The sequence below is a fragment of the Manis pentadactyla genome, chromosome 5 (genome assembly GCF_030020395.1).
Source record: "Manis pentadactyla isolate mManPen7 chromosome 5, mManPen7.hap1, whole genome shotgun sequence".
Taxonomy (NCBI): Eukaryota; Metazoa; Chordata; class Mammalia; order Pholidota; family Manidae; genus Manis; species Manis pentadactyla.
This window is the reverse complement of record NC_080023.1, coordinates 144763086-144835174: the sequence shown is the minus strand read 5'-3', so window position 1 is coordinate 144835174 and position 72089 is coordinate 144763086.

The window sequence follows — 72089 nt, the reverse complement described above, 5'->3', positions numbered from 1 at the left end:
AGCAAATAAGGGAGAAGCAGAGGTAAATCAAAGCAACAGGAAGGAGAGATTTGTAGTCTGTTGTATATTGCATGCATGTAATGAATTCCTTCAAAATTAATTATTTTATTCAGAAGTGAAGTTCTTTTTTAAAAAAATAGATGCAGAAGTTATACGTTAATGTGAAAACTAATGTTTCCTAGATTATGTACAGGGATTTATCAATAGTGTTTTCATTTGACAGAGAAGTAAACTTAATTTGATTAAGAATAGGTATGAAAAATATGAAAGTACATTATGGATTGTTCTTTGTTTAAAATTCATTCCAGTGAATAATCTTACGGGTCAGCAGTGCCCTTGGCCTCATGCATGAATTAGAAATTGGGGCCCTTTTCCCCAGTACAATTTACTGCCATCTGTCGGAAAATCATCACAGTGAAAATTCAAACCAATGCTAACTCTGCCTTGGAGGGCACCCTCTATAGTTGCGTAAGGCCTAACTTGCACAGTCAGACACAGTGACCCTGTAGGGGATATTACCAGGCCTCACTCAATCATCTGCTAGAGGCTGACATCTAAGAAGCAGTCAGTGACAGTAACACAGCCTGTGGATATAAATTTTGAACAAAGAGGGTTGGGTTTCCCCACTGATCCAGACTGTAGGTAACAGCATACCATTTTGTGGGTGCTAATGATTTGAGATGAAATGGTCATAACTTTTCCATATTCAAATATTGACTTCCATGCAAACTACTGTGTAAAGAGAAAAGGATTATTGGGGGTTGAAGAAGGGTCGTCTTTGTCAACAGCCCTGCAGAAAGCCTTGGATTGTGCTGGCCAACATCCCCACTAATAAAACACACACTGCAGTGTTGATAGCAGGCTGGGAAGTCTCTAGGAAGACAGCCTGTGCTAACCATTTCTTTTACCTCTTACCAAACTTTGGACTGTAGGTAAATATGTAGATCTGAAAACGGAGCCCAGTTTAATTAGGCAGAACTTTCAGGAAACCAAGTAACAAATGACAACTTAATTAAATATAATTAAAACATTGTAAACCTTCTTGAGACCTCTTTCAGCAGAGCGATGATTGCAGGATGCAGGAAGGCCATAAGGAAAGGAGAGGCAAGGTGCTTTCATTTTCCTTTTTCTTACTTTCTGGTCTCAGCTATTTTTTCTCTTCACTATTAGAAATGCAGCTGGATCCTATTTATACTCCATTTTCACATTTGTTTGAATTAAAATCCCAGATTGTTGTGCTTTCAAGGTTGAATGTGCACGGCAGCCAACGTTTATCCAGCCATTTCAGGAGTTACTGGGTAACTGGGCTCCAGGAAGGGAAACTATGCCACGTGTTTGAGCCACAGGGAGGAGAGAAAACAGACCCAAACCAAAAACTGTCTGACATCACTGTTGTTTGGAGAGAGATTGTTCTGCTTAGAACATGTGCTGCCTACTTAAGACTCTAATTATTCTAAATTACTTAAATTGGCTCTAATACCTATGTTTTATTATTTGATATTAAAGAACATACCCTTTTAAAAAGAAATTCATAATGCAATCAAAATATTGGCAACAAATTCTCTTGGTAGAAAGACTGGGCTTGGAAATACCTATGCTCTCTACTCTACCACCTGAATTCTAATCTGAGAGCTGCCGTGTGCTCTCCCCAAGTCTTTTCCAGTATCCTGTTTATGTCTAAACCCATTAGTCCAGCCATGCCAGCTTGTTACCACATGGAAAACTCCATTCCTCAGAGAAAGTTATGAATCCCTATATTCTTTATTCTTTAAGATCCACCATGACATCTCAAAGTAATTGCCAGGTAAACCTACCAGATGGTTTTTTGGGGAATGAGGAATAGACTAATAATTTCCATTAGCATAATATTGTTATTATAAATTTTTAATGACCTCACCACTGTAGTGTCCTGTCCTGGTGGAAAGTTTATGAGCCAGAAATAAAATAATACTTATGGGTACCCATGAGGCCATTTGAGAGAAGTAGTAGAGTGGTTAATAAGATCTCAGATCTCTTCAGCTCCTAACAGAAATGTTCTTATTTGAGTGGAACTAAATGATCTGGGATGGAACATGGTAGATGCAAGGCAAATGGAACAGGGAGAGAGAAGTTGATTTCCAGTCCAGCTATGCTGCGATACTTCAAGATAGAATCAGCTCTCAGATCTGGTTTCAGACTGTCTAGGTTTCAGTTCTGGTCCATTATTCATTGGCTGGAAGACCTTGGGCATATTGCTTAAACTCTTTTTACTCCAGTTTTTCCATCAGCAAAATGAATATACCGACAATTAGTGGTTGTCGTGAGGGATGAGGCCATCCTCACAAAAGTGCTTAGGACAGTACCAGAGAAGTAGTAAACACACAGCAAACATTAACAATTGTTATTTTTATGATTAGGATTATAGGATTTTAAGCATGTCACCAGACTGTGCTGGACCTCAGTTTCCTTAAGTCAAATGAAAGAGGTTGGCCTAGCTCTGGAATTCTGTGGTTCTATGAGCTATAATCCTGATATATAATTAAAAATGACTCTGTTTTGAAATTTGAGTGTAAATTTTGTTCTTTGAAACCCATCACCATACTTTGGAAACCAGATGTATTATACAGGAGGTATTAACTATTAGAACTAGAGTTCAGGAGAAGGGTCAGAGAGGAAGAGGCTCCTATGTAGGGGGCCCAAGGCATGGCGGGTCTCCTTACCTTGTACTAACCTGCTTGGGAGGTTGTTACGTCTCCCTTGCTGGGGTCATGGAGAGGAGAAGAGGTCATTAGTTTTCACAGTGGTCATTTTTAGTCATCAGATGCAAGATCACATTCTTCTCTGACATGGAAGTAGCATCATCCATTTTGCCCTTTTTTTCTGCAGAAACAGGAAGGACATTTTGGAAATACAGGGAATGAATCAGGTGGCTGCTATTTCTGGGCTGGAGGACTCTGTCTTTTGAGCCCTGCCCTTTGCCTGTGTCTTGTAGTAAAAGTAACTCATGTCACTTGTTTTTACAAGGATTATTTTGGTTTCTAGCTGTCTGACCATAAGCGGTCAGTATAGCTGATTATACTCTGGGGATACAATTGAACAATTCATTAGGCCATTGACTCCTCTGCCTTCTACCCACAGAGCAATTGTTCATTTTTTCCCTTAGGGAAGAGAAAGTGCCCTTTTGTCTCCCATGTGGCTTCAACACACAAGTTCTCTGTCCAGTTATCTGTAGTTCAGTGAAGAACACAAATGCTCTTGCACTTTGCATTAGGGCATCCATCTTGATGAAAACTTTGAGCTTTGAACCTTTACACCGGTAGGATGGATGGAGCCAACCTCCTTTTACAAAACAGTCTCTTATTTTGGGGCATGAACACCCAGTTGGTATCCCTGTTCTCTGTCCAAATGCCCTTCTCCTCTTGCCCTATGGCCTGCGTCTGCAGGGACAAGGCATGTCCACAACCAACAATGGAAGAACTACCTTCCAAAACTCAAATTCCCAGGAAAATAACACATTAATAACTGAAGGCAAGGGTCATTAAAGTTTCTTTTAAGCACACTGCCTGATTTCCTTAAGGGGCAATGTTGATATTTTTCTTATTTTATTTATAAGCTATGTGTAATTCATGTGGATAACATATATTTCTAAACCAACTGACTTGGTAAAAAAATAGCATTTCTGTCTTTAGCTGAAACTACAAGACTCAAGAATCTTCTGTTTTGAGTCACCATTTTGGTATTTGCTGTTAGTCTATTTGGTTCCATTTGGGTTAAACAGCCCCATGAAATTGCAGCAGTTCATTTCCTATTCAAACAAGCTAAACACAAGAGACAAAATGAAGATAAATTCCTCAATGGACCAAGATAAGCCAGGTGGGTATGAGGAAAGGTAATTAGCCAGTCTTAAGCCAACTCTTGATTCTTCCAGGTTTTATCTTTGCAGCTCTTGGTGATGGACCCTGTGTCCTGAAGTTGAGTGATTTCTGTCTTTCTCTCACACCAGGGGCATTTCATCAATAAGGTTGATGGCTGTAAATGTCCCCTAATAATCTTTTCATTGTGTGCATGACCCTTGGTATGTTGGAAGGCAGGGCAAGAGGTGTGGAAAAGGAATAGCCTTAGAGAGAAGCAGGCTGGGGATTCTTTGTGAGAAAACATTAACCACATGAAAAATTCCTTCTGAAATGCTTACTGGAAAGTCTACTTAAAACCAATGTCCCTCAATGAAACCAATTTTTCATATGGAGGGATTGGCATGGAGGTTTGGAGGGTGATAGTAAATCAACCCATCTTTTCAAGTGTGTAAATGTAAATCCAAGCCAATGTGAAGTTTCTGTATTTACTTCTGTTCTTCTTGAGTGCTCTGCTCCATTTATCTCCCTGGTTTTTATTCCATTCTCTCTTCTCATGTCAAATACTATTTTTATTCTGTCTGATAGTGACAAGCAATATACCACTCTTTGGTCTATAGATAACCCTGAAAGGTCATCCTTGCTCATCAAACTTTGTTTGTGGATGAGCAGCATTGGCATCACCTCCTGGAGCTTGTTAGAAATATAGAATGTCAGGCCCACCCCCAGACCTTCTGTATCAGAATCAGTATTTTAAAAGATCTCCATATGATCTGTATGCACATTGATGTTTCATTCTCCTTGAGTCATTGTTGGCTCATGGTTGCAATATTTGACATTGGATAGCCCTCGGGCCCTTGGTGTCAGAGTCTGGAATTTGAAAAAACAGTTGACTATGGTAAGTATCTGAGTATAACAAAAAACAAAAATATACTGAATGTAGATTTGGAAAAGGTGGTTTCTATTCCTCTCTGGGTAGAATCAGAAATCTCCAATCAGCTGGGTGGCCTTGTGAAAGTCACTTCATCTCTCTAGGTCTTGGAGTATTGGTGGATGACTTCTAATGATTTTGACTATCGTATTTGATGGTTGTGTGAATACAGAAATATATAGTATTTATGGAGCAAGAAAAGTTCACCTGAGAATTTGTTGCGCAACATACACTGAGGTCAGTAATAAACCTATGGAAGGAGGACTCTTCCTGACAATAAGTTTCAGTTTCCATGTGTTGCACAATCAAATCTTCACATGTAGAGGGGCTACTTGATTGACTTGCAAGAATGGTCCAGATAATTGCAGAAATAGAAACGGCAGCCAGAGTGTGTAGTCTCCTCAAGGAGTGACTCAAGACCAGGAGAATAAAAATGTTTTTGTTTCCAGAAGGGCTGTTGAAATGTACAGATGAACGTGAGAAAAAAATGGCTGGAATTTTAAATATTTAGATGTGAATAATCAAGTGCTTTCCAGAACTTGAGGCCTGAGGCTTCCAGCTGAATCTCTCATATATTTTGTATAATGTAAATTGTGGTGATAGGCATAAAATATGTTTCCAGATATGGAAAAGGTAAGCAAGTTGTATGTACAAAATTATATATTTTTTCAAATTCCCAAACACTTGAATCTTTTATTCAAATGATCTTCAAAAGAATTCCATTTTGCTTATTAAAATGCATATTCTTTTATAATGCAACTAACTGATATTTTATGTATGAAAACGTCCCCAAATCTATTAAGAAGTGATCTGTTTTGTCTCTAACAAAGCATTCCTCTTAGTCTGACTAGCATCGTAATGAGTTATTTCTCAGTTATCTTGTTCATGGTATTGTAAATTCTTCAAGTGTAGGGAAATTTCTTTTTTAGTTTTTGCATTTCTAGCATCTGCTATAGTTCCTAAAACACTGGGAGTATATGGCAAATAATGGAGCTAGTATTACAGACTATCTGGCTCTTGTTTTAATTAATTTTTAAATGTCCCTGTATTTTCATTGGTGAAACTAAGACTAAACATTTTAGAATAATGGAAATGGGTGGTATCTAGAAAATTCTGAAGTAGTACAAACCTCTGAAAATGATACTCATGTACAGAAGAAAATTTCAGGAAACTTTTATCCTCTATAAGGTCTAAGAAGACATACATGATTTTCTTGAAGCTGAGCCATAGCCTGATAATGAAAAGACAGCTTTTACAAGGAAAAAGGTATGTTAAGGCAGGATTATAAAGTCAGAATAAACAAAAAACCTTCAACATCAGAAAAAAATTTTAACCTATGCAATGCAAGTGATGCTAAGATCTCCGAATTAGCAAATAAATAAATCTGAGGAGCTTTCTCTGAACTCAGAGGAAAAGGGCACAAAAGTGAAAATGATAAGTAAACAAGTGATCAAATAGGAGAATAGTGAATAGAAAAATGTCTTCTGAAAAATATTAGTTCCCAAATGAGTTCACCTAAGAAACGCAGAGAAAAAGATCAGAAGCAATAATCAAAGGGATATAAGTTAAGGATGGAGGTTTCCATAATTACAGAAATAATCATTTTCCTTCTCATGAGCAACTGTCATATTCTGGACAGAATCAGTGCAAAGAGGGACCACACCTAGTTCCGTCCTAGCAAATGTGGGATGAATTTAAAGAATTCCTCAAGTATCCAAACATAGAAAATGTATAAAAGGACAACCGATCGAATTGTAAAAACTCAAGGTGGTCTCGGGAGTCTTACTGATACACTAAATGCCAGAAGAAAATTGTGGACAATGGATAACGTACAAAAGAAGGAAGTCAAATTATGAAACTAGATCTATCACTGCTTTATAATAAAGAACTTAAAAATAAGTAAATTACAGTACAGTTACATGAAAAATATAGCATAGAAGAGAGAAAATGCTGAGATGTTTAAAAGCTTCTTATAGCATAAAATCTAAATATTGAAAACAGAAAATAATACAGTATAGGGTTTTGAATCCATATACATACATGAGGTAAAAATAGAAAAACATACATCAAATACATACCAACTTACAACAATGCTTGCATCTGGAAAAGAGGGAGAGGATTGGGGAGGGGAGTATAAAGGATTCATTTCTGACTGCATTGTTTTATTTTAAAATATCTAAAGCACATATGAACCTATTTTGTTCGTTTAGGATTGGCAGATAGGCAACATTTGTTGTATCAATTTTTGTAATTTTCTATACTTGTTCTTACTTCTAAAAAGAGAGGCAGTTACAACAAAATTGAAATACCACATTACAAGCAGCATGTGTGTGTGTGTGTGTGTGTGTGTGTGTGTGTGTGTGTATTTATGTGTTGTGTATATATAAGCATGTATGTGTAATGTATATATACATACATTATGTATCTTTTTATAGATACATATATATATTGCTGTGTATACCTATATTGCTGTACATACAGGTACATACACACATGCACACATAAAGATGACTTAACATCCAGTAAGGAGGGTTTGCTTAAGGAAGTGATGGTCTCCTGTACTTTGATAGAGAGTCTATCTTGGAAGAAGAAATATCAAAAGCTTTAATACCTATGCCTTTAGGACTTTTCCTAAGGTAATAATAAATATTTAGGAGAGACAAAATTTATCGTTATATTTATTTAATACTTATTTTACCTATTCAGCAAATATGTAGAGCATCTGTTATGTTCACGGAACTGCCTTATATGCAGATTCCCACCTCTCAGAAAGTATCATGTTTATAGCAAGGAAAAATTTGAGTTAGAAGTTGTGAAAATTGGTCAGTTTATTACATTGTGCATCTTTATATGGAAAAAAATCTTCCATTTAATATAATTTCATAAATATAAAATTTAGAATATAATTAACTGACTTTTCTGGTGAATCCTCCAAAATATTTTACATACTGTGACCATTCTGATAAAATTTGTATGTCTACTGAAATGTTTGCTAGTATTTTTCTAAATATATGTTAGAAGATGTTATTGGTGGTTATTTGGTGGGGTGGTGTAAAATTTCTAGGCTTTATTTATATCTATGCTTTCTAATTTCTTCATAATAAGCCTAAATGTTATAATAATAAATGCAATGTTTTCTAAATTAAATGCAGAAGTATTATAGCAAACCACATGATTTTTAAGTAGGAAAGTATCTGTGATTAATAATAGCCAAATTTCACATTTGAATAGTAAATTTAAACCTTTGGAACCAATTTCCAGAAGAATACTCAATTTAATATTTGCCATACAAGTTGTATATTTAATCGTTTATTTTATATTTGGGCTATAAGTATAAAAAGTTTGAATTGCATGCATCCTTTGACTCAGCAATTGCGTCTCTAAGGATTCACCCAGCAGTTACACTTGAATGTGTACACAAATTGTGTACATTTTAGCATAGCTTCTTTTTCCAAATTAGGCATTATTTTTATTGATACATATTGTGTAAAATTAAACAGGACTTTTCTATTTCTAGGTTCTTTTTAGTGTAAGACTTGTAACTTTATTTACTTACTTTAAATGTTATATAAAAATTGCATATATTTAAATAATCTGAAATAAATACTATTAATCTTTCTCATATGTACTGATGACAAGATACATATATACTGCATTTTAAATTATAAATAATACTAAAACATCATTCAAAGTTCTTTTGCAATTAACCATTTTCACTTTGTATAATCAACATTTGAGACAGCAGAAGTACAGCAACCAAAAGGACAACTTGTCCCTTTTCCTTCCGAAATACAAGAATAGGAACTAATTTACACATAATCTGTGGACATTTTTATTCCTTCTGCTCATCTGTGGTATAACTACATTTTGAAAAACTGATTTCTTAAAAAACTTGGGGCAAATTAATCAGAAAATTCTGTTTACATCATTGCTTAACAATCTTTTGCATAGCAAAGTGTGCAAAGTAGGAATCTGGGCCATGTGTAACTTACATATGGCTCTGCTTTTGGCTCAGCACGGTGCTTAACATACAACTAAGGAAAAATGTAATCCATTGTCAATGTACTCACATTTTAAAGTTGGGAGATTTCATATGAAAATCTAATTTGTTATCTCGTCTTGAAAAATTGGAAGATGTTATAATACTGGACTTACATTTCCACTGGGAAACAGTTGGCTGGAGCTGAAGAGTAGCTGTTTCCCTTAGTTTGGACGTGCAAATAACTCTATTTCTTCTCCACTCTGTATTATGTGAGCCCTGTTAGCATCACTCATTTGTTGCCTTCTTGACCCTACATGCACTGTAAGTGGACAGCCCATGGATGAAAAGAACAATCTGGACACAAGAGGGAAGTAGCCCTTCCAAAATTAAGAAATAGAGTATAAAGCTTATAAAATTAAAACTGTGTGATGCTAAAGCATGACTAGACAAATTAATAAGTCTAATGTAATATTAAGGATGAAATAGACCCAAATATGTATGGTATTTTAGTATATGATAAAAGTGGCATCTCAACCCCCTGGTGCAAAAATTAACTTTTTGATATATGGTGCAAGGACAACAGGTCAGTCTTTTAAAAAAAGAAAAATTATATCCAAACCTCATACCATACAGGAGAATAAATTACAAATGTATTATATGTCTAAACATAACCTAATGAAACCACACATGTACTAGATGAAAGGATGGATGGATGAATTTCCTCTTAACCTCAACCTAGGGAAAGATTTTGTAACCAAGATTCAAAATCTAGATGCAATAGAAGAAAAGATGGTCAATTTGACTATATAAAATACACATAAAGTATCATGCACTAGTCAAAAGTCAAATGAAAAACTTGACGAAGATACTTGCAGTATATACCAGAGAAAGAGTTATTATCTAATATATAAAGAGTTCTTAAAAACTGAAGGATAGAGAGCTAAAAACTTGATAGAAAAATGGGAAATAGACAATTCATACATACACACACACACACACACGCACACACACACACAAAAGAGAAAATAAAAATGGCTCTTAAAATTATTAAAAAATGTTACACCCACATTAGAAAGTGCAAATTAAAACAACACATTTTCTTACCTATTGGACTGTTGAAAATTTAAAATAGGACATACATTGTGTTGGCAAGGTTGTGGAGAAACAAATATTCCCTTTTATTTCTGGTAGGAATGCAAACTGGAAGAAACTTCTGGAGGGAATCTTGACAGTGTGCAATAAGACTACATGTGCTCTCATCTCTTGACCCAGCAGCTCTACAACAAGGAGTCTACCCTGGAGATACACTTCCAAGCACAGAAAAATGATTGCAAACAACGTTATTCATTCCTTCATTATTTGTAATTTTAAAATGTTAGAAATCACCAAAATGTCCATTTATAATAGTTGAGTAAACTCTGGTTTATTATTATATAAACACAGTGGAGTACTGTGCAGCTGTAAAGAAGAATGAGGAAGATCTCTAAAAACTTACATAATAAGGCTTCCCAGTACTTAACTACTGTTAAATGAAAAATCCAAACACAAAGGAACTTGTAGTATGCTACCGTTCCTGTAAGAAAGAATAGGATATTTACAGTATATGCACATATCTGCTCACTTGTGCCAAAAAGATACAGAAAGAAGCCAGAAAATGAGAAGGCTATACTTAGTGTATGTATGCATGTGTATGTGTGTGTGGGGGGGGGTGACAGGCATGGAGAAAATAGGATGGTATAGGTGATAAGTGAGTGCCACTTCTGTGAGTTTATCCTCTTGTACAGCTCTGACTCTTTGAACATGCTAATGCTTGCATGACCAAAAAATAAATTAAAATTACAATGTGTGAGTGTGTGTGTGTATATGCTGAAATACAAATGATAAGAAATGAATCTAACGTATTACAAATGAATAACATAATCATGCAGAAAGGGTGAAGAAAAGAGCTAAATAACTTTAAAAAGACAGTATTTGCACACTTAAGGTAAAAAAAACTATCCACAAATATCATACTGTAGTTAATAAATTTGTTTTTGACATATGTAGAGGTTAGTAGCTCAGAACTTGTTTTTTGCGTAAGCTAGGACTGAACAAATAAGTAAATGAATTATGGATATTGAGGGCCAGGTTTCTCACTGACAGAGAAAGAACCTACAAATGAGGAAAAAGGACAGGCTAGAATGAACACTGTGGTTGTGGGTTGAATTCAGAGGTATTAGTATAAATTTTACATACACATATACAACTGGATAGGTGCGGAAATAAATATCATATTTGTGTGTATGTGGATTAGTATACATATATCTTTTTCCTAAGTAGCAATATGCACACCTTCCATCAATATTTTAGTTTTTAAGCATCATTCTCTGATAAAGGAAGAAAGGTTCCTTGGTTGATCTCAGGGTTGGGGTAGAGAAAATACACTGTGAATGTGGAATTTCTTCCAATGCCAGAAAGTTAGGAAGTGCTGAAGAAATTATGGCAGCCTGTCAAAAAGATAGAGAGTCTACCTTCTAGGAGCTCTTGGCCAAAACTGGGACTAATTTGAGCCAAAAACATAGAATTGAATTATAGTACATAGAATAAAATACATATCCATCCACCTGATACAAATAAATAATTGAAAAATAAATACAAGGGGAGAAAGGGTAGTTCTTTCTTTCAGTAGAATTCTAATCAACAAGATAGAAGAAACTAGGGAAATAGAAAATCACTGGTAAATAACCATAGTAATAAGTATTTCAGGTAAGAACCATTGACAGATGCTAAAATTAGGGGTAAAAAATGTGATGAGAAACAAGGTATTTCCACAGTCTCAAAATATCTCCTCATAAGATATTTATTAATTGCCAAAGTAGTGAACTTTTCAATGAAGCAGTTTGGCAGACACTGTGGTATCTGAAAGATGAAGGTTTACACGACCAGTTATAAGACATTTTGATGTCATGTACCTCTTGATATGATGATATGATGCTCTGAGAAGGGCATAATGTCATTTCTGTGATATTCTTGCCAAAAATGCATGAAGTCAACCTAATCATGAGTAAATGTCAGAAGTCCACATTGAGAGAGAGTCCATGAAAACACTGAGTTGAAAAAAGTCAAAGTCATCAAAGATAAGGAAAGATGGAGAAACTGTCATAGACTCGAGTTGACAAAGGAGCTATGAAAATAAATGCAGCGTAAGATCCTGGCCTGGATTCTGGACAGAAAGAGAATCTTAGTGAAAACACTGATAAAATTTGAATAAGTTCTCTAGAAGAGTTAACAGTATTAACAATATGAATTTCCTTGTTTTGATAATTATACTATAATGAGGTAAGTTGTTAAAATTTGGCAAAGCTGTGTGAAGTCTATGTAAGAACTATCTGTAATATTTTTGCAACTTTTAAAAAACTAAAATTATTTCAAAAGTTGAAACTACTAAATCAGACAGTGGAAGTTGGTTTCCTAGATAGGCTTAAATAATACAGGAGAGAATTATTGAAAGAAAACGATAATAAAATGTAAGGCAGAAAGAATGAATTGTTGGTTTTTTAAAAAATGGATAAACTGAAACTATCAAATAACAGGGAAAATAACTGATATATATAAATGAAAACAGGTGGAGGGAGGGAGAGCAAGACAAAAGACTAGAATACTAAGTTTTCAAGTTGAAAAGGGATAAAAGGTAGACGTAAATGTGACAGATTTGAAGAATTTATTTTGAAAGATCAAGTTCAGCCAAGCTGAAGAAATTGGTTTCTGTATTTTCCAAAAGGCTGTCTTGTCATCTTTCTTATTGAAGTGCACATGAAGCTAAATAGAAATAAAGAACAGTGTTTGTTTGATAACATTCCAAAATGGCTCTGGATCCCAGAAACCACATGGTGTTTTAAAGATGTCAGATTTTGGCTTTCAAGCAATGGCAGTTTGGCTGTGAATGTTCACCTTTAACTCTGGGGCTGTAATCAGATCACAAAGTTCGTTTTTATGGGTTAAATTTCTTTCATTCCTCTGTTGCTGCTCAATTGTGTGGGCAAAGCAGGTTTAATCACACTTTGCAAGTTCAACACTTTTAATTCTATTCCTACCACGCTAGATTAAATTTAAGGGTCACTGAAGTCAGGAGCTGCTGACCTTTGCCTTCTTAATGGTTCTCACCATTAATACTTGACCCTAAAAGCTATGTATACAATAAACCATATTTATAGGTGTGGAGGGAAGGGAATAGCAGAAACAAAGTGGTTCGAGTGATTATTTATTTTGCCATGCTCTTCAGAGATTAGGAATGTTCACACAGTCTACACTTCAGCTGATGAACTTGGACTGGCTGCCTTTTATGGTGTCTGAACAGAATGTTAGGATGGAATTACATTTGAGGGTAATAATCAGAATGACACCCTAGCTTGCTTTAATTATTCAAGTATTGCTGATCCGTTACCTTCATTATGCTCTAACTTGAGACTCTCTGGTTTTCTTTGCATATGAAAGGAGGAAAATAAAGGACATGTATTATATTTAGGATTATCCTTCTCAGACAGAACAAAATACTCAGTTTATTTCCAAAGGTTAGAATTGTAATAATTCTGAGAAAAATTACTTAGAAAGTTTGTGAAATGTCTGTCATGATTCCATCTTATAGAAAAGTCATTATGAATGAAATCTCCAGAATTCTCTTCCCATAGACTTTGGATGTTTTTCTCTCCTCAGTTGTTTGTAGAGTTAGTTTTCTGTCTTTAATTTTTGGGGAAAGCAAGTGGTTTTGTTTGCACCTTTTGCTACCTTGCCTTTCCTTTTTAACATGTCTAGATTCCAGGACATTTCATTATTTGCAAATGATCAGTTAAAAACTGTTCAACCCTCGCCTCCCACAGCCCCCTTTCTTTGGTGAGCAAAGCATCTGGGCTGTGCAAGGGAGTTTATTTTCTGAGAACGGACTTGAGTATGCAGGCTGCCTATCAATTCTTAGATTTACAGAAAACTTGGCTTTCAGTGGCCTAGGTGTGTGTATACACACATATACATGTGAAATATTGTGTTATTAAGGGTTAACTTAAAAATGCACATACAAATATTGCAAGAGAGGACAACGTTCATTATAAATTTAAGCATAGAAGCATTCTATGTCCCAACTATTCAAATTTTTTGGGGAGTGACTAGACAATATCTTTTCCTAAGTCTGGGATAATTATTTTGGTAATACACAAGTTATCCAAAAGGAATGTGTGGTGATTAAGGCAAAGAATTTCTCTTGGTCACAGAGTGAGGGAGAGACCTGGGCTTATAAAATACTCTATTTCCTCCATTAATTGTGCCCGTATGGAGTTGTAACCAAGTAGCTGAAACAAATAAAACTTTAGTAATATTGTTTCCTTTAAAAATATTTCACTTAATTTGTGAAAGAAGTTTGAACCCAATAAGCATGCACAGCTGCCACCCCTTCCCCCCAGGAGAGGTCCTCTGCCACCCTTCAACACAGTCCTTCTGAAACATTCCAGCAATACCCAGAGCACACCATCCCTTCTCCCCAGTGAGAGAAGCTCCTTTAGTCATCCTCTAATTTGGGAGTATAGGTGGAAAGAAAGCAGAGAGTGCAAAGGTAGCCTGGGGCCCTGCAAACCTTTCCTCTTTTACCTGGAACTGAAGCTAATCATTGGTTCTTTCTTACTGTAGTCTCCGTGATAATTCTGATCTTTACAATGCTTCTGAACATTATGGTAAGAATTCCTAATGCTTTGAGTAGAATTCTTTGTGAAAAGGCTGAGGTGGTTTTATGATCTAGTTCCCTACAGTTAAGTGACATTTTGTGGATTACTACAGGGAAGCTACACTGCAAGCAGAGAGAGGAAAAACTGGAAAGAGAGAGAGAGAGAGAGAGAGAGAGAGTCTGTGCATGTGTGTGTGTGTGTGTCTGTACATGCATACATATGTGAATGAAGGGTTTGGACATTGTCTTGTGCTGGTTTATTACCTCTGTTTCCTAGAGTGGAAAGCACACTGGAGTTAACATATATAGAAGCATGCTCTGAAGCAGATCCTCTCAAGTTACCAACACATAGAGCAAAAGCTTTCTATTCACTTTTCTCTTTTTATTTCCCATTTTGTGAAAGAAGCCACAGAATGGATAATTATTGTTCCCTCTATTGTGGACGCAAAAGTATGCTGGGAGGTGAAATAGTACATAAACCAGTTTTAGTATATTATTTCTCCTATCCTTGACTACTTTGTACGGCAAACTGATCCAAGAGACACGCAGTTATTTAGGGCCTTTGCGCAGTTTTAGACAAAGCAAACTAAGAAACCTTCATATGAATGGAATTACCTTTGGGTCTTACAAATTTTAGTAGGAGATTACTTAAGAATATACTTCTTAAATGTCAATAAGCATATTCCCAGCTTTGCAGAATATCAATATGGTGATGGATTCATTCATCTTTTCCTTTCATTGCAATTTCCTTAATAATTGCATTCATTTCAACATTTCTACTTACTGGCTTGTGAGATCATCCCCCATTTATTCTCTTCTAGGGATGAACATCAAGGATTTGCCCCAGACACCTCCTGAAAGGGTCAAGGCTTTGAATTTAATGAGTCAGGCTATTCCTGTTAGGCTGAGTCAAATTTTATTTTCATCTGTCACTACCAGGATGTGTAGAGCTATGATACAGTCTTTGGATTTAGGATGAGTTTAAGGATGCATGGAAAATAAGAAAGACTATTAACTTTCAGTGTGATTAATTTCTGAATTTTTCCCAGTCTCTCTCTTTCTCTTCAATGTACTATATGGGAAGAACAAAAAAGATCGTAGGGGTTTAAGGCTCAAAAAAACACGGATATTATTTAGTTGAATGAATTCTACACTCTGATATCCAAATTAGAAGGCAGATGAAAGTGAAGTTTTCATGGCTGAGGCAGGAGAGAATGTTGAGACTGATGGGCACACCAGCCTCATCTCTAGGGTGCTTTGGAGACACACGGATAATGTGTGGCTTTCAGCCCAAGTTCGGAAAGCATTGCCTTAGTGTGATTTTATAGATGTCCTCCTCCATCCTATACTCTAAAAAATGGGGCTTAGGAACGAATGGTGCAAAACTAATGGTAGAAATTGTGAATTAATGACAATATACAATATAGGACCCTAGAGAATAAATTGAAATTAACATTAAAACCAGAATCACAGAGAGTGACCAGTTCTGTTGCCTTACGTAAATTAATTGTAAATCATGTATAAAGTCAAACATGTCTGAAAAAATTAACATATATATACAACAAACACTAACAGGCCTATATTACACAGTTATTTAATATAGTTTTAAATTGTTCTTTTCCATTTCCTCCTCCTTCTCCTCTACCCCATTCCCCCTCTTCTTTCACTTCTTCCTCCTCCTCTTTCTTTAAATATTAATTTACAAACTATACAGGTCAGGTCAGATTTTGTCACCTTTCTCTAAAAGTAGTGGTAAGGATAAAGAGCAAAAAGCAAATACACTTACCTTCATGCTGTATTAACAGCATATGTAAAGATATGGCACATCATAAGAAATTCTGTGATGGAGTTGTCATAGCAGTAAAAATCTACACAGATTATGTGCTCCTTAGACATTCATTTTTGTATGAGGAATAGATGCAAGAAGTCATGATTAGAGAACATAATGGTCTCTGATGATGTATTTATGACATGGAAAGATGTCATGTGATGAAGTGTTTACAACGTGTAATAAGGCTGTATAACAATCTCTTTATAGCCCGCAATTACATTGACTAATTCCTTATAAAAATACTCAACAATACATTCTCCCTGTGCACGTGCCTGATACCACGGCACTTTAGTAACCGGCGCCTCGACACTGCAAAATCAAACAGCTTGGATGACTCAATACTCTGTCTCTTATCCAAGTCATGTAAAAGATCCTGGGTGTTTAGTTAGTATCCTCCATGCATTTCTCTTATTAGAGGTGACTGAGGTAACCAATATAATGCATATGTGCCAAATATCCTTATGGATTGGAGAGCATGAGAAGCAGCTTGATGGCTGAAAGAGTCATTCTCAGCATTTGTACCCTTTTGTTGTATTGAGGGGAGAAGTATAGATACCTGCTCTCTGACATCCAGGTAAATGTTTGTACCTGACCCTCCACTTCAGTCCTTAATTTATCCCTTGTCTTATTTTACTAATTAGTGAGGATTGCCACTTAAATGAGGTCCTCCAAACGTTAAATTGGGGATGGAAAGCACCTTTTATGTGAAGTATCAAAAATCTATATTATATGTGACTACACAGATGAATTAGGCAGCTGGGGAGCAGGAACTGTTAAAAGGGCCCAGGGATTGAGGTGCAGAAATGAGACCCTGAACCTCATGCCATAAAATGAGCTCCAGGATGTAAGTGAGAAAATGCTGCATCCATCCTGCAAGTAGGACAATGAATAGTTAAAGAGAAATATGACAGAAATATCTACTGAACTTTCATCAGAATATGAATAAGCAGTTGAAAGGGGTTCTAATCTGAGGAAAATAATGGCTTCTTAGACTAATAAAAATATTAGTCTAGGTACAGTAAAGAGAAAGAAAGACAATGTATGCTTGAATATTTAGCCTGTAAGTATTCAGAAGAGTGGGTTATAGAGACTGATTTATGAATGAGAATTAGTTGAAATTTCATCATGTCAAAAACTGCTTGCTTTTTCAGAATGAATTCCAACAGGATTTAACATCGCATAGAATATGGTTAATCCCTTGTAGTAACTAAATAATATAATATTATAAGAAATGAATATGACCAGGTGACATAATCATATTTTGCATTTACATAAATCTTTAAAATTTCCAAAACACTTTAAATAATCAAACTTCAGAACAGGCCAGCACATGGACTAGAAGAAATAGGTTTGCTTTCTATTTTTCAAAGTTAGAAAGCAAAGTTAGAAAGTAAGAAGACCCTGGGAAGTTCCATGATCACTTCGAGGTCTTGGAAATAAATTAAGGGGAAGTCATGGACTCTCTTTCCTCGTTCAAATATATTCCTGAGAAAAATCACCATGTGCACAGACATGGTGTAGGTACCAAGTGGCCTGTGGCCAACCTAACATACCAGCTGGAGGCAGGTAACCACACACACGGAGATGCCACTACATGGGATGTGATGGCTTTTGTTTTTTCTCAACTTGCTGTACAGCCAAAATAGTTATGTGTAAACAAAACAACAGAACTGAAAGAGCAGACCTGCCATTAAAATGGTGTTGAAGCTGAGTGCCAGGGTCAAGAGCCTGCTGGCTATGCATGTCCATTAGCATGGTTTCAGGGAACCGAAACATTTTATTAGCATCATCATTTGACACAAGGTTTCTTAAGTCTTTGCCAGGAAAGGACTTATTTTGGCAAAGCCAGATGTAACTGTTATTTGGAGAGGGATTATCCTGCTCTTCCATGTCCTGCTGGTTTCCTCTGGTCCCAGATCTCCAAAGAGCTTCAGAAAGAATTCTGCATAAAGAGGAGCAACTGGATTTGAATGGATAAATTGGATTTGAAGGTTAACAAGGTTCTGTCAGTGCTACATTAGGGCAATTTAGTTGAAATACTCTGGCTTTTATTTTGTCTGTGCCTGCCATGAAGGTTTTATTAAGTCATTTTACTCTAGTCAGTTCCAAGAAATGAGCAATAGAGTTCACAAAGAAGGGACCATAGGGTGATCACTGGTGGCTTTGTGGTCCACTTGCCAGTAATACATTTTAAGTCCAGTTTTGCATGCTGCTCATTTCTGGGTTATAATCATGAGTGGATGACTTTTGATGGCATCTTGTGGTAAGGTGGGACAATGTCCAAGGTAGAGAAGGAAGGGATACTGGTATTGTAGGCTTAAGTTTGCATTCCTGGTATTCCATGTCATAAGAATTGGATCAACCATTGGTTTGCTGAGTAGGAACAGGAATTTTTAAATTAGTTTCTTTTCTTGTTGAAAAGCAGTGAGGAACAGTATGATTTGCTGCAGTGACCAGTTTTCCATGCAGTAGGACAAATGTGGTGGGAGAGAAGACATCTTAAGGACAAGAGAAGTATAAAATTCAAATAGTAGTAGCATTAACAGTATCTGTGGTTAGCAAGGCTATTGAGAGAAGAGATGTGTCGATAGATAAATTGACAAAGCCACATTGTAGAAAATCATTTTCATTAAAGACCCTACCAGTTTCTTTCTTATTTTAAATATCATCTCAACCTTGCATTTTATTTTTCATATGTATCTAAAGGGCAAGTAATCAAACCTCTCTTTTTCTATTTATACTGGAGTATAAAGAATTTAAAAAACACATTTGACATTGACTTCTGTCAGCCTTATCTCAAACTTCAGAGGGACATTTAATTTCCTCTTCAAAGCCAACATCCACTTCTAACAATTGCAAAATGTTTAAGTAGCCCTTCACCGTATCTAGTACATGGTCTGGAATTCTGAGTTTTGAAGACAATAGTTTTTTATAGTTAGGCTTGTAGCACCCTAAAAAGGAATAAATACGGCAAAACATTTCATCTAAGAATTATGAGAGTCTCAAATATGGTCCTGCCTTAAGATTGTCAAAACAGAAAATGAGAGAGAAAAAAAGATTGAAATTAATAGAAATTACTTTGAAAAACAAAGAATATTTAGGATTGGATTTTATTTGTCCAAAATATTTATTAAGAATCTTTTCACATACCAGGTGATAGATGCTAATTAAATATAATAAAAAAGCAATATTTGAGACCTGCATACATATAGGCATATGATTACTTTATTTTTCCTTTAACTGGAAAGATGCTGACCAACATCCACTTCTTTACCTTTACAATCCCTCCAAAGTCAAACTGAGTGTTGAATGACTTCTATAATTTCTTGATGAATCCAACCCATAAACCAGTATTTTTATAATAGATGCAAAAAGAGTCTGTTTTGTCTTGACTTTGGGTAGTGAAATGTGCCTCCATGGGCTTAGTTGCCATTGTATCATTTTAAGTTATCCTCTTTCTGTTGGTCTCACAACACCTTATAATTCCAGCAAATAATATCCTTATACTGCCTTACCACAATATAAAAAATGCAAAAATGCTTTTCTCATTATACTCATATGTGTTATTATCCCTTTCTCATGGATAAGTAAATTGAGGTTCAAAAAAGCTAAGTAACTTCCTTAAAGATCTATAATAAGTGGTGGACCTAGCAATGAGGTCAGTTTATGTTTTGGACTCTGCTGCATTTGACTGCATTCATACATTACAAACATATGCCACATCTTATATTGTGCGTCAACTTGCTCTCACTTACTTCTTCTTATTCACCCTATTGAAGAATTGCATCTTTGAGAAACAGGTAAAAGCAACATTGTTTTGGGGAAAGTTTGAGGGATTGAAGAAGTAAAATCAAAGTTATCTTAACTGAATCTCAAACTGATGACCTGTACTATATAGGTATTTTCCTTGAAAGAAATTTCAACACTTAAAAATTTACTTTTGACCTTTCACGTCTTGATATCTAGAATAGCTTGAGGGCTTTCTTTCTTGATTTTGTTTTTCATAGGTCAATAATTGACTTCCATTGTGTTTTTTTCTTCTATTCCAGAAAAATACAATCAGAGAAGAAAAGTAAATTATTTGCATTTTAAAAATAAGAACTTGGATCTCAGTGCAGTTTAAACCTCCAACACTGGTGGAGGAAAGGGGTCTTTCCATCACTGGTGGACCTTGTTTGTCAACCTTATTTCTCAACCTCAGGGCATGACCTCTTGATGTGATCTACTGAAGATGGGGGTTGGTGGGAGACAGGCGAGAGGACAGAGAAATCACACACCAGCCAGTCCCAGGGTGTGAAGGGAAATGAAGTCTTCTAAGTCCAAGAGTCTGACTTTTTACAGGTCACTGAGCCCAGGGCACTTGCAACAAAGAAAATAATGGGGTACAACTAAAGTATTTTTAATTTAAATAGTAAAAGGAAAAAGAGGCCAGAATTCCAAGTTGTAAGCAGCAAGTGTATGATTTTTTTTAGTTTTAAATGTTCATGCATTATATTTTAAGTTTAATGCTTACTTGAGTGAGTACTTTAAAGTGCTGTTACCATGTTTAGTGTCTGTTAGGCCACAAAAATAGTTAAAAAGTCATCAAGATTTTTGCGAGACAGTTGAGGCAAACTTAATTTGGAATGACTCCCTGATTTACTTATTACTTTTGAGGAAGTAGATTCTAATAAGGTAGGTATTACCCTAATAGAAAGAAATACATACCACTGGAGCATGAAAAGGATAACTTTTTCGGTTTCCTCAGGCTTTATTGCAATAATTAGATTTACCATAATCAATAAAATGTGTGAGCCAAGTTTATTGAAGTGTCAATTTCCCATTGCATAATTTCCCCTGGGGACCTTAAATTTTAATTCAAAAAGAAAAGTGGAAGATTTTTCATACAGATGCCAATGAATGTGTGAGGTTAAAGAAAGCACAAAACTTATAGAAATCAAAATGCGGCTTAGAACAATTCCCTCACCACTCCTTCCCACATCCCTTGCCTCACCATTAATTTTCCTGGAGCATGAGATCTTGAAATGGCCAATAAATAGATCTCCTTGGCTAGATTGCAGAAAGATTATTGGACAGTAGGATTTGATGACTTTTACTTCATCATCTCCAACAGTCAGGAGTACTCAGTGATGGGAATATTATGGTTGGCTTCCAAAGATTGAACAATTAAAGGAAGCGAGTTCATGAATTTGATTATGGCCATAATTTACAGCCATACATCTACCAGTGTTTGGAATGGAATGTGAATCCTTGTTATGGACTTAAAAAATGAGGCTGGAAGCCCCACTAATGAAGATGAAGACATTTATTGGCAGCATATAGATTGCTTTGTAATGTTTATTTGATGCATGGGGTTAGATTGGTTGCCAATTTATCCCTGATTCTCTACCTTTGCCTGTTTCCAAACCCTTTGCAGTATATACTTGTAGGAGTCCAGTGTCCCACCCCTTGAGTCTAGATTGACTTTGTGATTTGTTTTGGTCAAGTAATGCAGTGGAAGTGATGGTGTGCCAGCTCCAAGCCTAGGCCTCTAAAGACCTTGTGCCTTTTCACAGAATGTAGTATTACAGTGCAGTATTCACTGTGCTTAAGGGCCTGGGAGAACCTTAGAGATGTTGAAATAGGGCCATGATGACATTTCTTCAGAGCTTATGGAGTCCTATCTTTAAGAACCACATGCACCTTTCCCCACATGCTCGCTTCCTGTTCTGAGGTCACTTGGTTGACATATCATTACAGCTGGAAGAGATTATGATGACCGAATCTGTTCCAACACCCTCATTTTACAGATGAGGAAATAGATGGAGAACATTCATAAAGTTTTCTTAAGTTCATGTGGAAAAGTGTTGTTTTATTTTGGCTGTGTTGGCACACGTGCACATTGCACGTGTGCGTAGGTATGAGTGATATGAAGTATGAGATGTTGCTAGATTAAAACAGATACATAGAAAAAATCCTAACCCTCTGAGAGTCGCAGATCTAGTCTATTCTGCATTTTGTTGAACATTAGATGATATCTTATCTTTAATGCCATGTTTTAGCTGCTGAATCCAACTTCTGTCTTTGGAAATGGGAGATTATTCCCAGTGGTATCCTGGTTGCTAATGACATAGATCCATCATGTTGCAGAGAAGGAATTCAGCCTATAGACTGCCCAATTACCAAAGATACAAGTCTAGCAACTCCAATTCCCATCCATTTCCACTGTGATAAATTATATTTAATTTCTAATCTTGTTTTCTGTTTCCTTTTCCATGGGGATTAGAATTAAATGCTTGCCAGTCATATGGAGACAGCTCTTCAGATAATAAAAGCTTCTCAGTTCCCTTAAAATATTCCATTCTCCAAGGTAAAAAGGACAAGCTTGCCATGTTATTCTTTGTCTGTAAAGCTATATTCTTGATGACATCTCTCTAATGTTGACCTGGGTGGCAATCAGCAAGAATTAGATGAGAATCTGACTTACACCAAATATAACCAAAGGATTCTTTCATAATTCCTGCATGTGCATTATAATATGATGACTATTTTTTTTTAAAGAGCAGAAACATGCTGACATACATTCCACTTATAGAAATATCTTTTAGTTTTGTACCTAAAAGATAGGTCTTTAAGATGTCCTTGAGGTTTGTGTTGAGAAATAATTTCTTGTTCTGTTCTTTTCTTTGCCTCTATACATCCTATTTATTGTTGAAATTTATGAGCTTTTGATGCTTACCATCAATTCAGACTCAATTTAAAAGTCATTTTAAATTTAATTCTTTGTGCAGGTATTTTAACCACAGCAGAGAATTATAAACAAAGCAATTACCACTGTAATAAATACATTGATTCATTTTTTTTTTCATGTCCTGGGCCAAAGGCATGCAGAATTCTTGTCTAGCTGTGATAACACTTCCATTTAAATGTCTGACAGAGGGAGGGTGTTTTCCCACTCTGATGGATGGGAAATGTGGATCTCAAGCTAGTTTCAATCACTGCTCTGTATCCTCAAGTGAAGGCAAACTGAGGCTTTTCCTTCCATATTCCTTTTCTCAGTCTAGGGACTCAAAACTCTAATATTGGGTGTGGGCCAGGTGGCATGCTGGCCTCTGTTAAAGGTGTTTTCACTTGGCATCCATGAGAAGTCCAGCAGAATCCGGGACTGGTGAGAGGCACCACTCAGAACTCACTGGAGCACAAACCATCTGTGCACACTGCTTCAGCACTCCATGATCGTGGAGTCTTGAACAATGCTTTCTCTTTGATACTGTATTTAAAACTATATGAAATATTTCTTAACAGTATACACAAGTGAGAGTAAGAATCAAAATGTAAATTAGGAATAGTGGAGAAAGAAAAAAAGAACAATCAATGGTATTTTTATAACAGATACAGGAATGAGTCCAATTTAATAAATATTGCTATCCTATCCCTCCCAAATGCAAGGCAATTGATCAAGAAAAGAACAACTCTTCCTGATAAATATCTTAAAAGAATTTTCTCAAGAGCCCTAAAAAAAATTAAAATGCCCAATTTCAGGAATAATGTCATCTCATTTGGACCTTATTGCCCAAATTATGCTTCTTATACCAATTTCAGTAGCCTTACCTTGGAGCTTTTTAAAAATGTATAAGCTCAGACTTTACCCCATCCCTCCTGAACAAGAATCAGTGTTTTAACAAGATTCTCCAGAGCTTTGTGCACATTACATTGAAGTGTGAGATACCCTGGACCAGAGCATCCCTAGATTAGACATGTTTCTTTCTGCAGCTTGTTTCTCTCAGCATTTCTCAGAGGGATATGCTGCTGGGTTCTTAATGAAAACCACTTTATGAATTTTGTTGATGTGACTTAATCCAAAGGTAGATGTCAAAGATGATCCACTCATATGAACGGTCTTCCCATCCTTCAGACAATCTCCACAAAGAGATTCTTACAGGCTAGATTTTGATATATTTAACAATAGTGATTTTCTGCTTGGATTTTTCTGTCAAGGATCTGGATTGTATTTAAACTTTTTGGGGTCTGGAACATAATGGTGAGCCTGACAAGGACATGAATGTGTACAGAGGCCCTTCCAGAGATAAGGCCAAGATTCTTCTCTGGATGGGGAACCATGGGTGTTCGTAAAATTAGTATGTCATATCATGGTCATAACCAGCTTGCAAAAATAAAATAATATATGAGAATGGAAATAAATGGAGTGGAATAGAAAATCTTAGAGCAGCACTTGTAGTAAGGGAAAGTTTTGTTTCATTAAACTTATGTTCCAGTTATACATATACGTGTGTGTGTGTACCAAGTGTCAAAATAAAATGCAGGGGTTTTTTTTTTCCACATTGGCCACCAGTCAAATGCTTGGGAATCAATGGGTTAAAATATACCTTTGAATATGATCATGGAAAGATATTTAAGGAAATTTCACTCCCTGTAAATTGTCAAGAGGAAAAATGTCTTAATTTCTAATAGTCATAGGCTGTATGTTATATTAAAATTTTGAGATGAAAATCCATGTTATGTGTTATGATTTTTACACAAAAATTAAGACTCAAAATTTATACAAGGATCATGAAGAGAAATCCACTATTAGCGTAATGTTTCCACAGGCACATGGGTGCATGGTTTAGTTTTTGGAAATATGGGATTTTGAGTGTGACAGAGAATATTGAATATGTCGGTACTCATGACTCCTGAATTGCAATAGCCATCATTATTTGGGCATTCTTCTGAGGAAAGTATCATGTCCAATTTATAAGAAGAAAGTCAGATTTAAGACTTCCCCTATAAAACTTCTTGGGAATGAAATCTGTCCTACAAATCAACATTTTATTAATTGACTGTAAAAGGGTTGGAAACATAGTTATTTGATTTGCCATCAGATTCACATGAGCTTGCCACATTTAATGGCAAAGAGGTATTTTTTCTCAAACCAAAATTTGAAGAGAATACTGTAGAGAATCCTTTTTTACCATAGTGAGGTTCTTCCTCATAGTAATAAGGTAGGATAATTTATTCCTGTGCTTTGAATCAATATACTGAAATGTTGTAAGATATGTAGTTCATTCAGATTTCCATTTTGTTTCCTTCAGAAGAGCAATTTTACAGAAATACTTATAGACCAAGAGCCCATATGGTATCATGTTAATAACTAGCAGCTTGTGCATGAGAAGTTGTTTTAAAAAATAAAATAGTAATATATTATGTATTTTCAGAATCAATTATTATGTTCTGACATGTGAATTAAGATTCATTGGCATTACTTTTGCTTTGGTAAACATTCTATATTAATATATATGAATTCATTTTACAATGTCATTATGCATATCTAAAATCATTCCTAAAATAATTTGCATATACTTTCAGTTGGTCAAAATCAGTAAAGATGTTTTATATACTTGATTTTTTAAATAGTTAATAACCTTAGAGCAGTTTCCAGAGGACAGATAGATAATATAGATAAATTTTTGTTTTTGTTTTTGTTTTTGTATTATATGTATCGGGATGACATTAGAGAGATTTCTATGGAATATGCACACAAATGATATTAAAATGATTTCATTCATATTGGTCAGCTCAGCTAAATGCTACTGAAAAGAGCTTCCCTTATGGTGCATGGGAAGGAGCACTGGCTGAACTATTAATGATGCAGAAACACAACCAGTTAACAAGAAGAACATTAAAAAAAATCTGATTTTGGGTTTACATAGTAGAGAAACTCTACTGATTGCACACCCCAATATAGAGAAGATTCTGTGATTATCTGGTCACTGTTTAAACTAATTGAAGCTACTTAATAAAACATTATTCTGAATTTTAGCATCTAGGCAAAGAATATACAAACAGTTCTGTCCCTTGGCAGGGCAAAATGTTATACCCAACTTTGTGAAGTCAGAAGCCTAAAATAGCCAGCTGTAATCCTTTCTGGTAGATTTGCAAACAAATTATATTTACCATATTAGAAGAAAGATTGCCTTTCTGATTAGAAGATTAAAGGAGTGCTATGCAACAAGTATGAAGAGTTGACTCTTGAAGATAAATGCCAGTAGTTTTTAAATGTAGGGTGTGTGTGTGGGTGTGGGTGTGGGTGTGTGTGTTTTAAGGGACCACATGCTTTTCTTGGTTTCCCCTAAAGAGAAATTTAGTTTTCTTAAGTGTCTAAGTTAAATTGGGATGCTTGTACTTCATGGAGCTATGGGACATAATTGTGCCTGGGCCACAATGGGTAATTTTCAGGTTTAAGTCTCCTTTGAGTGTTTGGATGCATCCGTGATTGTAATTGCTGCTCACAGCTGAAAGGTTGAAAAGTTCCAGTGAACAATTCGTTCATTGTCTTGTTCACATCTGGGTTAATGTTTCCTTCTTGGAGCACTCTGTACCACTCTGTTCTTTGCTTCTTGCCACAAGATAGCAATGCCAATTTCCCTCTGTTTACTTGGAAGCTTTTGAGGCTGATGTATCAGTGTGCTAGCCACAAATTAATGGAATTCTTTCCAGCTGCAATACTTTCGGATATTCAAACAATAAGCCAAAAACACTGAACTACGGCTGTTTTTCTCTGAAGTGTGTGCCATTCTCAGAGATGATGTAAACACAATTACTAGTTGAAATGACTATACCATTTAAAGTATTTCAAAGAAACAAATAAAACTTATGGAAAGCAGTGGGTTAAAAAAAGTTTTTTTTGTAATCTGAAGCCAGAGGTCATATAATCTCAGAAGAGGGAGCATTAAAAAAGGAAAATTACAAGTGTTCGTAGTAAACAGAGTAGTATAGAGGTCAAGCTGTGAAGCTGGGAGGCCAGTGTTCTTCTTGCATTTATTTCTGGCCTGTGCTAGAGGTAGCAGCATAATTTCAGCTTCACTATGAGGTTAACCTGTGGAAAGGACTCTGGATTGGGACACAGGCTATCAATGTCCATCTTGAAATGGAGGCTAAGTCTGATGCCATCTGGTTAATCTGAGAACAGAATATCTAGTGAATTCAACCATTTCATTCAAATTTAAAGAAGTCAGAAAATACATGGATAACTGAAGAAGTCTGGATGTTATGGTCCTAAGTTGAATGAACAAGTGGACTGATATGGTTGAACTAATAGAATCTTCAGAATGATCATTTTTGACCCTTGAATCTTAGAAATCCTGTTGATGTACTCCTTACCTTGTCCCTAATTGGCAATCTCAACATACTTGTTGGATTGAGTTGATTGATCCTAAAATTAATTTGACTATCAGTTCAGTTTCTTGAAATAAATCAAAACCTTTTCTATTTTTGGAGAAGTCTAATTCAGTAATTAAGATTTTGACCCTAGAATTGCCCTTTTGGAATTGCCTGAGAAAATGTGTAGAATATTCATGCTGAGGGCCTCTCCCATAGATTCAAATTCAATTGCTTTGGGATAAGGCTTGGGTTTGGGTGTTTCTTAATAGCTTCTCAGATGATTCTAATGTCCAGCAAAGATTAGGGACTACTGCTCAAAGATAATCAGACACAACCAAAATATAGATTGAATTGAAAAGCCATTTAAAGAAAGAGCTTTAGTTTACTTTGTGTGTGCACCTTTTGTTTCATTTTTATTTTTGCTTCTTTTTACATCATCCCCCAAAAGTCACCTTCCTGTCAAGAAATATCATAAGATTTACCTGACAAATGACTTTTCCTGTGGGAATTAAGTTGAAAACTTTGTTAAGAAGTTGAAAATTCACGGTATGTAGATAAAAATTTTAGAAGAACAAGAAGAGAGTGTACATGGATTTCTCCAAATTCATGGGCTTCACCAAATAACAGCTTAGTGCTGTTAGTCGGGTTAGGAAATAGGACAAAATACAGAACAAGTGTGTGCCAGTTGCTGCAGTGAAGGAAGTGATTAATCTTTTGTAAGGGGGAGATAAGATATATTCATGAAATAGACAGAAACCAGATATAAATCATTTAGAATTGAAATGAACTTGTGCCAAAATTTACAGCACAATTTCAAGTTTGTTCTTGAGCTCATATTCTTCCCATTAATGTTGATTGAGGAGAGAAGCAAAATGTACTTGACTCTTTGAAAAACTGGATGTCTAAAATGTTCAAGTTTATGTATTAACAGAAGAAAATAATTACGTATTAAAGCTCTAGGAAAATAAAAAAAAACAAAACAAAACAGTGGGTACATGCAAAGCATGGATAAATAGGATGGTTGCTGGAAAATGTAACCATCCTGAAATTTTATGATATCTAGAAATCTGGTCCTGTGTAAAATATCTACCTAGCAGAAATTCTCTGAATTTGATGAAATCATATGGTAATAAAGCAAGTCCAGAAATGGAATTCAGTAAATAGACCATATCCTCCCAGCAGTTTTGAAAAACTCTATCCTGCTTTTTCAAGATAAAATGTCTTGATCATGAGTGATCTTTCATTTTCAAATCTAAAGCGATGTTCAAATCAACAGTCTTTCTAGTAGCTAGCTAAACTTTTAATGCTGAGTCAAACATTTATTTAAGGACCATGGAGAAGTGGACACTTGATTTACAGCTATTTCCTCAATAGCTTAAATCTCAGATCCTCTACTTCCTCTTAATAAAACATGCTATCCTTTCTTTCATTGGTACCTCCTCTATTTAAAAAAATGTATGATGTATTGATTTTGGTAGTGAGAATTTTATAAATGCATTCAAGTCTTCCTTGGTCCCTTAATCTCATTAAAGGTTTTTGAATAATAATGAAAATGCAAGTTGTCCTCCTTTCCATACTCTTAATTGTTCATTATTTCTTCAAAGTAGTCCCCTCTACTGGGAACACATATTATCACTGCTCTTTCTCCCCCCTCTCAAGCTACAATCCAACCGTCTGCATTTAGATCTAATAAAATCACCTCTGTAGCTGCCCCAGGCAGAGTTAGGTTCTTTATATTTGGTATATATAGCAAACTGCTACAAACCACATTTTATACTGTATTTTAATGATCTATTTATGTGTTATTGGCAACCTTAATTTCTCTGTTCTAGTTGTAATCCAGCTATGAGTTCAAGTTGTTTCTTTAGTCATATTTTAAATTTATTTTCACATAAATAATCCCTGTCCACTGTAGACAAAATATAAACTCAGCAGAAAAAAGAAAAATATCACCCATAATCCTACCAACCAGAGACAGCTACTCATAATCCTCATGTATTTCCTTCCAGAAATCCACCTAGTACTACTGAATTTAGTCTGTTTACAGATACTCCTTTAAACAGTATTTTATATATATTCTTGTATATACTCCTGGATACACTTATTGGTATTTTTATAAGCTAATTGTTGAGATGAAAAGTTGACCTTTTTTAAAAAAAAATTCTGATTTATATTCCAAACTAACATCCAGAAAAATTATTCCAATTTACTCTTCCTTCTGTGTATTGTGTTATATTTCTGTCCTACCTGAGTGACAGAACATTTTTTATTAATTTTGCATTTCCAGTGCCTGTAAGTGCTCTTTGGCTCAGTCGGCCCTCAAGAAGGTTTCTCAGATGGATGGATAGAAGGAGAAAGGCCAACTTATTTTCACTGTCAAAGGAATATATCTGATCTCAGTTTTTCAAGTTGGGTACCTAGAAAGCAACCTCTTAGAAAGTGGAATGAATTGTTGGTCCTATTTCTTCACCCCTCTTGCTTCTTCACCTTGTGATTGCCTCATTGAGGCTATAATACATTTCTCCCTTTTATTTGTGACTCAGGTCTGTCTTTGCCCAATGTCATGTAGGTGGAAATAACAATGTGTTTCTAGCTAGGCCTTTAGGTTCAAGAGGTTTTGCTTGCCTTCTTACATGTCTGCCATTGTCATAAGAAACACATTCCCCACGTCACAGCTGCTCCTTTAGCCTGAGTGCAGAATAAAACACAGGAAAAGATCTAAGCAAGCTCGACTTTAACCCTGCAGCTGAATCACCTCAGCTGACCTGCCCCTTGAAGCAGAATCTTCCCAGATACCACAAGCTAAAAGCAGTTCTGCATTAACCAAGCCCAGCCTCTATTAGCCAAGCCCCAGCTGACCTGCACTTGTGTGTGAGCTGTAATAAATTACTGTTGCTTTAAGCTACTGAGCTTCGAGGTGGTTTGTCACACCGTATTGTAGTTTTCCTGAGGTAATGTTCCCCATGGCTATAGACACCTCTCAAATCTGTTTTCCTTTTGGATTAGCCAACTATAAAATATGAAGCAGACATCAGTGATGACATTTTCTGCTCTGTCATTTGGACTCATGGATTCATGACTTCATTTGGATGTCAAGACTCATGAGCTGTACAATAGAAACAGCAGCGAGCCTCTTGAAAGATAATTGGTTCAGTTCCTGCCTCTTCCCTTTGTAGTTGTGTGTCATATTTCACTAAATATATCTGAATTTGTTTCCTCTTCTCCAAAGTGTAGATAATGAAAGACGTGCTCGTGGTTCTATGGAGAAAATAAAAATGTATTTACACAAAAAGCATTCTTGAATAATCGTCAATTCATATAAATATACTTTCATTAAAATTTGGCATTTGGTAACATGTACTTAGTGCATTTATACAATTGCATAATAGGTTAAATCATTTCTCACTTTCTTTTAAGACTGTTGCAATGATTCTCTTAGATCTAAAGACGTTTTCTTGGTTTCATCCTTGAATATTCATCAACTAAAATATTAGTCAAATATTGGCTGTCTGACTTTAGTGACAGAGTTTAAATAATATGAAAGACAATAAGTTGTTTTGATTCTTCCTTTGTCTGCTGCTGAGAAGTGTGGGTTGCTAGTTTAAAAAGTCCTGAAAGTGTTGAATGGTTTTAAGGTGTCGAATGCAAATATAGCCACAACAATAAGAGACATCTGCAAAAAAATTAAAGATCTCATATTTCATAAAATCCTGCAATTTCAAAAGATAGTTTGGAATACAAAAGTGATTCACTTGAGTCATGTGACAAGTTGGGGGAGAAAAATCTTAAAGTAAAAAATATGGCCTAAAAAGAATAGGATGTACTTTAAAAAATCTGAATGTCTAAAAGGTGTTAACAGATGATGGCTATTAGGAAAAGTGGTTTTTAGAAAACCCAGCCTAGAGCCAGGGTGAAGGGCTTGTGTCAGGTCAGAGTTTCTATAGCTTATGTTAATTCCATAGGCCAGAGAGCTAAAGGGACCTTTGTTCAAAAATCTGTAAATAGCCCAACAGGAGTTGAGCATAGAGATGGGGTCACAGCAAGACAAGAAGTGAAATTAGAGAAGGAGTTAAGGTGTTCGAATTCATCTGGAGAGGAGTGGGAAGAGTTTTAGGCAGATGAGTGGCCAAGCCCCTTCTGGCTGCTACGTGGGGGTGTGGATTAGAGAAGAAGGTGCAGAGGTGAGAAGTTGTGTGCCAGCTTTTATAATTGATCATGTAACAGCTGACAGAGCTATGATGAAGGAAGTGGTCTAGATGAACCCATTCAGGTTGAAAGGGGACCTCTGCTGACATCTAAGTAATTATCAAGAAAGAGAACTCTAACCAAAGGAGGACCTTAGTGCAGGGAACAGGGTCCCACCTCCAAAGAAATGGGGCAGAAAGGAGTAGTCATAATCAGTGCCCTTGTTAAGTTTCAGAAGGGAATCCAGAACCAGGGCAGAGTTTCCCACACAATGTGAGTCCAGGGAAAGGGCTACACCATCCTAACTTGTGCCCCTTGGTGGGGTAAGGGTTCTTGGTATATACCAGAAGAGACTGGAGTCTTCTTGGCTTGAAACCAGAGAAGGGTTGAGTAAAGTAGATTGCAGTCTTCAAGTCTTAGGCTTGAATAGGCAGGCATAAGAGCCATGTGATTGGCTGTTTTCATCTTCTGTGTAAGTCTTTCTGAGGAAACAGCATTGTTCCATGCTTCTTGTAGCATTCTGGGATAGCCATTGCTTTGTGGCTGTTAGGTTTAGAGAGAGATGGTTTATGGTACAATCAAGAGTTTCCCATATGTAAGGAATAATCATTTCCACTGTAACATGCCTCCTTTATAATCTGCAAATATTATTCTTCCTCTCTTCTTCACATTGAATTTTTAGTTCCTATTTTCTTTGCTAAGCTTCAATTCAGAGCTTTAATAGTAGACCACATTTTCCAAAAGTCTGATCCAAATTCTGGTTTGTGTAGACAATTGAATGATTTTGTATCCAATGATTTTTATCCAACTATGAACTTCATGGGGTAGTCTTACATTCAAGAAATTATTTTTTGGATTTGAATCATTGTATGTGTTCCTTAAAATAGGCACACATTGAAAGTAAAATACTGACCAGGTTTCTGTTTTAATGTGTAACCAAATTTAATACATTTACCCCAGTAATGTAATAATTTCAAAGAGTATAAACATATAACATTTAAATTATCAGGCATTTTTACAATTAAATTTGCTTTAATTAAAATATATGTAATATTACAGAGTGGAGTTACAGATATCAGGAAATAGACAATTTTTACATTTAAGTATCTGGTTTAATGTGAAAAATATCTTAGAGCTTTAAGTTTAACAATGCCATGAAGAATATATTATGTAGAAGATCATGTGGCTGATGAACAAGAGGCTAAGCCATTCCCAGATTAGCTTTTAACTCTCCTGGTTATTTCTATAGTTTTTTTTTTTTACATAATTATTTTTTATTGAAGGGTAGTTGACGCACAGTATTACATTACATTAGTTTCAAGTGTACAACACAGTGATAAAACATTTATATACATAATTCTAGGTTCCAGCTATCACCCTACCAAGCTGTTACAATATCTTGACTATATTCCTTATGCTATACATTACATCCCGGTTACTTATTTATTTTACCATTGGAAGTCTGTCCTTTTTATTTATTTATTTTTTGTGAGGGCATCTCTCATATTTATTGACCAAATGGTTGTTAACAACAATAAAATTCTGTATAGGGAAGTCAATGCTCAATGCACAATCATTAATCCACCCCAAGCCTAATTTTCGTCAGTCTCCAATCTTCTGAGGCACAACAAACAAGTTTTTACATGTAGAACAAATTCTTACATAATGAATAAGTTACATAGTGAACAGTACAAGGGCAGTCATCACAGAAACTTTCGGTTTTGCTCATGCATTATGAACTCTAAACAGTCAGTTCAAATATGAATACTCATTTGGTTTTTATACTTGATTTATATGTGGATACCACATTTCTCTCTTTATTATTATTATTTTTAATAAAATGCTGAAGTGGTAGGTAGATACAAGATAAAGGTAGAAAACATAGTTTAGTGTTGTAAGAGAGCAAATGTAGATGATCAGGTGTGTGCCTGTAGACTATGTGTTAATCCAAGCTAAACAACGGCAATAAAACATCCACGCATGCAGAAGATTTCTCTCAGAATGGGGGGGTGAGGTTCTAAGCCTCACCTCTGTTGATCCCCAATTTCTCAGCTGATGACCCCCCTGCGACTGTGCCTGTCTTAGGTTGTTCGTCCCTTGAGGAATCTTACCCGTCTCTGGCTAACCAGTCATCTTCCGGGGCCATACAGGGAAATGTAAAGTTGGTAAGTGAGAGAGAAGCCTTATTGTTTGAAATGGTTAGCTTTTTATTTCTTTGCATATTTATGCCCTGTAGCTTCTATGCCCAGCATTTGTCTTGAGGTATCTTTACCACTTGGAAGAATTATGATACTCAGTAAATTTGATATGAGGCACGAATTCTATTTAAGGGTTTTAATTAGGAAGGAAGAAGAAAAGCTATAGAAGTAGCAGGCGGAAGAAAACATGGGAAGACTGATTATTTCTTTGACATATCTTCTTGTAGAGTAACTTCAGCATGTATAGGTTTTAAGCTACCACTTAAATTGCGCACACACATTAACATAATAGGAGTATAGTTACATAACCAAAGCATATCTGTAATTACCAGCCATCTCCAGTGAAACCAAGAAAACCAGTTAGGCACCTTAGGCATTTGTGAAAACTTATCTATGATATGGTGGATATTGTCCAACTGAGCTTGAACAGTCTGAGAGAAATCAGACAAATTAAAACAACCCATTCCTGGGGAATGTTCACATCCCTTATGTTCTTTTTTTTTTTTTTTTTAAATAATTATTTATTATTGAAGGGTAGTTGACACACAGTATTACATTACATGAGTTTCAAGTGTACAACACAGTGGTAGAACATTTATATACATAATTCTAGGTTCCAGCTATCACCCTACCAGGCTGTTACAATATCTTGACTATATTCCTTATGCTATACATTACATCCCGGTTACTAATTTATTTTACCATTGGAAGTCTGTCCTTTTTATTTATTTATTTTTTTGTGAGGGCATCTCTCATATTTATTGACCAAATGGTTGTTAACAACAATAAAATTCTGTATAGGGGAGTCAATGCTCAATGCACAATCATTAATCCACCCCAAGCCTAATTTTTGTCAGTCTCCAATCTTCTGAGGCATAACAAACAAGTTTTTACATGTAGAACAAATTCTTACATAATGAATAAGTTACATAGTGAACAGTACAAGGGCAGTCATCACAGAAACTTTCGGTTTTGCTCATGCATTATGAACTCTAAACAGTCAGTTCAAATATGAATACTCATTTGGTTTTTATACTTGATTTATATGTGGATACCACATTTCTCTCTTTATTATTATTATTTTTAATAAAATGCTGAAGTGGTAGGTAGATACAAGATAAAGGTAGAAAACATAGTTTAGTGTTGTAAGAGAGCAAATGTAGATGATCAGGTGTGTGCCTGTAGACTATGTGTTAATCCAAGCTAGACAAGGGCAATAAAACATCCACGTATGCAAAAGATTTCTCTCAGAATGGGGGGGGTGAGGTTCTAAGCCTCACCTCTGTTGATCCCCAATTTCTCACCTGATGGCCCCCCTGCGACTGTGCCTGTCTTAGGTTGTTCCTCCCTTGAGGAATCTTACCCGTCTCTGGCTAACCAGTCATCTTCCGGGGCCATATAGGGAAATGTGAAGTTGGTAAGTGAGAGAGAAGCCTTATTGTTTGAAAAAGTTAGCTTTTTACATCTTTGCATATTTATGCCCTGTGGCTTCTATGCCCAGCATTTGTCTTGAGGTATCTTTACCACTTGGAAGAATTATGATACTCGGTAAATTTGATATGAGGCACGAATTCTATTTAAGGGTTTTAATTAGGAAGGAAGAAGAAAAGCTATAGAAGTAGCAGGCGGAAGAAAACATGGGAAGATTGATTATTTCTTTGATATATCTTCTTGTAGAGTAACTTCAGCATGTATAGGTTTTAAGCTACTACTTAAATTGCACACACACATTAACATAATAGGAGTATAGTTACATAACCAAAGCATATCTGTAATTACCAGCCATCTCCAGTGAAACCAAGAAAACCAGTTAGGCACCTTAGGCATTTGTGAAAACTTATCTATGATATGGTGGATATTGTCCAACTGAGCTTGAACAGTCTGAGAGAAATCAGACAAATTAAAACAACCCATTCCTGGGGAATGTTCACATCCCTTATGTTCTTTTTTTTTTTTTTTTTTAAATAATTATTTATTATTGAAGGGTAGTTGACACACAGTATTACATTACATGAGTTTCAAGTGTACAACACAGTGGTAGAACATTTATATACATAATTCTAGGTTCCAGCTATCACCCTACCAGGCTGTTACAATATCTTGACTATATTCCTTATGCTATACATTACATCCCGGTTACTAATTTATTTTACCATTGGAAGTCTGTCCTTTTTATTTATTTATTTTTTTGTGAGGGCATCTCTCATATTTATTGACCAAATGGTTGTTAACAACAATAAAATTCTGTATAGGGGAGTCAATGCTCAATGCACAATCATTAATCCACCCCAAGCCTAATTTTTGTCAGTCTCCAATCTTCTGAGGCATAACAAACAAGTTTTTACATGTAGAACAAATTCTTACATAATGAATAAGTTACATAGTGAACAGTACAAGGGCAGTCATCACAGAAACTTTCGGTTTTGCTCATGCATTATGAACTCTAAACAGTCAGTTCAAATATGAATACTCATTTGGTTTTTATACTTGATTTATATGTGGATACCACATTTCTGTCTTTATTATTATTATTTTTAATAAAATGCTGAAGTGGTAGGTAGATACAAGTTAAAGGTAGAAAACATAGTTTAGTGTTGTAAGAGAGCAAATGTAGATGATCAGGTGTGTGCCTGTAGACTATGTGTTAATCCAAGCTAGACCAGGGCAATAAAACATCCACGTATGCAGAAGATTTCTCTCAGAACGGGGGGGTGAGGTTCTAAGCCTCACCTCTGTTGATCCCCAATTTCTCACCTGATGGCCCCCCTGCGACTGTGCCTGTCTTAGGTTGTTCCTCCCTTGAGGAATCTTACCCGTCTCTGGCTAACCAGTCATCTTCCGGGGCCATATAGGGAAATGTGAAGTTGGTAAGTGAGAGAGAAGCCTTATTGTTTGAAAAAGTTAGCTTTTTACTTCTTTGCATATTTATGCCCTGTGGCTTCTATGCCCAGCATTTGTCTTGAGGTATCTTTACCACTTGGAAGAATTATGATACTCGGTAAATTTGATATGAGGCACGAATTCTATTTAAGGGTTTTAATTAGGAAGGAAGAAGAAAAGCTATAGAAGTAGCAGGTGGAAGAAAACATGGGAAGATTGATTATTTCTTTGATATATCTTCTTGTAGAGTAACTTCAGCATGTATAGGTTTTAAGCTACTACTTAAATTGCACACACACATTAACATAATAGGAGTATAGTTACATAACCAAAGCATATCTGTAATTACCAGCCATCTCCAGTGAAACCAAGAAAACCAGTTAGGCACCTTAGGCATTTGTGAAAACTTATCTATGATATGGTGGATATTGTCCAACTGAACTTGAACCGTCTGAGAGAAATCAGACAAATTAAAACAACCCATTCCTGGGGACCGTTCACATGCCATATGTTCTTTTAACAGTAAATAGTTTGTATTTGTAAGACTTTGGAGCACTACAATTTGCACTTCTCCAAATTCTTGGTTGAGTTCCAAGAGTATAGATCCAATCCAATTTTGTTGTTTTACTCTATGCACAGGCCAGCTTAGATATCTCCTTCCTCATTCCCATGGCAAGTATAGATCCAGTCCAATTTTGTTGTTTTACTGTATGCACATGCCAGCTTAGATATCTCCTTCCTCATTCCCATGGCAAGTCCAGGAACTGGTGGGACGAGTGCATCTACATCTGTAGCAGTGCGTGGATCGTTGTTGGGGTTTTTTCATGATCATCTTCTGGCATGAGTCTTCCAGAGAGTGCAGATGTTGGAAGTTCTTTTTCATATCGTATCTTAGTTCATTTTCAGGGTAGCCCAATTAGGCTTTGATCCTCTGTATAAACACAAACAAACCCTTTGCCTACACTTTTATATGCCCTTTATACCCTTGTGTAGAACTCATTGGAGGTTACCACACAGGAACAGCCCTTTTTTTTTTTCTTTTTTTTGCTATCACTAATCTACACTTACATGACAAATATTATGTTTACTAGGCTCTCCCCTATACCAGGTCTCCCCTATAAACCCCTTTACAGTCACTGTCCATCAGCATAGCAAAATGTTGTAGAATCACTACTTGCCTTCTCTGTGTTGTACAGCCCTCCCTTTTCTCCTACCCCCCCATGCATGTTAATCTTAATACCCCCCTACTTCTCCCCCCCTTAAACCTCCCTATCCACCCATCCTCCCCAGTCCCTTTCCCTTTGGTACCTGGTAGTCCATTCTTGAGTTCTGTGATTCTGCTGCTGTTTTGTTCCTTCAGTTTTTCCTTTGTTCTTATATTCCACAGATAAGTGAAATCATTTGGTATTTCTCTTTCTCCGCTTGGCTTGTTTGACTGAGCATAATACCCTCCAGCTCCATCCATGTTGCTGCAAATGATTGGATTTGCCCTTTTCTTATGGCTGAGTAGTATTCCATTGTGTATATGTACCACATCTTCTTTATCCATTCATCTATTGATGGACATTTAGGTTGCTTCCAATTCTTGGCTATTGTAAATAGTGCTGCAATAAACATAGGGGTGCATCTGTCTTTCTCAAACTTGATTGCTGCGTTCTTAGGGTAAATTCCTAGGAGTGGAATTCCTGGGTCAAATGGTAAGTCTCTTTTGAGCATTTTGATGTACCTGCATACTGCTTTCCACAATGGTTGAACTAACTTACATTCCCACCAGCAGTGTAGGAGGGTTCCCCTTTCTCCACAGCCTCACCAACATTTGTTGTTGTTTGTCTTTTGGATGGCAGCCATCCTTACTGGTGTGAGGTGATACCTCATTGTATTTTTAATTTGCATTTCTCTGATAATTAGCGATGTGGAGCATCTTTTCATGTGTCTGTTGGCCATCTGTATTTCTTTTTTGGAGAACTGTCTGTTCAGTTCCTCTGCCCATTTTTTAATTGGGTTATTTGTTTTTTGTTTGTTGAGGCGTGAGAGCTCCTTATATATTCTGGACGTCAAGCCTTTATCGGATGTGTCATTTTCAAATATATTCTCCCATACTGTAGGGATCCTTCTTGTTCTATTGATGGTGTGTTTTGCTGTACAGAAGCTTTTCAGCTTAATATAGTCCCACTTACTCATTTTTGCTGTTGTTTCCTTGCCCGGGGAGATATGTTCAAGAAGAGGTCACTCATGTTTATGTCTAAGAGGTTTTTGCCTATGTTTTCTTCCATGAGTTTAATGGTTTCATGGCTTACATTCAGGTCTTTGATCCATTTTGAGGTTACTTTTGTATATGGGGTTAGACAATGGTCCAGTTTCATTCTCCTACATGTAGCTGTCCAGTTTTGCCAGCACCACCTGTTGAAGAGACTGTCATTTCGCCATTGTATGTCCATGGCTCCTTTATCAAATATTAATTGACCATATATGTCTGGGTTAATGTCTGGATTCTCTAGTCTGTTCCATTGGCCTGTGGCTCTGCTCTTGTGCCAGTACCAAATTGTCTTGATTAGTATGGCTTTATAGTAGAGCTTGAAGTTGGGGAGTGAGATCCCCCCTACTTTATTCTTCTTTCTCAGGATTGCTTTGGCTATTTGGGGTCTTTGGTGTTCCCATATGAATTTTTGAATTATTTGTTCCAGTTCATTGAAGAATGTTGCTGGTAGTTTCTTAGGGATTGCATCAAATCTGTATATTGCTTTGGGCAGGATGGCCATTTTGACGATATTAATTCTTCCTAGCCATGAGCATGGGATGAGTTTCCATCTGTTAGTGTCCCCTTTAATTTCTCTTAAGAGTGACTTGTAGTTTTCAGAGTATAAGTCTTTCACTTCTTTGGTTAGGTTTATTCCTAGGTATTTTATTTTTTTTGATGCAATTGTGAATGGAGTTGTTTTCCTGATTTCTCTTTCTGTTGGTTCATTGTTAGTATATAGGAAAGCCACAGATTTCTGTGTGTTGATTTTGTATCCTGCAAATTTGCTGTATTCCGATATCAGTTCTAGTAGTTTTGGGGTGGAGTCTTTAGGGTTTTTTATGTACAGTATCATGTCATCTGCAAATAGTGACAGTTTAACTTCTTCTTCACCAATCTGGATTCCTTGTATTTCTTTATTTTGTCTGATTGCCGTGGCTAGGACCTCCAGTACTATGTTAAATAACAGTGGAGAGAGTGGGCATCCCTGTCTAGTTCCCGATCTCAGAGGAAATGCTTTCAGCTTCTCGCTGTTCAATATAATGTTGGCTGTGGGTTTATCATAGATGGCCTTTATTATGTTGAGGTACTTGCCCTCTATTCCCATTTTGCTGAGAGTTTTTAACATGAATGGATTTTGAACTTTGTCCAATGCTTTTTCAGCATCTATGGAGATGATCATGTGGTTTTTGTCTTTCTTTTTGTTGATGTGGTGGATGATGTTGATGGACTTTCGAATGTTGTACCATCCTTGCATCCCTGGGATGAATCCCACTTGGTCATGGTGTATGATCCTTTTGATGTATTTTTGAATTCGGTTTGCTAATATTTTGTTGAGTATTTTTGCATCTACGTTCATCAGGGATATTGGTCTGTAGTTTTCTTTTTTGGTGGGGTCTTTGCCTGGTTTTGGTATTAGGGTGATGTTAGCTTCATAGAATGAGTTTGGGAGTATCCCCTCCTCGTCTATTTTTTGGAAAACTTTAAAGAGAATGGGTATTATGTCTTCCCTGTATGTCTGATAAAATTCCGAGGTAAATCCATCTGTCCCGGGGGTTTTGTTCTTTGGTAGTTTTTTGATTACCGCTTCAATTTCGTTGCTGGTAATTGGTCTGTTTAGATTTTCTGTTTCTTCCTGGGTCAATCTTGGATGGTTATATTTTTCTATGAAGTTGTCCATTTCTCCTAGGTTTCCCAGCTTGTTAGCATATAGGTTTTCATAGTATTCTCCAATAATTCTTTGCATTTCCGTGGGGTCCGTCGTGATTTTTCCTTTCTCGTTTCTGATACTGTTGATTTATGTTGACTCTCTTTTCTTCTTAATAAGTCTGGCTAGAGGCTTATCTATTTTGTTTATTTTCTCGAAAAACCAGTTCTTGGTTTCATTGATTTTTGCTATTGTTTTATTCTTCTCAATTTTATTTATTTCTTCTCTGATCTTTATTATGTCCCTCCTTCTGCTGACCTTGGGCCTCATCTGTTCTTCTTTTTCCAATTTCGATAATTGTGACATTAGACCATTCATTTGGGATTGCTCTTCCTTTTTTAAATATGCTTGGATTGCTATATACTTTCCTCTTAAGACTGCTTTTGCTGTGTCCCACAGAAGTTGGGGCTTAGTGTTGTTGTTGTCATTTGTTTCCATATATTGCTGGATCTCCATTTTGATTTGGTCATTGATCCATTGATTATTTAGGAGCGTGTTGTTAAGCCTCCATGTGTTTGTGAGCCTCTTTGCTTTCTTTGTACAGTTTATTTCTAGTTTTATGCCTTTGTGTTCTGAAAAGTTGGTTGGTAGGATTTCAATCTTTTGGAATTTTCTGAGGCTCTTTTTGTGGCCTAGTATGTGGTCTATTCTGGAGAATGTTCCATGTGCACTTGAGAAGAATGTATATCCCGCTGCTTTTGGATGTAGAGTTCTGTAGATGTCTATTAGGTCCATCTGCTCTACTGTGTTGTTCAGTGCTTCCGTGTCCTTACTTATTTTCTGCCCAGTGGATCTATCCTTTGGGGTGAGTGGTGTGTTGAAGTCTCCTAGAATGAATGCATTGCAGTCTGTATCCCCCTTTAGTTCTGTTAGTATTTGTTTCACATATGCTGGTGCTCCTGTGTTGGGTGCATATATATTTGGAATGGTTATATCCTCTTGTTTGACTGAGCCCTTTATCATTATGTAGTGACCTTCTTTATCTCTTGTTACTTTCTTTGTTTTGAAGTCTATTTTGTCTGATATTAGTACTGCAACCCCTGCTTTCTTCTCACTGTTGTTTGCTTGAAATATGTTTTTCCATCCCTTGACTTTTAGTCTGTACATGTCTTTGGGTTTGAGGTGAGTTTCTGGTAAGCAGCATATAGATGGGTCTTGCTTTTTTATCCATTCTGTTACTCTGTGTCTTTTGATTGGTGCATTCCACCCATTAACATTTAGGGTGACTATTGAAAGATATGTACTTATTGTCATTACAGGCTTTAAATTCGTGGTTACCAAAGGTTCAAGGTTAGCCTCTTTAGTATCTTACTGCCTAACTTAGCTCGCTTATTGAGCTGTTATATACACTGTCTGGAGATTCTTTTCTTCTCTCCCTTCTTGTTCCTCCTCCTCGATTCTTCATATGTTGGGTGTTTTGTGCTGTGCTCCTTCTAGGAGTGCTCCCATCTAGAGCAGTCCCTGTAAGATGTTCTGTAGAGGTGGTTTGTGGAAAGCAAATTCCCTCAGCTTTTGTTTGTCTGGGAATTGTTTAATCCCACCGTCATATTTGAATGATAGTCGTGCTGGATACAGTATCCTTGGTTCAAGGCCCTTCTGTTTCATTGCATTAAATATATCATGCCATTCTCTTCTGGCCTGTAGGGTTTCTGTTGAGAAATCTGACGTTAGCCTGATGGGTTTCCCTTTATAGGTGACCTTTTTCTCTCTAGCTGCCTTTAACACTCTTTCCTTGTCCTTGATCTTTGCCATTTTAATTATTATGTGTCTTGGTGTTGCCCTTCTTGGATCCTTTCTGTTGGGGGTTCTGTGTATTTCCGTGGTCTGTTTGATTACTTCCTCCCCCAGTGTGGGGAAGTTTTCAGCAATTATTTCTTCTAAGATACTTTCCATCTCTTTTCCTCTCTCTTCTTCTTCTGGAACCCCTATAATACGGATATTGTTCCTTTTGGATTGGTCACACAGTTCTCTTAATATTGTTTCATTCCTGGAGATCCTTTTGTCTCTCTCTATGTCAGCTTCTATGCGTTCCTGTTCTCTGATTTCAATTCCATCAATGGCCTCTTGCATTCTATCCATTCTGCTTATAAACCCTTCCAGAGTTTGTTTCATTTCTGCGATCTCCTTTCTGGCATCTGTGATCTCTTTCCGGACTTCATCCCATTTTTCTTGCGTATTTCTCTGCATCTCTGTCAGCATGTTTATGATTCTTATTTTGAATTCTTTGTCAGGAAGACTGGTTAGGTCTGTCTCCTTCTCTGGTGTTGTGTCTGTGATCTTTGTCTGCCTGTAGCTTTGCCTTTTCATGGTGATAGGAATAGTCTGCAGAACTGGGACGAGTGACGGCTGGAAGGACTTCCTTTCTTGTTGGTTTGTGGCCCTCCTCTCCTGGGAGAACAGCGACCTCTAGTGGCTTGTGCTGCGCAGCTGCGCGCAGACAGGGTTTCTGCTTCCTGCCCGGCTGCTATGGAGTTAATCTCCGCTGTTGCTGTGGGCGTGGCCTGGCTCGGGCAGCTACTCCAAAATGGTGGAGTCGCGTTGGAGCAGGAGCTGCTGGGAGGCTATTTATCTCCGTAAGGGGCCTCCCTGCTCCCTGCAGCCCAGGGGTTAGGGTGCCCAGAGATCCCCGGATTCCCTACCTCTGAATTAAGTGACCCGCCCTGCCCCTTTAAGACTTCCAAAAAACACCCGCCAAAACAAAACGACCACCAAAAAAAAAAAAGAAAAAAAAAAGAAAAACATTTTTAAATTTAAAAAAACAAAAAAATTTTTTTTAATTAAAAAAAAAATTTGGTTGCTCGTTTTTCTTTATTCTCCGGTGCCAGCCTCAGGCCTCTGCTCACCGGTCTTGCTGCCCTGTTTCCCTTGTATTGGGGTTCCTATCCCTTTAAGACTTCCAAAAAGCGCTCGCCAAAACAAAACAGCAAAAAAGCAAAAAAAAAAAAAATGTTCGCGCGCTTTACTTATGTCTTCCGGCACCCGGCCTCCAGTGCCCGCTCACTGTTCTTGCTGCCGTGTTTTCCTAGTATCGAGGGCCCTGCACTCTGGCCCGGATGGCTGGAGCTGGGTGTTCGGCTGTCCTGGGCTCCGTCTCCCTCCCGCTCTGCCTATTCTTCTCCTGCTGCGAGCTGGGGGGAGGGGCGCTCGGCTCCCGCCGGGCCGGAGCTTGTATCTTACCCCCTTCACGAGGCGCTGGGTTCTCTCAGGTGCGGATGTGGTCTGGATATTGTCCTGTGTCCTCTGGTCTTTATTCTAGGAAGGGTTGTCTTTGTTATATTTTCATAGATATATGTTGTTTTGGGAGGAGATTTCCGCTGCTCTACTCACGCTGCCATCTTCCGCCCTCTCCTATAGTTTGTTTTTTAAACACAGGTTATCATCTCATGACTCAGTTTGTCTATTCAAAAATTAAAATGACTCCACAGTGGTATTCTGTAGGCTAATTATACATCTGTGAAGTAATGAAGATAACTGTCAGAACTTTTTAATAACATGAAATATGTTGTAATTTATTTTATTTTATTATTGACACTGTGGGACTTATAATTTCCTTGTAGGATGTCCAAAGCAATGGATAAAATGCATAATGTGATAGATAGAAATGAAGTCTATTTTATTGTTAAACTTACCCCAGGAACTTGCCTGCAGACCATTTGGGGCCAATGTGGTTTGCTAGAATTCATTGAACATCCATACTATGATGCTCCACTAAGCATTTCTAGAAGTTTAAAATGCCAAGGAAATGTTTGTGGGAATCAGTTTAATGTTTAATGACTGACTGATAGTCTGGGACATCCAATAATCTCTTCTATCGCCCCCCTCCTTTGAATAATTTGTTGCTAGTAGTGTTTGTTAATCTTCTTATTTTGAATTCTGTATTGAAAGTTATTTATCCTCAAAGAAAAGGAACAGACATAATTTTATGTTAGGGGAGGGATAAGAGACAATTTAGAGCAGATGGAGAAAATGCAAATTAGTGCTATTTGAAGAAATAATTAAGTGAATATTTTCTCAATATGAGAAATACAGGTCAGAGGGGATTTTGAGAAAGAAACAGGGCTTCTAAAAGTTTGAGGATGGTGTTGGGAAACGCTAATGTGAGAAAAATGAAAATAAAGACTATAGCCTGAAACATCAGAGAGAAAGAGTATGATCCTGAATAGGAGGTGAATGCTTTTATTTCCAAGTGGTGGAATAAATAAAGCATTTTCCAGCATCTTCTTTTTTAGAGTTCTCAAAAAGAAAAAAATAGTGAGAGGCTCAGTCTTTCAGTAAACTGAGAGACTTCTGGAGCCCTAAATCTATAGTAGGTGAAGAAGATGGCAAATGTTTGTTGCAGTAGGTAGTAAGTGTATAAAGTAGATGGAAATAACTTAGGAAGAAAGTTAAGCCAAAATGACTTTGGGACCAGGGTTGGGTGATAGTGATATGGAAATTGATGCCATCCTACCCAATTGTTTGCAAACCTGAAAATGGTTAAGAAATTGGCAAGATTGAAGAGAGTAGTGGTGAACTGTGGTGCTGACAAGAATAGATTTGTTTGAAAATCAGTTAAAGGAACAGACAGCTTCTTAGTCTTCACTCCCACCATTTGCCATAAAAAGACAAAATTCTCCCAACTCCCATACTTGTGAGAGCTTGGGATTTTTTTCTGTAGAAAATGAAATCAGAAAGATCTCAGAGGTAAGAGATAAGGGGCCCAGAGGAGGATGGGCTTGGGGCATTCTATTGAGCATAATTGGTTAAGTAAAAGTCTGAAATGACCTTCCTACCTCTAGTCCTTGCCTTGGGTAGACCTCTTCCAAGACAGATCACTGAAGATTCTCTCTGTGGAGAGCCAGAATGATCCCCAGGAAGACCAGTCAGTACATCCATTTGTCCTGCCCAAAGACCTAGCCATCTTTTCATCCAATCACCTCAAAGTTAGCCTTCCCAGTGCGTGAACCCCGTGAATACACATAAAGGCTTCTATTCAACAATTTAATATTTTGCTATGCAGTGTAAAAGGATAACCAAGCAACATTGGCCATTAAATGAAATCCTATTACAGAAAAGATAAGTACCAGAAGAAACAAGAAAGAAGAAATCAGAGGAAGAAAAGGCAACACATACAAGAGAAAGAAAGTTAAATTGTTATTAATCATCTCAAAAAGATACATGGAGATACTGTAAACATTTCATCTTAAAATGTTGTTAAAAATCTAACAAACCAAGAATAAGAGCTCATGAAAACTAAAACTAGGATAACTAAAATCTAAAAAATTTAGTAGAAGTGCTTTAAGATAAAATGGGAAAATACCTAGAATAAGCAAATAAAAAGACAAGGAGATAAGTGATAGGACAGAAGTTATAAGAATAGTATTAGATTATTCCAGGTGATTTAACATCCAACTAATAGGTGTTTGAGAAAATGAGAATAGAAAAAAATATTAACCAAATAATCTAAGAACATCTCTCAGAACTAAGGACATTGAGCCATCCCACCAAGTATTCAGCATAATAAATAGATACCAAGGCAACATCATCAATGTATTTTTTTAATTAAAAAAATTTTTATTTTGGTATCATTAATCTACAATTACATGAGGAACATTATGTTTACTATACTCTCCCCTTCACCAAGTTCCCCCGACATACCCCATTAGCCACTGTCCATCAGTGTAGTAAGATGCTGTAAAATCACTACTTGTCTTCTCTGCTTTGCACAGCCCTCCCTGTGCACCCCCCCACATTATACATGCTAATCGTAAGGCTCCCTTTCTTCTTCCCCCCACTTATCCCTCCCTTCCCACCCATCTTCCCCAGTCCCTTTCCCTTTGGTAACTGTTAGTCCTTTCTTGGGTTTTGTGATTCTGCTGCTGTTTTGTTCCTTCAGTTTTTCCTTTGTTCTTATATTCCACATATGAGTGAAATCATTTGGTACTTGTCTTTCTCCACCTAGCTTATTTCACTGAGCATAATACCCTCTAGCTCCATCCATGTTGTTGCAAATGGTAGGATTTGTTTTCTTCTTATGGCTGAATAATATTCCGTTGTGTATAGGTACCACATCTTCTTTATCCATTCATCTACTAATGGACACTTAGGTTGCTTCCATTTCTTGGCTATTGTAAATAGTGCTGCGATAAACATAGGGGTGCATCTGTCTTTTTCAAACTGGGCTCATCAATGTATTTTAAGAAACCAGGGATAAAGAAAAAAATGGTAAAAGCTTTGAGAAGTTAAAAAAATGAGCTCATATAATTAGGCATAGGAATGGTATCAGAGAGCAATAATGGAACTTAGAGTGAAATGGAAAAGACCAGATGCAATGGAAACATACAATGGAATAATGGGGACAGGTGCAGGTCCTGATTTGGGGAGTCCTTAGAGGCCAGGCAGGAGTGAAGAAGTACTCTGAAATCCTGCAGGGAAGGGAAAGGAAGCCAGCTAATGCAGGTTCTGAAGGATGCTAGATCCTTAGGAGTGCTCAGAATAAGAAAGCAAATGAAGACAAGCAGCACAAGGTGGGGAGACAATCAGAGACTGGGAGACATATCTTCTAGAAGGGAGAGGGATGGTCTTTGAAGATTTATATAGTTCTGTTAATAGAAATAGATGCAAGAGGTCTAATTTTGATTACATAATGATATGTCAGGAATTGTTGGAAGCCCTGTGTTTCTTTCAGAAGACAGTCTCTGGGATTCATTGTCTTAGGGAAGCTCAGTACCCTTGTAGACTTGCCCTGTGTGGGGCATCCAGGTATATATTTGGCAAGCCCATGATGAAGATTCCATTTTTTCTTGTTTTAATTTAGGTGAAATTCACATCCATAAAACAAAGTAGTTTTAAATGTACAACTCAGTGGCATTTATTTAGTACATTCACGGTTTTGTGCAACCACCACCTCTGTCTAGTTATAAAACATTTTCGTCACCCCCAAAGGAAAGCCCATATCTGTGAAGCAGTCATTCCCATTCTTCCCTGCCCCCCAGCACCTGGCAACCACCAATCTGTTCTCCATCTCTAAGGATTTATCTAGATTATGTACCCAAAAGAATTGAAAGCATGTCTTCAAACAAATACGTGTGCCTGAACGAAGATCCAGTTTTGAATGGGCATCTTTGAATGAGGTCAGGCTTTAGGCAATTTGCCTTAGAAAGTGAGCCCTGTAAAGATAAAGGCCAAGTGGCCAAAATGCCAGTTGAATTTATTAAGACTGGTTTTCATTGTGTACCGTAGTTCAAACTGCTGTCAGTGCCAAAAGCAGAATCAGAAGATGACAATGGTTTCTGTAAATCAGCTGAGTTAATGTGAAAGGTGAGTTCTGGGTTAGCCATATAATAACTTAATAAAGGAAGCACAGCATATAAGCTTCATTGTTTCCAGGGTTTGTTTTTATTTTTTAACTGTTTTATAATTAGGGAATTTTGCCCCTAAATGAACATTATTTGTAAATAATCCTTTCTAATTGTAGGCTTAAAATGTCTGGGCAAAACCAAAAATGACTCCCTACCCAAGGTTTAGTAACAGTTAAGGTATTTAAACAGGACCAGCCTGAAGAATTGTCCTCAGGTTTGATCTTAGGAAACCTGCAATTACTCATCTCCCCAGCGAGACTTTCCCTGAGCAAAGCGAAGGGCAACCGAACTGCATTAATCACTCACTGATGACTCAAGATAAACAAAAACCTTATAATCTTGGTTTCAAATAGTGTGTTGTAGATAGGACAAAAAGTCTCCCTGGGGTGTAGAGCAGTTTGCCCATCAGACCTTCTCCAAACCCAAGTTCCCCTGCCCATGTCAAACTTTTGAAAACTGCATATAAAACAAATGAGCTTTACAAAACTCAGTTAATATTATGAAATACTAATTTTACAGGTGCATAAGAGCAAACTGCAGTTCCAACTACCAGAATGCCATTAAACATAATACACTCCGTATGCAGGGGCAGTTAATGTAATATTAAACCAATAAAACATTTACCAGTGCCAGTGAAGGTTTTGGTTGTTGACAGCAGACTAGGTGTCCCACAGCCATGCCGTCTTTCTGTTTGTAGGCCAATTTTACACAGCTGCTTTCTTCTGGAAATTATGCCTCATTTGAAGCCTTTGCAAGTATGAAAAATAGTCTCTGTAAGCCTTAGCGATGGTGGGGAAGCTTGAAAATATTTATTAGCTAGAATATGAAATAAGATTTAGTTCAACTACAGCCTTTGACTGTGTGGAAGCCTCATTACAGAGGAAACACTACCTGCTCTGGTGTGTATATCTTTTGCAGGGCACTGTGTGAAATTAGCACCCTGAGGGTAATGCTAAATTCAAACTGCATAGAAATTCTGATGCTGATCCATAAAATGGACAAAATTAAAATTAAATCTTTGCTTTTAAGCTTTTATCTGGAGACATTGCTAATCTGATTGGCTGCCATTCTAGGCATAGCAGGTACAAGAGAGAGCTCCTTATACAGGGAGCTTTGAATCTGTGCAGGCATTCAGGATATAAATGGAAAGGTACATAGCAATACAAGAAAAGCAAAGCTAAGTGCTTACCATGTTTTTCAAACAAGACTTCTAGCATACAACATATACTGGGGCAAAAACAGTCATGGAAGTCTACCCAGATGTTGGACTTTGGGATGGGTAATGGAGGAGGGCAGCATGTGGGGGTGGAGTGGCAGGGCTCTGTGCACACAAGGATGGCATATATTTAGCAAATGTGGCCAACATGGCTGAAGTGGAGGGTTCATGGAGGTGGGTAGAAGGAGGTAAGTTTGGATGGATTCAATGGTTCTGATTACAGTCTTTTGAACAGGATGGTAGATTTTCTTTCTTTTTTTTTTCTTTTTGCTGTAGGAAATGGTATGATGTGATGAAGGCTTTGGGAACATGAAAGTGGCATAAGAAGGAAGAGTTTTGGGAAATTCCATTACAGTAGCCTCTTGGACTAAGAGACATGGAGAGAATTGAAAAAATCTTCTATGCTTAGAAGATTAAGTAATGAGAGACCCGCACTGGGTTGGAGTTGGCAGTGATAAAAAGGAATGGAATGTTTAGAGAAACATTTGAAGGAAGTATTAATAGGACCTGAGAACTTATTGGGTATACAGAGTGACATGTGGGCAGGTTCAGGCTGGTTCCAGGACCTTCAGCCTTGGTAATGTGAAGAATAAACAAGAAACCCAAAGAAGAAACTGACTTAGGTGAGGAAAAGATGGAATCAATTTTAGACACATTGAGAAAATCCATGTGGAGATTGCTAGTAGGCCTTTGGGAAAGCAGGACTGAAACTTAAAAGAAAAATAGATGTGGGTGTCTTCACCTACAGGATATGTATTTGCTGAAGCAATGAAAGTAGATGAGATTTTTGAGAAAGACTAGAGACAGCAAGCTGTAACATACTATGGACAGAAATCCTTTTGGTGTCTAGATGTTTGGTGGTGGAAGAAGTGAAGCCAGGCATATAAACAAGGAGTGGGCCAGGAGCTAGTGGAAAGTCAAACCTCTCATTTGAAAGCATCTAATCAATAGCAATTACTGCATTGAAAACTGAGAAAAAGTCATTTAATTTCCTGAGTAAACACAGAAAGACACCATCGCTAGAGTGACGGAATAAAGAACCAATTTCTGAATTTAAGGAATGAGTGGCTTCTTTGAACATGGAAGCCGTGACTGTAGACTCCACTTCTGAGTGAAAGAGAAAAAGAAGACATTTTAATGTAATAGCAGTTTCAAGGGTAATTGTTTTGGAGATAAGAGATGTGAGCTTGTTTTAGGTAACGGGAGAAAGAAATTAAGAAAATATTAAAGACATTAAGTAGGGGGTGTATTATCTTAGAAAGTAAGAATCTGATATTAATAAAGCAGAATATGATTTATAACAAGACAGGAAATAGAGATGATGGTTTAAAGGTACAGGAAGAAATGGATGTCAAAATATAGAACGAGCTGAGTAGCCATATGACCTAAATATTCTCAGGTATGTAGAAAGCATGGTATCTATTGGTAACTAAAAGGCAGGAAAAATTTTAACCCAGGTGATGTTTAATATACTTATTTTGAGAGATTTATTTGAACAAACAGACACAATCTGTTCCCTCTCACTCTACTGGGATTTGTTAATGGCTGTCTGGTGCACACTGTTTAAGAAGGGTTTTGAGACTACATTCAGACTCAGCATTCAGGATTGCCATGATGAATCAATGGTGTGTGCTTTGAACATGGAACTGGGGAGTGGCAGTCCCAGGGTTAGCTAGCAGGAAGAACTCTTAAGCCACAATGTCTGAAGAGTCCAGTTCCTTAGCAGATATCAGGGAACTTGTTTCTCAGAATGACACAGGATTGAAAATGAGCAAGGGGGAAAATTCAGCTGAGGAAGTCTAGGTTGTTGCTACTCAGAGTGTGGGCCAGCAGCATTGACATCACCTCGGATGCTGTTAGAAATGGAGATTCTCAGGCTCTATTCCATATCCACTGACTCCAACTCTTCATTTGAACAATAGCCCAAATGATTCACATGCACACCAATTGTAAAGGGCATTGCTGGGGTCTACACTGAAATGACCATCTACACTGCAATGACCAACCATGGGGTTCAGGTAGGTGGGCAGAGGAGTCCAGGAAACCAAGAAGAGTTCTGAAAGTCTAAGTTAGTGGTTCTCAAACTGTTGTCCCCAGACAAGCTGCACCCTCAGCGCCTGGGTACTTGTTAGAGAAGCAGAATCTGGTTCCACCCCAAACCTACAGAATCAGAAACTTTGGGGGTAGGAACCAGGAATCTGTGTTTAACCAGCCCTCCATGTGATTACAAGGTGCCCTAAAGTTTGGAAACCTTTGTTCTAGGTTATCTGGCAAAGTTGTGCTTACATGGGTCAAGAACAGGGTATTAGAGGCAAAAAAAGTTAGTATAAAAGGTTGGAATCAAGGAAGTTGCTACAAGTTCAGGCAGCAAAAAATGAAAAACGCAGGAATCACTGACAGTATTATATACCACTAAGAGCTTAGCTAAATCAACCAAGAGGGAAGACCACAGTTTGGTGTAAGCAAAGCAAGCAGTTGTCCAGATGGATCTTGGCAGCTAGTGGGCAAAGCCTTCACTTGAAGAAATGCATAGTTTAAAAGAAACTGAGTTATGAGAAGATAAAAATATCAAAAACGCCATTTACATATAGACAGTGAAACTGCAAAGAAAGTGAGGCAGGTCTAGTTTGGGCGTTTAAAGGTTAATTGCAAATAATAATACTCCCATTATCAGAGCAGCACTGGACCTTTCGCGAAGCTAAAGCCAGCAAACTGGCTACTGTGTCAGTTACCATACATATATAAAAGTAATACAATCATGTTATATATATGATTATATATATATATATACATGTGATTATTGCAATTCTAGTTTCTCTTCCATCTACTACGGTAGAGCCCTTTCACAGTAATCCAAAGATGTTTAAAATAGGGCTGATGGGCCCTGGTGTCTTTGGAGTTGCCATTACCAAGGAGAGGCAACTGGTGTCCCATGTAGTAGCCCTTCATCATGTGTGACTATTTAAATGTCAATTAATAAAATTAAGTAATATTAAGAATTTTTCAGACAGGCCAGCCACATGCTCCAGAGTTGACTGTGGCAAGTGGCTACCACATTGGGCAACAAGGTTTACAAGACATTTCCTTCATTACAGAACCTTCTGTTGGATGGGACTTAAACTTTTGATTCAAGTTTCACAATAGAAACTTTGTCAGAATTAGGCTTACCAAGGAGATTCTTTTCAGCGGGGCTAAAAGCAGATCCCATCACTGAAAGGCGTGGGACTGGTGGCAGAAACTCTAGCAGTCTCCACCTGCTCCGAATACACAAATGGTGTCTAGCTTCTGCCTCGACAGCTAGGGTGTGGAAACTTTCTGAGGAGCTCAAGAGGTGACAGTATTTTATTCACTTTCTTCTTTATTTTTGTCATTGCAAAGGGGGGCAAAAAAAGTCACCCAGGACAAGATGATTTGGGCTAATATTCCAGCCCTCCTGTCTTCATAATTTTATTTGCACAGTTTTGTTTTTGCCAATGCTTGTCATCAAGTAGGTGGCTGTACTTTATCTATCTATCTATCCATGCATCTGTCTATCTATATCTGTCTATCTATCTATCTATCTATCTATCTATCTATCTATCTATCTATCTATCTATCTATCTATCTATATCTATCAATCATCTATCTACCTATGCATGCATCCGTCTATCTATATCTGTCTATCTATCTATCTATCTATCTATCTATCTATCTATCTATCTATCTATATCTATCAATCATCTATCTACCTATTTACATTTTTTTGCTGGAACCCAAACAAAACAATTGAATTATAAACAGTGACTCTGGTGAGAAGCCAGCACAGTCCAGTGCCTGGCTGAGGTTGGCTTTTCAGGTTTGAGGACCTTGTAAGTTTTCAGTTATTTTTAACCTACCTTTCTTGAAAGCAGGCCAGAAAGAGAACAGTATTGATCCAGTATACTTCCAGCATACATCAATCTCTTTCAGGGATTTTGTTAGGTGCTGTTTCCTTAGACTGAACCAAACATGCCAGAAAAAGGAAGGAGGAAAAGGAAAACCAATTATTGATTTGAAGCTCAAAACAGTGTCACCATCTGTAGTTGAGGAAGTCAGACCTAAGGTAAAGAAACTTGACTTAATAGGGGGACCTCTGGAAACATTCAGGCCTCCTGGTAAGACAGAGATAAAACCTCAGGGTTAATATTCTGATTTTATAATAAGAACACACAAATCTACAGAAATAAATTATCTCAGCTCGTACATAAATCTAAAGAATCTGAAGTTAGGTAAGTAAATACATATATTATACATATGTATATATATCTCAATTCTAAGATTAGAAAAAGAATGCCACTGGGAGACTTGTGATCCTTGACGCACTTTGTTAGGAGTTGATAGCAGCATTTCTTGTTTATCCTTGGTTGGTATTCCCCTTGGGCAAATATAAATCCATCTGTGCCCCCTCCTTACTATGTTCCCCAGAATAATTTTTTCTCACCTTTGTCCTGGGAAGATAAATGTTCTGAGCCTTTCTGATCAGGCTTCCAACGTCTTCCCAGTGAATCTCTGAAAAGCTAAGAGTTCTCTCCTGGGCAATTAGCTACATATAATTTTCCAAATGACGTATTTAGTTATGACGTGTGTCTCTCCAAAGGTGGTGTGCTGTTCATTTATTTGATTCTAAACTGGGGGTAGAAATGAGTCTCCGGCTGCAGGTGACCCACTATGAGTCACACTGAACAACTGTAGCCCAGAGAGGAGCTGCTTCGCTGGCAGGTCTTGCCAAGGCACTTTCTAAAACCTTTATGGAAAACATAAAGCTAACTTTCTTTCTTTCTTAATTCTCATTATTTCGTTTTAAAATATAAATATGAAATTGACATCGGACAAAGATTTTTTTTCATGGCATACTCTCCTGTTAAGTACCTTTACTAAAATTGGTTGGGCTTCAAGCCAAAGCCAGTTGAAAGGCCTCTCAAGGGTGGAGTCCTTTGGAAGCATGTTTGTGCTTAGAGCCTTTAGCCTCCTTTTGGAGAATTCTTAGATAAAACTTCATCCTGCCGCCCAGCAAAATCTGGTTGGAATCTGGGAAGTTCATCTTGCTTCTTTCTCTTTCTCACATTAAACATTTACTCAGCTTTTATTTTCCAGTGTCCTGATCCTTCTGGTGACAATGGATTCATCAGAGGTTAATTAGATAAACTTATCCATGCTGATGTGGGAGCTGGCTAATCTGTTACTCCTCCCCCACAAACCTTAATTCCGTTCATATACCCATGTTCCTGAGAAAGTTTAGGACTACTGGCAAGAGCAGGAGTTCCACCTAGTAGGGCAGGGCAGGAGGCATGAGTGTCATGGAGGACATTCAACACTACCTGGGAAAGCCTATTCGTGGCTGGCCCCCACCACTCCCACCCCCACCCCCCAAGATGACCAGGGGCATTAGGAAGAATTCATGCTTTTTTGAGTGTCTAGTTGAAGGTGGGAAGTGATCCTTGGTTTTTAGCCAGTTAAAGATAATCCAGATAGTTTATGCAAAAGTCACACTTGCATCAGACTTGCCTTTTATCCCATTAAATACATCCCATCTCCCCATCATTCACACTCAAAATTGCTCAGTCATTTTTAGTTCTACCATGTCTATACAACATTTCAAAATTAGGTACTGTAGACCATAAATCTCATGATTCCCCTCATCATATAAAGTCCAACCTCCTGGGCATGGTAGGTAAGCATACTTAATACCATATCTTCAATATGCTTTTCAGTCTTTCTAGTGTCCCTGCTTGGATATGACACACACACACACACACACACACACACACACACACACACACACACACACACACACACACACACTTCCAAGAAGAGTTTCTTGAACTTGCCCTTTCCAGGGCTGGCTCTATTCACTATTTCCCCTCTTTCAGGAACACCTTCACCCCTCGTGCCTTCTGAAATCCATTTACGGTCCAGTATAAGTTTCATTTCCTGAAGGTTTTTTCTGATTCCCTTGGCTAGAGATCATCTTCTGTAATCTGCTCATCTCATATGCCTTGTGTAGCTTTGCCTGTCACTGCCTTGTCAAAAAGCTGACAGCCTACCTGCTCCATTATGTTTTAGGAAATAAACTAAGTTTGGTTTGGTTTAGTTTCTATATAGTATGTCTGTTGCACAAAGCAACTTAAAAATATTTCTTGAATTTAAATTATCCAACTCACTTTTCCTAAAAGTAAATAGATCAGGTAGAGTATATGCCGCAGCCTAGCAAGTGCCTGTACTGGAAAGCTGTGGGACCCTGGACAAAGCTCTCTTCTATCACACCACAGCTTTATTTCCCTGTATGTTACTCTAAATAGTTCTCCTTATAAGCCCAACCAGACATTTCTCAGGACTACCTGTAAACTAGCCATGGCTGAGTAGTGCTCTGAGAGGCAGCTTAACTAAATGCAGAAACAGAGACATCCTTGGCCTCAGTCTCATGTTACTGCCGCCATCTGGGTCTAAATATAATGTGACAACAGAGTTTTTCTCTCTTTTTAATAAACAGAACTTTGGGCCTTTTGACCACCTTCACCCATTTTGCCTACTCCCAACCCCTGTCTCTGGAAACCAACAATATGTTCTCTGTATCTTTGAGGTTTTTTTTTGGAATTCCACATATAAGTGAGATCATACAGCATTTGTTTTTCTTTGTCTGACTTATTTCATTTAGCATAATGCCCTCAAGGTCTATTCCTGTTGTCACAAGTGGCAGGATTTCCATCTTTTTTGTGGCTGAGTAATATTCCACTGCATATATATGTGTATATGTGTCACATTTTCTTTATCCATTTCTAGACACTTGGGTTGTTTCCTAAGTTGTGCTGGCTATTGTGAATAATGCTGCAGTGAAAATGTGGGTGCAGATATCTCTTCAAGATAGTGATTTTTATTTCTCTTGGATGAATACCCAGAAGTGGGATTGCTGAAACATACGGTAGTTCTATTATAAATATTTTGAGGAACCTCCCCAGTTTTCCATCCCCACCAACACTGCACAAGGTTCCCTTTTCTCTGCATCCTCACCTACCTCATGTCTTTTTGATACTAGACTTTCTAACAGGTATGAAGTGATATCTCATTGTGGTTTTGATTTACATTTCCCTGATGATACTGAGCATCTTTTCATGTACTGTTGGCCATTTGTATGTGTTTTTTGGAAAAATTCCTATTCAGGTCCTCTTTCTATTTTAAAACTTCTTTCCATTTGTCTTTTTGTTACTGAGTTGTATGAGTTCCTTTTATATTTGCAAACTTAAATACAGCATCACAATCAGTATATTGACATTGATTTAACCCACTGAATTTATTTAGACTTCCTGCTATTACTTGTAATGTGTAATAAGGTGTGTAGGGGTGTGTGCATGCACACATGTGTGTGTGTCAAGGTCTGTCCAGTGTTAATCATATGTGAAGTTTTGTGTATCCACACTGCAGTCAAGATACAGAACAGTACCAATACCCAGGATCCCTCAGGTTGTTCATGTTCTTAGGTGATCATTTCGTTTTTCACTGTTGAGTTTTGAGGGTTCTTTATATATTTTAGATACTGACCTTTTGTTGTTTTAGTTTGCAAATATTCTCTCCTAGTCTGTAGCTTGTTTTCATTCTCTTAACTGGATCTTTTGCAGAACAAAAGTTTTTAACTTTGATGAAGTTCAATTTATCAATTTTTTTCTTATAAGGATTATGTTTTTGGCATCATCTAAGTATTCCTAGATCTTGAAAACTTTCTATGTCCTTTGCTAAAACTTTTTATAGTTTTATATTTTACATTTAGGTCCAGGATTGACTGCAGTTAATTTTGTGTAAGGTCTGAAGTTTAGGTTGAGATTCATTTATTGCCAACAGATGTCTAATTGTTCTATCACTCTTTGTTGTAAACAATCCTATGAATTGTTTTTGTACTTTGTCAAAACTTTGTTAGACTTATTAGTGTGTGTCTATTTCTGGATTTTCTGTTTTGTTTTATTGATCTATGTGTCTATCCCTCTGCGAATACCACATTATCTTGATTACTGTGGCTATAGAGTAAACCTAAACATTAGATCCAGTGATCCCCTTTCCACTTTACTTTTCTTTGCAAGATTGTTTTAGCTATTCTAGGATCTGTGGCATTTCATATAAATTTTAGAATAACCCTTGCATATGTCTACAAAAAATTTGGCTGGGATTTTTATAGGAATTGCATTAAAGCTACATATCAGGGAGAACTGGGATCTTTACTATGTTGAGTCATTAAATCCATGAACATTTACTTACTCCGTTTGATTTCTTTTTATCAGCATATTAGTCCTGTATATGTTTTATTAACTTTATGCCTAAGCATTTATTTTTCTTTGGAATGATTGCAAATGGTATTGTGTTTTCAATTCCTGTTTCCACATATTCATTGCTACCATACAGAAATACAGCTGGTTTTTGTGTGTTGATAGAATCCCATGATCTTGCTGAAGTTACTTAGTAGTTCTAGAAGATTTGTATAGATTCTTTCTGATTTTTTGTGTAGATAATCATGTCATCTGCAAATAGGAACAGTTTTATTTCTTCCTTTCCAATCTGTGTGTATTCTGTTGTTGCCTTATTTCATGGACTAGAACTTCTAGTACTATATTGAGTGAGTGGTGAGAGCTGACATATTCATCTTGTTCCTGATTTTAGGATGAAGACATTCAATCTTTCACCATTAAGTATATTAACTATAGGTTGTTTTATAGATGCTCTTTTTCAAGTTGAGGTAATTCCCTTCTTTTCCTGACTTGCTTAGTTTTATCCTGAATGGGTTATATTTTATAAAATGCATTTTTTGTGTCAATTATTGTGATCTCGTATAATTTTTCTTTTTTAGCTTGTTCATATTGTGGACTACCTTGTTTTTCAGATGTGTGTTGAAAACAGCTTTGTGTACCTAAAGTCCAGTTGGTTATAGCATGTAATTCTTTCTATACATTGTTGTGTTCAATTTGCTAATATTTTGTTGAGGATTTTTGCTTCCATTTACATGAGGGATATTGGTCTGTAGTTTTTGGTTTTGTTTTGCTTTTGTTTTTACTACTGCTTTTGTCCAGTTTTGTGATCAGCTTGGTTCATAGTGGCCTCATAAAATGACTTGGAATGTGTTTCCTCTTCTTTCATTTTCTGGAAGAAATTTTATAAAATTGGTGTTAATTCTTTCAATAGTAGCATTTCCAGTGAATCCTTCTGGGTCCACAGATTTTCTTCAGGAGCTTTTAAATAACAAATTCAATTTCTGTAGTGATTATAATACTCTTGAAATTATCTACTTTGTATTAGTTAAGTTTTGGTATTTTGTGGTTTTTGAGGAATTGATCAATTATTCTAAGTTGTCAAATCTGTAGTGGTATCCCTATTTCATCCCTGATATTGATGGTTTGTATCTTCTCTCATTTTTTGGGGTGGGGGCTGTAGATATGTTAGGTTTTTAATTTTTTTGAAGAAACATTTTTGTTCATTTTTCTATTGTTTTCCCTATTTTCAATTCCATTGATTTTTTCTCTCATCTATATTATTTCCTTCCTCATACTTGCTTTGGGTACATTTTTATCTTCTGTCTCTAGTTTCTTGATGTAGAAATTTTGATTAGTGATTCGAGATCTTTTCTCTTTACTATTGTAAGTATTTAGTCCTGCAAATTTGCCTCATAACACTCTATTTTTTTTTTTTAGATAATTATTTTTTATTGAAGGGTAGTTGATGCACAGTATTACATTACATTAGTTTCAAGTGTACAACACAGTGATAAAACATTTATATACATAATTCTAGGTTCCAGCTATCACCCTACCAAGCTGTTACAATATCTTGACTATATTCCTTATGCTATACATTACATCCCGGTTACTTATTTATTTTACCATTGGAAGTCTGTGCTTTTTTTTTTTTTTTTTTTTTTTGGTAAGGGCATCTCTCATATTTATTGATCAAATGGTTGTTAACGACAATAAAATTCTGTATAGGGGAGTCAATGCTCAATGCACAATCATTAATCCACCCCAAGCCTAATTTTCGTCAGTCTCCAATCTTCTGAGGCATAACAAACAAGTTCTTACATGGAGAACAAATTCTTACATAATGAATAAGTTACATAGTGAACAGTACAAGGGCAGTCATCACAGAAACTTTCGGTTTTGCTCATGCATTATGAACTCTAAACAGTCAGTTCAAATATGAATACTCATTTGGTTTTTATACTTGATTTATATGTGGATACCACATTTCTCTCTTTATTATTATTATTTTTAATAAAATGCTGAAGTGGTAGGTAGATACAAGATAAAGGTAGAAAACATAGTTTAGTGTTGTAAGAGAGCAAATGTAGATGATCAGGTGTGTGCCTGTAGACTATGTGTTAATCCAAGCTAGACAAGGGCAATAAAACATCCACGTATGCAGAAGATTTCTCTCAGAACGGGGGGTGAGGTTCTAAGCCTCACCTCTGTTGATCCCCAATTTCTCACCTGATGACCCCCCTGCGACTGTGCCTGTCTTAGGTTGTTCGTCCCTTGAGGAATCTTACCCGTCTCTGGCTAACCAGTCATCTTCCGGGGCCATACAGGGAAATGTAAAGTTCGTAAGTGAGAGAGAAGCCTTATTGTTTGATGTGGTTAGCTTTTTATTTCTTTGCATATTTATGCCCTGTAGCTTCTATGCCCAGCATTTGTCTTGAGGTATCTTTACCACTTGGAAGAATTATGATACTCGGTAAATTTGATATGAGGCACGAATTCTATTTAAGGGTTGTAATTAGGAAGGAAGAAGAAAAGCTATAGAAGTAGCAGGCGGAAGAAAACATGGGAAGATTGATTGTTTCTTTGACATATCTTCTTGTAGAGTAACTTCAGCATGTATAGGTTTTAAGCTACTACTTAAATTGCGCACACACATTAACATAATAGGAGTATAGTTACATAACCAAAGCCTATCTGTAATTACCAGCCATCTCCAGTGAAACCAAGAAAACCAGTTAGGCACCTTAGGCATTTGTGAAAACTTATCTATGATATGGTGGATATTGTCCAACTGAACTTGAACAGTCTGAGAGAAATCAGACAAATTAAAACAACCCATTCCTGGGGAATGTTCACATCCCTTATGTTCTTTTAACAGTAAATAGTCTGTAGTTGTAAGATTTTGGAGCGCTACAATTTGCACTTCTCCTAATTCTTGGTTGAGTTCCAACAGTATAGATCCAGTCAAATTTGCAACACTCTATTTTTAAGATCCCAATTTTTGCATGTTTTATTTTCATGTTAATTCAGTTACATGCTTTTTAAATTTTTGTTGAGACTTCCTCTTTGTCCTGTGGACTAGTTAGAAGTATGTTATGTAATATCTAAGTGTTTATAGATTTTTTTCCGTCATCTTTCTGTTATTTCTAGTTTCATTCCATTATGGTCTAACAACATACTCTATCTGGTCTTAATTTCTTTAAAAATTTTTTAAGAGTAATTTATGGCCTAGGTTATGAACTGTTTCAGTGAATAGTTTATCTGTGCTTGAGAAAAACATGTATTCTGTTGTTATTTGTGGAATTGTTCTCTATATGTCAGTTAGACCCTGTTAATTGATGGTGTTATTCATTTCTTCTCTTTCCTTTCTGTTTATTTTTTCTTTTTTTTAGTAGTTCTATTACTTGCTGAAAGTGAGGTGTTGAAGTTCCCAAATATAACTGTGGGCCTATTTCTTTTTCAGCTGTATCAGTTTCTGCTTCATGGATTTTGAAACTATTTATTAGTGGGTTCGCACTTAGAATTGTTTTTTTCTTCCTGGTGGATAAATCCTTTTATCATTGTGTAATGTCCTTCTTTCTCACTAGTAAATTTCTTTACTCTAAAGTATAATTTATCTGATACTAATATAGCCACTACTGCTTTAAAAAATATTTGATTAATATTGGCATTGTATATATATTCTGTCCTTTTACTTTCAGTCTACCTATGTCATCATTTTGAAGTGAGTTTCTTATAAATAGCATATAGTTGGATCATTTTTTTTTACCCACTCTGCCAATTTCTGCCTTTTAATTGGTTTAGACTGTCTATATTTAAGGCTATCACTGATAAGTTAAGACTTAAGCCTGTCATTTTTTGTTTGTTTGTTTTTGTTTGCTTCTTCTGTGTCTTGTTCCTCTGCCTCAATTCTTGCCTTCCTGTGGGTTACTTAATCATTTTTTAGCTCTCCAGTTTTGTTTATTTAGGGTGTTTTTGAATTTGAATATATCTCTGTGTATGATTTTCTTAGTGGCGGCTCTGGGAATTGCAATATATGCATGTGATTTAGCACAGTCTTCTGGTATCAACGTTTTGTCACTTTGAATGAAGTATGGAAATCTTTCTTGCATCCTTTACCTTCTCTATCAAATATGACAAATTTTGATTCAATCATCAAGTACAATTTATAGGACCCATCAGTAGAAGAATAGTGTATTTTGTGCCCATGCTTCTATTTTTGTCTGCTGTTCTTTCTTCCTCATCTCTAAAATTCTTTCATTGGTGCCTTTCCTCTTCAAGAACTCTGTTATCCAGTCTTCAGCTGCCAGTGACAGATTCTTTTGTTTCCTTCACTTGAGAATATTTGTATTTTCACTTCCATTCTGAAGAAAAGTCTGACGGTGTGTATAACATTTGGGGTTAATAGTTCTTTTCTTTCAGCACCTGTGTTTACCACTTCCTTTTGGACTCTGTGATTTCATATGAGAAATATGCTGTCATTCAAATTGGTGTTTCCTAATGCATTCTTTCTCTCTGACTGCTTTCAAGACTTTTGTTTTTCTGTTAATTTTCACAAGTTAAATCATGCTGCATCTTGGTGTGGATTTCTTAGGGTTTATCTTCTCTGGTGAGTCATTTACCTTTTAAAATCTGTAAGTTTGTGTCTTTCACCAAATTTGAAAGCATTCAGCCATTATTTCTTCAAATACCCTTTTGTTCCCCTTTCTCTTTTCATTCTGCAGCTCTGATTATGTGAATTTTGGCTCTTTTGTTGTTATTCTACAGGCCCTTGATACTTTTTTGTTGTTTGTTTTTAGTCTACATTATCTCTGTTGTTTAGATTGAGTAAATTTTATCTGTCCTCAAGTCCTGAAGTTCACTGATTTTATCTTCTTCCATCTCTACTATCTTTTTGAAGCAATCAGCAAGTTTTAAAAAAATTTCAATTACTGTGTTTTCAGTTCTATAAGTTCCATTTTTTTACAGCTGCTTCTTTGCTGACATTTTCTATTTCTCCATTTGTTTTAAGATAATTTGCAAGTGTTTGTTGAAGCATTTTTATGATGATTTTTCAGATAATTCCAATGTGATTCATCCCAGTGTCGGCATCAGTTGGTTGTCTTTTCTCATTTAAGTGGTTATTTTTTTTTTCTTCATACCATAGATGAAATTTTCATTGTGTTCTAGACATTTTGGCTTTTATGTTTGGAGAATCTGGGTCCAATTTACATCTTTTACTTTATTTTATTAGGCAGTTATCCTGTTTAGGTTTAGCACACAGGACCTAACTGACTTCTACAGACTTGGTTGCAATAACAATTTAATTTTCAGATGCTTTGCAGTGCTATTTTGGTCTGCTTGGTTAATCTGGTGTTTCTGGGGCTCCTAAGGTCCCTATTGGTGCTTCCTAAGGAGGTGGAAGGGTCACACAAGCCAGGATACCTTTCCCTCTAGGTGGGGAGGGAAAATTAAGCCTATAGGTCAAAGTGAGATCCTTTAGTTGATGCCGCCCAGTTGACCCATTGTCTCTCTTTGGGGAAGGGGAGTCTTAGGCCTATGGGACAAAGACACTGCCCAGCAAGACCACCTTCCACAATCCCACCTGTGTACCTGACATCCCAATTTCTCTGAGTGGATGAGGGCTTGCTTTTGGGGCAAAGAAGCATCCCAGGGCAGGTTCATGGTAAGGTGAGATACCCTTGCTGGTACTCTCTGCCCACCTAGTGTCTCTGTAGTGGAATGGGTTCTCCAGGCCGGTGCAGAAGAAGCATACTTTCTGGGCCAGGCCCTTGTTAACAGGGCTCCCTATCTACTCCTCTTACCGCTGGTGCTGAGCTCACATCATTTCACTGGGGAGATTCCTCTTCAGGAATGATATGAGCCTATTTGGAGTACCTTCTGTTGCTAGGTCAAGGGTTGGGAAACACTGGGCTTTGGTTACCTCCTTCTGTTGGGTGAGTGAGTGGGGCAGATGTGCCTAAGAGATGCCCAGCTGCTGTGCTGTTCCTGCAGGGACTGGCTCCCCACCAGTCTTCCTTCCCTTTTCACCTTTCACAATTCTCCTTAGGTCACTTCTTGGATTCCTTTCAGTGTCTATATCTGTATTTGGCAGGGAGGAACAGGTGGAAATAAACCTGTGCTGTCTTGCCCAGACCAGATCAGTCTCAGTGTTGCTGTACCATTTTAAGGGGAATGCAAAAGTATGTCTCTGCTCAAATGATCTTTATAATTTTTTATTGCCTTATATTAGAAGTTTCTTTCTAAACAGTATCAGCAATATTTCTTTAGATACGGCCACCTCTAAATGAAAAGATGTGGCAAACAATATTGATGCTTTTATGAATTTACACACCTAATGTATTTCCAGGTTATTAAACTTCTCTCCCAGTTTACACAGAGAAACAAATTCCCTGTAATGATCTCTTTCCATTTGCCTCTCCAAGTGGCAGATGCATTGTGACGTTCTTCACAAAGGACGTGGACTGAAAGGCAAACTTCCAGCCACACTGACAAAGCCACACCAGTTACAAACTGTGGTCTCATTTTGATTTCTTGTTACAGTATCTCTTATCTCCATTTCCTGAACTCCTTATCTCAGTACAGCAGTTTCTTATCAGGAAGAGCTCTGGAAGTCAGCTTGCTTCATAAAAGAGAATGCGACCACAGCCTTGAGTGTTAGGTGAGAACTGGCTCAAGCTGGCTGTGTGTGTGTCAGCCTGCTGCCAGACAAAAGCCCTTGCGGCGCAGGAAATGCAATGAGTTCAGCGTACTTTGGAGTATTGAACAAAACTGAAGTACTTTTCCTTCTTTCTAGAGCACATAATTAAAGGCATGATTTTTTTTTCAAGAATTTAAGTGAAAGTTTAGATTATTATTACCATGCCATTTCCCTCCTGGATACCTTTAGATGGCAACTGATGTTTAGTGTTTATCATATGTTAACCAGTATTCTAACACTATTTTAATAGGCAGTGTGGGACGGTCTGTTAATAATAACAATGGTGGTGGCAGTAATAATAGTATTGTACTAATAGCAACCGAGTGTTTACTGAGCACTTAATGCTATCTAATTGTTTTTTATGGGTTAACTCATTTTATCTGCCTAGCAACACTGTGAGGTGGTTAGACCTCTTTTACAAATGAGGGAATTAAAACAATGACATTTAATTAATTTACCTGAGGCCATAAAGGTAGTTGGGAGAGGGGTTGGGATCCAAGCTTAGGCAGTATGGCATCTGAACAGATGCTCTTTGTCATTAAGGTATAGCTGCTTGATGCCTCTAGGACTGCTTAGTCTTCTGTAAAATCAAGGATTTGGACCGTACAGCAGGAGTAACCATAACAACACAGCAACAGCACAACAATAAGTACACCTGCAACAGGAAGTAAAACTGACTGAGGGCTGCTGTGGTTCATTGTGCCATACATCACATACTCCTTATCACACCCTGTATGGAAGAATGATTCTTATCCTTATTTTAAGTGCTGCAGAGGTAACAGGTGACTTCTTGAATATCACAAAACTATTAAGTAATGGAACCAGGATGGAAGTCTAGACATTACTATTTGTGGAACTTTTGCCACAATTGATAGATGTATATTTAAAACACCAGTTAGGTATATATTTCTAAAGATGGAAGCAGTTAGGAATATGTTTCTAGAGATAGAAGCAGCATTATCTCCCGAGCTACTCATTCAAAATTAGGACCATGGAAGCAGACGGCAGTTCTTCCATGTGAGACAGTTAATAGATAGAGGTTGGTAAACTGCATTGTACTTGTTTTTTCCCATATGTAAGATGGACCTGTTATGTCGACAGCTTAATGTACTTTGACATGTAAATTAACCTGCCCCTCAACCTCATCAAGTGTTCAGAAAACCTTGGACAGTGATTTTATTTTTAGAGTGTTCTTTATAACTTTCCTTATTAGTGGTTTAAACTGGATTGCTCTTTCACTGGGAATTGGAAAATTAAAAGGAAAACTCACTTAAAGCACAGCATTGTACAAACAAATACATAATTTCAAATTTTCCTATTCTAATTTCCAAAAAAGAACAGAAGCCTCAGGTTGATTTACCAAAAACATGGTTCTATCATTCCATAGGCAGCTAATTAATAATCTGCTGAAGTAATTCACATTGTACTTGAACTCAAAAGAGAACATCTTCAAAATTTTATGAAAACCTGTCCACACATTTTATTTTATAAAAAAAGTGTTTGTATGGCTGAGGAAATATGCAGTTTAAACTTCCTCTTACCATAGTTTCTCAGATATGACCCATTTAACAAGGAGTTTTCAGAGTTCAGATTTAATTAGATGCACCAATAAAAAACATGAAATTCTTCTTCCTATTTGAGATTCAGTTTGAAGTTTTGGAAAAGAGCTAATTATTTTGCTGGATTTTAATCACATAATGAATTTTGACTATATTCCACTTTTACAAGTTGCTTGCAATCACGTCTACCGAATTCATTCCTTTTATTTTTTTATCATGGAAGTTCTAATATTTCTATCTATCCTTATTTTATTTATGGTCCAAAAGAACAATAATAATAACCCAGAATTTCATCATGTGATTCTTTAAAATCTTATAAATATGGGCTCAAATATTTGATGTTTGGAATGGGGCTGGTCTGGAATGGGAAATTTATCAAAGGTCTTCATTGCTAGGCTTTTGATGGAGCTGCTTGCTCTTTGCCCAACAAATATTTACTGTGTTCCTACTATGTGTAAAACACTGTGGGGGGCATTCAAGGTGAATCAATAAGACAGGATCTAATCTCACAACCTGGTTAAAGAGAAGGAGTGATAAAGTGCATTCACAAACAAACATGATCTAGGGAGGTATGTGATAAGTCCCATAGGAAAGATACAGATAAAATACTAAGGGAGTCTCAAGAAGGGAGGCCAGCCTGGATGACCACAGCAGAACTCCATGAAGGAGGGGTTAATGTAATTAGGGCTTAAACACGACCTGGATTCCATGAAGTAGAGACAGATGCATTTTAAGCAAAGGTAGTTGTAGCTGAAGCCACGGCACAGGGGAGAGAAAACACGAATTCTACTTGGGAAGGAGAGTGTCAGCAGTGTAGGCTGTAGAGTTGGGTAAAAAGAAATGATAATAGAGAATTGGGTGGAAAAGACTAGATATTTTGTTTGTGGGCACTGTAGAGCTACTGAATTATTAGGTCATAAGACTGGTATCTGAAGAATGATTTGCTAAGAGAATCTCAGAGACAATAGGAGCTGGAGAGATTAGAGACAAGGAGACCAGTTATATGGTTATTAACAGTAGAGTGATGGCATTGAGAATGGGATATAGAGAGCAAATCTAGGAGACACAGTAAAAGAAGTATAAATAGAACTTGGTAGAGTATTTGCTGGTGTGTGTGTGCGTGTGTGTGTGTGTGTGTGTGTCTGTGTGTGTGTATGTCTGTGTCTGTGTTGGTGCTACTTAAGGGAGGCAGCCTTAGCAAGGGAAAGTGATAGCACTCTTTACAAAAATATGAGAGTCCCTGGGAAAGAGCTGGTGTGGAGGAAGGATATAGTGGTGTTGAATTTGAACTATAGGAAATGGGATGTTGAGGAACTAGACATGGAGAAAGAGAGGTAAAGAGTCCAAATCTGATTGGAAATAGAGCTTTATAGTGACCTCAGCTCTCAGACCTCAAGTTGTGCAGGTTATTTATTCTATTTAAATATACTTTTCAATTAGGGCTAAGAGCCTGCCTATGAAAAGGATATTAGTGCTCCAATTCAAATTTAGAGGGCAATGACTACAGTATGTATTATACCAATGGCAAGAATGAAGCCCCAAATTAGAGTCATTGTATTGGATAATTGATGAGGCCAAAAAATCTTTGGTCTCTCATTCCTAATGTCTGTGAGGGGATGTGTTTTTATTCTCTGAAAATCTAGAATGTCTCTTCATGGATTGAAACAACAGTATTATGCAATCTGTTTCTTGCTTGTTTCCATCCATACCCTTTGCATTTATTTCTTTATTTAGAGACAATTTTTTTTTCAAGAAGTTTGCAACAAAATTGAAAGGAAAGATATTTCCCATATACCCTATGCCTCTAGATGCAGAGCCTCCCCCATTCTCAACATCACTTACTGAAATGGTACATTTTTTTAACAAGGCTGAACTTACATTGACATATCATAATCACCTGAAGTCCATAGTTTACCTTAGGATTCATTCTTGGTGTTGTATATTCTGTAGGTTTGTAGAAATGTATAATGACAAATATCCATCATTATAATATCATGCAGAGTATTTTCACTGCCCTAAAAATCCTCTGTGCTCTGTCTATTCATCTCTACCTCTCTACTAACCTCACCCCTGGCAACCACTGAACCTTTTACTATCTCCATATTTTTGTCTTTTTAGAACGTTACATTGTTGGAATCATACAGAATGTAGCCCTTAAGATTGGCTTCTTTCACATAATAATGTGAATAATGAACTTGAGTTTCAGTATTTATTCACTTAGGAAATTAACAGCAACATGTTTGAATTCTAGTCCAGGTCACTCTTCATACTAAGGATATGTATACATTCTTTTCTTAAACTATCAATATTTTTAATCCTGGATTTAGTAAAATATAAATATAAATCTATATGACATTTTTAATGTTTAAAAGGTAAATTTAAAAAGTTGCCTTAGTAGGACAAGCTTTCAACTCAACCTCCATTCATTTACACAGATACATTAAAATTGACTGTAACTTTGAAAATTAAAAGTGTCTTACAAAAAATAGATATTTGGTAACCTCAGGTAGACAGTAACATACTAACTTTATAAGGTAAGGATTATCAATTTGGTTTAAAATGGATAAAGTTATTTCTCAAAACTAGATTTCAGGATTTCTAACCTTCCAGTTTACCCTGCTCCATTTCCTCTTGTTTTCTTCCCATTATATCAGATTTACCTTTTGTGATCTGTATACCCTCATTGTTTAAAAAGCAGACAAGACTTCTAGCCCATAGCCTCCTGAATTTATTTAAATAGCTGATCCTTAAGCCCAGGGGATTGTTTACACCAACACCATGGAGTCAAGAGTACTCATTACCTCCACCCAAGGTGGCCATGGGTCAATGGCATGAGGCAAGACCCTTCATATTTCATCTCGTCAAGACCAAATTTCCTTTCTCAAACCTTCACTCCCCAAGCTGAATACTTTGGGTCCTCAGTTCACCCACTTCGGGTGATGAGTTTGTTGATCAATCAACTGAAATGTATATTTGCAACCCAGTTGAAAGTATATTTCCTTATTCTTTCAGATCCCTGTATTCACTTACATGTTCTCTGTTCCTGTGGAAATGACAAATTGGCATTGATTTATTTTTTAACCCACTCTGAAAGTTTTTGAGTTTTCCCACTGCAAAGAGAGAATCCCCAGTTATCCGTATCTCCAACAGGTGGAATATGCTGGATGGGATTGTTTTATATTTTAAAGAAGAAGTTGTATTTATTTGCAACCTAAGTATATATGAAAGCCAAGTAATAGCCTCTGTGTCACCATATCGCCTGATGACACTCTTCACATGACAGATGATTTTATAATTTAGGTTAAAAAAATAACACTGAACTCTATTTAAACTTGCACAGCTGATTACCATGAAGAAAGAGTCCCTAGGCCATTTATTTGAACAGATGTTTTCCTCTCATTGGCCAATAAAATGTCTATCACAGCTCACTTTGGTTTTGGAAATGTTTCTCTTAATTTTCATTTGCTTCACGTCAAAGAATTCCTGAATTAATTACAGAGGTCTTATGATGGAAGGTATTACTGGAGTTAGCAGGATAAGTTGTGTTCTAGTTTATCATTGGTATATTTTGTACTTGGAACATAAGCACATGCTTGGTATAAAGAAATTTTTTTGAACAGGTGCAAAAATTCAGTCTTTCTCAAAGGTAATTTCTACCTACAGGCATGGCAGTGGTTCCCATCAATGGGAGCTATCGGTTGTTGACCTGCTGGCATGATCTTGGACTCTTAGATGTTTCTCCTAATTCCTGATTCTGTGCCAAGGATGTGCTGCTCTTTTATTCTCCAGTCCCATGACTCATGTAGCAATAGGACTGAATGCTTTTCAGAGATTAAGGTTGAAGAGAGACCAAATCTCAGAATTCACCTGTGAAGAGTTCCCTTAAGATAGGCCAAGTGGAAAGCCAACTCCCAATATGTTATTTAAAAGGGTTGGGTCCTCCTAGTTTTGTCCTTGTTCTCCTATCTTATTTATGAGACAATATAAATAATAAAAAAATGATTTCTATCTCAGTCATCCCTCACACCCCTCCCCAATTAAGTAAATGGTAAATGAGAGATGGAGTGAGCGTCACTGGGAATACACAGCCCCACATGTGTCATTGGCGGTTCCTGTAGGAAAACTTGACATAGTTAATTCAGATAATTATAGCTACCTTGGTTGATCCCTGAAATGCATCTCTACATGCACTTGTCACACTAACCCCACCATCCTACACAGACACACACACTGTTAAACACTTAATTCCTTTTTAAAATCCCATTGTCTAACAAGAGAATCACATCAAACACATGCACAGACTAAAAGTCAAGGATGGAAAAAGATATTTCATGCAAACAACAGAGAGAAAAAAGCAGGTGTTGCAGTACTTGTATCAGACAAAATAGACTTCAAAACAAAGAAAGTCACAAGAGATAAAGAAGGATTTCATTACATAATGATTAAGGGGTCAAACCAACAAGAGGATATAACCATTATAAATATACATGTACCCAATACAGGAGCACCAACATATGTGAAACAAATACTAACAGAATTAAAGGAGGAAATAGAATGCAACACATTTATATTAGGAGACTTCAACACACCACTCACTCCAAAGGACAGATCCACCAGACAGAAAATAAGTAAGGACACAGAGGCACTGAACAACACACTAGAACAGATGGACCTAATAGACATCTATAGAACTCTACACTCAAAAGCAACAGGATATACATTCTTCTAAAGTGCACATGGAACATTCTCCAAAATAGACCACATACTAGGCCACAAAAAGAGCCTCAGTAAATTAAAAAAGATTGAAATACTACCAATCAACTTCTCGGACCACAAAGGTATAAAACTAGAAATAAATTGTACCAAGAAAGCAAAAAGGCTCACAAACACATGGAGGCTTAACAACATGCTCCTAAATAATCAATGGATCAATGACCAAATCAAAATAGATATCAAGCAATATATGGAAACAAATGATAACAACAACATGAATCCCCAACTCCTGTGGGAGGCAGTGAAAGCAGTTTTAAGAGGAAACAAAAAATAGAAGAGGAGGGGATACTTCCAGACTCATTCTGTGAAGCCAGCATCACCCTAATACTATAACCAGGCAAAGACCCCACCAAAAAAGAAAATTACAGACCAATATCCCTGATGAACATAGATGCAAAAATACTCAACAAAATATTAGCAAAAAGAATTCAAAAATACATCAAGAGGATGATACACTATGATCAAGTGGGATTCAAGTCAGGGATACAGGGATGGTAAAACAATCAAAAATCCATCAACATCATCCACCACATCAACAAAAAGAAGGACAAAAATCAGATGATCATCTCCATAGATGCAGAAAAAGCATTCAACAAAATTCAATACCCATTCATGATAAAAGCTCTCAATAAAGTGGGTATAGAGGACAAGTACCTCAACATAATAAAGGCCATATATGATAAACCCACAGCCAACATGATACTGAGCAGCGAGAAGCTGAAAGCTTTTCCTCTAAGATTGGGAACAAGACAGGGATGCCCACTCTTCCCACTGTTATTCAACATAGTACTGGAGGTCCTAGCCACAGCAATTACACAAAACAAAGAAATAAAGGAATCCAGACTGGTAAAGAAGAAGTCAAACTGTCACTATTTGCAGATGACAAGATATTGTACATAAAAAACCCTGAAGACTCCACTCCAAAACTACTAGAACTGATATATACAGCAAAGTTGCAGGATACAAAATTAACACACAGAAATCTGTGACTTTCCTATACACTAACAATGAACTAATAGAAAGAGAAATCAGGAAAACAATTCCATTCACAATGGCATCAAAAAGAATAAATACCTAGGAATAAACCTAACCAAGGAAATGAAAGACCTATACCCTGAAAACTACAAGTCACTCTTAAGGGAAATTAAAGAGGGCACTAACAAGTGGAAACTCATCCCATGCTCTTGGATAAAAAGAATTAATATCATCAAAATGGCCATCCTGCCCAAAGTAATCTACAGATTCAATGCAATGCCTATCAAATTACCAACAGCATTCTTCAATGAACTGGAACAAATAGTTCAAAAATTCATATGGAAACACCAAAGACCCCGAATAGCCAAAGCAATCCTGAGAAGGAAGAATAAAGTGGGGGGAGATCTCACTCCCCAACTTCAAGCTCTACTACAAAGCCACAGTAATCAAGACAATTTGGTACTGGCACAAGAACAGAGCCACAGACCAGTAGGACAGAATAGAGTGTCCAGACATTAACCCAAACATATATGGTCAATGAATATATGATAAAGGAGCCATGACATACAATGGGGAAATGACAGCCTCTTCAACAGCTGGTGTTGGCAAAACTGGACAGCTACATGTAAGAGAATAAACCTGGATCATTGTCTAACCCCATACACAAA